The 72,089-nt window shown below is 36.4% G+C and overlaps 1 protein-coding gene across 1 annotated transcript; it reads right to left on the bottom strand.

Moving 5' to 3' along the window:
- Nucleotides 1-439: 439 nt before the first annotated feature.
- LOC131164768 (V-type proton ATPase subunit e1) lies at nucleotides 440-23,723 on the bottom strand. The gene is made up of 4 exons (XM_058122209.1): nucleotides 23,511-23,723; nucleotides 23,147-23,282; nucleotides 21,952-21,999; nucleotides 440-807 (listed from the first exon to the last, which is right to left on the bottom strand). Exons 2-4 carry the CDS (start codon nucleotides 23,242-23,244, stop codon nucleotides 741-743), a joined length of 213 nt encoding a protein of 70 aa, XP_057978192.1. The 5' UTR covers nucleotides 23,245-23,282; nucleotides 23,511-23,723; the 3' UTR covers nucleotides 440-740.
- Nucleotides 23,724-72,089: the final 48,366 nt, after the last annotated feature.

Here is a 72,089-nt window from a genome sequence, read left to right on the forward strand (position 1 = left end):
CGTATTCTATTTCACTCAATTCTTATATACCAAATATTAGGTCACATAATGAAGCTGCATTTTATTCTCGTAAGCTGGGGCAAGTTGAAATTTTGTTGGCCCTTAAGTTGCTGGTGGATCATGCCAGAATTACATCATCCCCATGCAGGCAGTAAATAAGATTTATGGTCATTTCAGCTTATCCTTTCTTTTTTGAACGTGTTATTCATATTGAAACTTTGATATTTGCCTGATCTCACTCTGCCCTTACTGTTTGCCTTCATTCCCGACTTGCTTCTAGTCATATTCGCATGCCAGAGTCCACCTTTCATAGGGGCCATAAAAGTGTTGGTTTTTTGAGCCTTGAATTTGACATTATGTATCATATTCATCTCCCTCGCCACCTTCATTGTGATGGTAGAGTTTTGCGAATATTTTTATTCATTTCTAAACTGGAGCGAGAGCGAGCAACAAATATATTTATTTCCAATCTGCTGTTACAATTGAATTACAAGCTTCATAATTTTAGCGTTAAAAATTGAATAAGAGGGAGCTTCCCTGGATTCAAAACAAGTAGAGAGAGAGACAACAAAATTCAACAAATCCCGAGGTCTTCGTACAAATAACAATTACATACAATTCCTACATAAAAAGGTATGGAACGATCAACAAGATCAGAAATGAGAGATTGTCCACTGACTATGCCAGAATCCATAAAGTAAATTTCCCAAGGCAGGTCAGTTTGGACTTTGGCATGCACCTTACTCCCCTTCGCTCAGAATCGGGACTATAAGAGGTTTCATCTGCGCGAGATATACAATTGCCCACCTGCACAGGCAAAAGAGGAATACAAGTACAATACTAAGAAAACAGATAGTAGGGTAATGAACAACAGCAAATTTAGTTTCCAGATAAAAAGCTTTTAACAAACAGAATGGGAGAAAGAATGATGCAATGACTGGCTTTGGTCAAAAGTTCTATGCAACGAAATCAACTCACTCAAGTCCAAAAAGTTACATGCAAGACACGAATCTATCCATAAAGACAGAGAAACAAGAGCTCAATAAAATGAAATTTCCCAGGTAAAACTGCAAAGCATCATCCCTTTTTAAGTGGGACAGAAGAAGAAAGGAAGAAAGTCTCCAAGCAAGAGAGAACTAGGAAAAAGAGAAAGAAGAGAAAGAGGCAGGAACAAGGAAAGATCTTTAAGCGTGGCATAGTTCCCTAAACTGAAGCTTCCTCGTAGCAGAGAAAGCACTTCTGGATTGGTGAAGACCTAGGAATTCAATACAATAGACCACCAAAGCAGAAGGAAGATTAGCCACATCTGAAAATGTCACCAAAAAAGAAAAGAAAAAGCTAAAAATGAACTTTTTCACAACCCAACTAATAGCATCAACATCATTCCCTTCTGCATGAACTTGATTCAGAAATCTAGGATGGGAAGCTGGCAATTGGATAGATTGCTTTGACCATATATTCCAAGTATCAAAGGCTTGTTGGGTCCCAAGGCCAATGGAGTTTGGTTTAAGTAATTAGTTAGGGTTATTTTATGCGGAGGTTTGCTTTAAATTAGTGAATCTTAGGAGTTTTGTTTAATTAACAAATGGTTCGATTGTACGTTTTCTTTATTTATTTATTTATTTATTTGGGGGGAGGAATAAAAATACACTATTAAAACTAGAAGGAAAAGATACTATAGCAGAGGACAAAAAGTCCTCACTCATGAGCACAGGAAAAGAAAAAATATATCCACCTAACAAATCCAACCAATCTCATGTCACATCCTGAAAGCAGCATCCCTTAAAACATCCTGTTCAATAAGCCCAAAGAGAAGCCAATACCTCACCCTGTCCAAAAGAAGCCCCATTGATAATCTCTTATCAGGAAAAAATTCTTGCATTCCTTTCCAGCCAAATTTCATAACACGGCACGTATAACACACGTCCACAACCTCTTTTCATCCTTATCCTTCCCAAATCCAGTTAGATAGTGTTTGCGAGCTTGGATTCTGGCCTTGGGTTTGAAAGAAACACAAACACAATTTTATTATAAGTTTCGTTTAAATCCACAAAAATCCAAATCTAAGGGCCGAAATCCATGCTCCTAAATGCGGGGTAAAAGAAAATAAGCAAAAACTCCACTAACTTTGGACAAATCCATTCTTCACCAAGAACTGCAAAAAGTGTATTCAACAAGCGCCAATCAAATGGACAGTAAATAAACAAATGAGATGCATCCTCAGAGCTATTTCAGCACATGACACGTATCGTGAGACAGCTTTAAAATCCTCCTACTCTCCAGATTGTTGGTTTCAGCTCTACCAAGTGCCACCAGCCAAATAAATGCCGTTATCACAGAAGGAACTTTAGCCTCCCATATACCACGATAAAGAGGAAAGACTGAATCAGCCTAAAGAAGGTGAAAAAGAAAAATTTACAAGAAGACCCCCCTGATGAATCCAATAACCCTACCCTGCTGGAGATATTGCAACCCTTCAGGCTCCAACATAAGAAGCAAAGAAGACAATTGCTCCACCTCTCTATTATTCAAGACCCTTCTAAAGTGAATTGAGAAAAAGAATCCCTCTCAAAAGTGAGAAATGAGGAAATCATACTGTTGTGACGAGAAGAAAGATACTTTGTTAGAGGAAGAAACAAAGGATAAACCTGGAAATTAACCTCCAAGGATCTTCTGAAGAACTTCTAAAGCTCAACTTAGCATCCTAATCATTATCTTGTACGCCATATTTACTCTTATTACTTTGTGCCGAAGGGAATTCACCTCCAAGGGGAACTGCCATAACCATTTAACCAAAAGGGCAGTGTTTTTAGACACCAAATTATCAAGACCCAGCTCTCGATCTTCCTTCGACCAACCCATCACCTCCCAGTTAAACAAACAAATCTCCTCTCCCTGACCCCTGACCACATCAACTCCCTCATAATCTTATCAAGCTTTTGAGCTGCCCATCCTTGAATCCTAAAAAGAGATTAAAAAATTGAGGAATGGTAGAAAGGCTGGCCTATATGAGAGTAGTTACCACCTAAAAGAGAACAATGCCCCTTTCCAACATCCAACCCCTTTGCAAACTTGGTCACCACAAGATCCCAAAAAGCTGAAGAGCATTGCTTTCCTCCCAAGGGTACACCTAAATATGTCAAAGGCCACTGTTAAACAGCACATCTTAGGTAGGGAGGTCAGCTCCAAAATCCTCTCAGAACTAAAAGATTAACCAGGCAAACACTACTCATTCCAAATTAATTTTATTTATGTTTCTTAATTTTAGATTTCCAATAAATTATTTTGATGCATTGGGGTTGTTAGGTTGAATTATTTAGAATTGAGTTGAATTAATATGTCTCTTCTGCTAAATCTCCCCCATTCTTCCTCTTTAGCCAAACCACATCAATTGGGACCAAGACCAAACATGATCTCCCTCCTCTACCCGCCCAGACCACCCATATTTCTCTCTCCTGAACTTTCTTCTTCATCATTTTCTCTTAAGGAGCCTTTGCAGGCCACTGTCATCAAGGTTCCAAAACTCCAAAAACACATGTGACCACAACAAGCAACCACACTTCAGCTAGCTCTGTTACAAACACCACACTTGCAGAAGGAAGAGATTAACCCAACTGGGCCAGGCCCGGACACCTGAGCAATATGACACCAGATGCATGGACATGCAAAACTGTTTCAGGCATTTTACTCTTTATAAGATCTTTTCATTTTCTTACCCACCTTAGAACCTACTTTTTGGACCTCAATCAACCCAATCCAAGTCTCATATAATCATAAACCTAGGCCCAAGGTCCAAACCCATTTAGCTGGTTCCTGACCTATTCCTGGACCAAGTTCTTTAAAAAATTTAAAGAAGCGACAGCTAAAAAATAGTGGCATCTAAAGTGGAATTGTCATCAAAGTTTGAATTGTCTAGTAGACAGCAAAACATAAAAATTGTTTCAGAAAATATTATAAGTGCCATGAGTACGTAAACAACTAAGGTTATGTTTGGTTCACAGAATGCCTATTCCTAGAATAGATCGGTTACAATAGATTCGTTATAGTTATATAAAAATAATAATGTGATGTTATTGTAAAGCAAATAACAAAGTGAAACTTTTTATAAATCTATAACAAGGAATAACCATTCCAAATTCACCATGGAGATGTCTTCTTATTGCATGTTGGATGAAATAAAAACTCCATCAGGAATAGCTGTTATCTCTATTCCCAAATTTCTCATTGTGTTCCATCTCATTCCAAGAATTAGCTATTCCACAAACCATGCATAACCTAAAGTTGCATCCCTAAGCAAAAGATTGATTGAAACTTCACTGCACAGGAAAGTTGTATTACAATTTGTAATTCCCCACAATTTTCAATTAAGTGCACAACGACAATGGTATGAAGCTGATGATAAGGTTTACTTTTTGGTTAATTATTTTGGGTAGAGTAACATTATGGAAGCCCAGAAGTTATTGGCCGAATCAAAATGGGCAAGAATTGTGTGAGTAAGCAACATGAAATGTTTAAGCAGAAGTCATATAGAAAGATCATGACATGAGATGACATAAAGCAAACCATGCAGAAAATTTTTGTACCTCACAGCTATTAGCAGTGTGTCCATCTTCCACTTTTTGACTTGATGCAAGAAGTTATAACCATAGTAGATTAGTAGATTTATCATTTGGCGACCCATAAAAATAAGGAATTGGAAAGATGTGATTTTTGCTTTGTACAGTGGAAGTCTGAAGCTTTGATTGTGTTCCTACCTGCTATTTGTCATCTCAATATGATAACGAAGGCAGTTCAATTTGCAACTCGCATAGAAGAGGCTGTGCAGCTAATGCTCCTGAAGCTGCATCAACCTTTTGGCTTGAGAATGATACCAGTGTCGTTGAATAAGAAAAAGCAATTGAACAGTCGGGTAAGCTCTCGTACTCAATGGGAGACTTGAGAACAATCTGGGGAAAACTTCTAAGGTTCACCCAGCAATTACGTTTTTCCAGTGAAAGGTCTTAGGCACTGTGTTGCAGTCTCCAAATTAAGTATGGCAATCGGAGTAAAGGAGGAAGAAGATGAAAACTGGGTTTTTCATTTTGAGATAGACATCCCAAGTGACTTAGATGAAGATAAAAATATAGGTGGAAAAAAATAGTCCAGAGTAGCTCAAACGAGATTCTCTTCCCTCAAGGTTGAATTTTTTTCTTAAATAAAAAAAAAAATCAATTTACGAATAAAACATACAAAAAATGGAGAATAATGCATCTGCTGCAAAAACAAATAATTACAATAATCACTTCCTTCCAATCCCTTTGAAGATTCAGGCAGTTAGGCACCCAAAAATCCCAAAATAATGAAGCCCAGAAAGAACAAGGAAAGTAACTTCCTACCAAAGAAAATCTGGAGAAGTCTTCTGATCCTTGAAAATTCTTGTGTTCCTTTCAAGCCATAGTCTAAAAAAAATGGCATGCATGGTGCAAGTCCACAAAGTCCTCCCTCTTCTCTTCACAGAACCCCAAAATATCACCGGAGGATCATACATTTTGCGGGACCACCCCATACCTCACCAAAATAAGAGAATGGAGCATTCCAAAGGTATCACACCATCCAGCAATGGAGAAAACGATGAACTCCGGTTGACTCATGGTACAGCATACAAACATCTGGGCTGAGGTCCCTATAAGATCCTTATCTAAAACAAGATATTTGTATTATTCCTGTTGTCTGTTGAGAAGTACAGCCAAGAGAAAAGTTCAAATCTTAAAGGATCTTTTGTTTGCCATACAGCTTTATTTGATGGGGAAGGGCTAGGAATCGAAGGTTCTAGACAATGAGTAAATAAAAACTTAGAAGAGAGGCCCTGAATAATCCCCCCAATCCAAGGCTGAGGCTCTCCCCTCATAGAAAAGGGGGAGGGGGGGGGGGGGGGAATTTAGCAGACCTAATAAAGAAGTGAGCTCACTGACCTCTCTTTCCTTAAGACTTTCAAAGAAATGGAAATCCCATGAAAGAGAGCCTCCCTCTCAAAAGAGAAAAGCTGAAATTTCAATATGAACAATAGATAGTCTAAAGGACCAAACACCAACAGCTCCAACAGAGTCTTTCCCACCAAAATATCCTCCCAAAAACAAAATCTATTACCATTACCCACTTTAAAACGAGTAAGAGAAAAATGTAGACAAGCAAGCTGGATAAACAAACTTCCAAGGATTCACATGGGAAGAATTGCCCCTTCCTTTAGGATCCAACCTATTTCGATGAATTCCATATTTTTAATAATCTGGTACTGTAGGGAATTAACCTCTAAGGGGAACCCTCATAATAAATTTCTAAGTAAAGAGAAGTTTCCGGATACCACATTATCGAGACCCAGTCCCCACAAGATTTAGGCCTCTTAACCACATCCCACTTAACAAGGTGATCCCTCTTATTTTTCCCTAGATCCGACCAAAGGAAATCTCTCATAATTCTCTCCATAGTCCTCGTCACCCTCACAGGAATTCTAAAAAGGGTTAAGAAATAAATGGTGATATTAAAGAGGGAAGTGGTAAGAGTAATTCTGCCCCCAAACGATAAATAAGCCTCTTCCAGCTTTCTAATTTCCTCCCTACTCTCTCAACCACTGGATCCCAAAAAGTAGTAGACAAAGGATTAGCCCCTAAAGGAAGACTAGGATACAATAAAGGCAAAGTAAAGAGTCAGTTACCTAGAGATCTAAAAACTAGTAATTCACCAACACTCATGCCCGTCATCCCACTTATGGACAAATTTATATTTTAACCTGGAATCTTCTAGAAAAATTCTAAACAAAATAAGGACGTTATAGAATTTCCCAACACTATTCTACTAGAAGAAAATAGTATTGTTGGCAAACCGAAGATTAGACATCTTCACCTCCTCCCTCTCAATCAAAAGACCCCTAATCACCCCAAGATGCTGAGCATGTGAAAAATTAACCTATTCAACTCATGAATTACCAGACCAAAAATAATAATAATAATAAATAAAAAAAAAGAAGAAGAAGAAGAAGAAGAAGACAATGGATCCATTTGCCTTATCCCCTGAGAAATGCTAAGTTACTCCCTAGGCTGACCATTAACAATAATACATATTAGTAGAGCTAAGAAACCCTTTTACTCGATTTCTCATACTGCGCCAAAGCCCTTCTTATGCATCACATTGTAAAGAAGCCCCAATATACCATACCATAAGACTTCTCAAAATATAGTTTAAAACCCACACCATTCTTACCCTGCCACACATTCTCAACCACCCTATTTGCTACCATAATTACATCTAAAATTTGCCAATCTTTAACAGAGGCATGTTGGGCCATCATCACCATGTCCCACAACACCTCCTGAAGTATCTTAGACAAGATCTTGTTCAAAATCTTGTAAACATTGATCACCAAACATTAATCAGCCTAAAGTCCTTCACCCTCCTTATCCTCTCCTTCTAAGGAATAAAGGCTATAAAGGTTGGGTTCATTCTCTTTCCCATGATCCCACTTCGGTGAAACTCCTTGAAAAATTTCATATCATCTTGTAATACCCCTCAACTATCTAGAAAAAAAGGCCATTGTAATAGGACCTGATGCTTTATCCTTATCCACATCAAACAGCCCTCCTAACTGCAATATCCTCCCAAATGGAACTTCGATCAAGACGCTCCACCATCAAGCAAGTCTTGCGCTTGTTAGACTATAATTAAAAAAAATGCACCATCTCATCCCAATCTACTTGCATTCCCTCACCTCTATTACTGAATCTAGCTCCAACTCTGTACAATTTTTCCTCCTCCGATTTTCCACCACGTGAAAAATAAACCAATTCCTCCTCCAATTTGCCACCTCGTGAAGCAAATTACAATTACAATTTCATTCCTATGAAATAAACCATCGATTCTTAACAACTCCTCTCTTCGTCATCAGTACCTTCAACCCATTCCAAAGATGAATCTTCCTAGCTCTATCCTCATTCCCCCAACAAAGCACACTCCTTTAGCCTATCCAACTCAACAATCTCAAGATATACTCCCAAAACACCTCTTTTTTCCATTGCTTCAGCCTATTTTTTACAAACCTCAATTTTTATCACTTTAAAACCTTCACCCCTGAACATGGCATTCCTCAACCAATTTCTAATATTCTCCTAGAAAGCAAGATGCAATAACTACAGAGTCTTGAACCTAAAGGAATAGGACTCCACTAAACAAGATTGGAATCCAAGAGTATTGAGCAATGATCAAATATAAGCCTAATCAGCATCTCTTGCCAACATTTGGGAACATATCTTCCCAAGCATTGGTGAACGAGATCTAACAAAGTGAAATCTATCAATGTAAGATGAGACATATATCCCCAATAACCACCCAAGAAAAACTCCCATTAGTCAAGGGCACATCCCTAAGGCTGCAATCTCAATTAAAGAAATCGTATTTCCTCATGCTGCTAGCTTGCTACCACCGTCGAACCCCCAAAATTTTCCCCAGAATTTCTAATAACATTGAATTCACCCTGACCACAAAGTCTAAAAGCCAATTCGTCCAAGAAAATATTATATTGAGAAAACTGTGTAGGACCATAGATAGATGGGAACCACTCCCCAAAACCCTGACCTCTCACAATATAGACAAAGAAAAAGACCCAAAGATACAACCGTTTAACATGCAACCCTCATATCCGAAACTACAATTTGACCTCAGGATGCTCCTGAAGAAGTGAAAGTTGCCCACCTTTTGAATCTAGAATCCCACATACTACTAAAAGAACAAGGCATCTATCTTTCCTAGTTTAGACTCATGCAAGAATAACCAACTCAACTATCCTCCTCTTATCATCCCCCAAATCCTTGTGCAATTCAGGATAGGAACCTCGTTTAGACTATTAATCCCCAAAAATATACCCCTTTATCCTAATTGACTCAAGATTTGCTCAAACTGTTGGTTTTTTTCCATCTCCAATACGCCTTTAGAATTACAGAATAAAATTCACATTAGAGTTGGAAGGTAGAAGAGAGAACAGAAGAAAAAAAGGAACAGAATAGAGAGGGAGAGAGAAAAATACAGAATGCAACAAAATAGAGATTGCTGGGGGGGGGGGGGGGGGGGAACAAGAAGAAGGCCGAGAGAGAGGAGGTGAACTACCCTTGCAATCTGATTCAAAACATTATATGCACAGTAACTTACATGCCCTGTGTTTATACCACTACTACTGACATATATTTACTTAAAATACCCAATAAAAAAGGGATTACAAAATAACCCCAAAGTACTTAAATAAACAAAATAAACTTAAATTAACAAAACTTCTAAAATGACCAGAGTTTTCGCAAGCTAAAATAAAAAAACCTAGCTACAATATAAACATCTAAACTTCTCCATTGGTGGTTCTCCATCAAACCCTCCTTGTTAGAGAAAACTTGACCTCAAGTTCTGAAATGGTGCAGTATCTTTAAATCCATAAGTGGGAACAAAGTTGAACATGTAGGCAAATCAAGAGGAGACATGATGTGCATTTCATCATCAATCATTATTGAACAGTATCTGGAAGATCCTCCAACTGTAAGTAGCACCAAAGGTTGCAATGTCCTCTAATAAAACAACAATTCCTCCAAACAAGAAATCAATTTAATATCTAGATCTATTGGCAGCTTAATTAAATATGGCATCAGGTCCATAATTTACAATGATGGACAGTGTATCATTAGATTCAGTTAATGAAAAATATAGAGGGAGAAAATGTGAGGGATGGAGGCACAAGGTTTTGGATTGAGGAGAAATAATCACAAAGGGATTTTCAACAATAGGTTCCATGATTAAATAATTTTCAACAAACTCTAGATCAACCAATTGTTCTTCACTTTGGGTTAAAAATGGAAAATTGAGGTTGAGCTGCAAGGTCATTAACAAACATATTTGTCCTAATAGTTGGCAATTCATCTTGATGTCCATTGCGAGTCTTAGCAATCAAGTTTGGCAACAGGTCAAGGTCCATCTCTGTCGTAGAGGCACCAACAAAGTTTTAGGGTCACTAAAGACGAGTCTATGGCCTCATTTTGAAAAGATTCGTGACTCATGTCCGCAGAAGAGTCAAAAAATTGTGGCAGTAGTAATATGCAAATCATTTATGTAGTCATAATGCTCAATTATGCAACAATTTGCATAGGTACTTTTTATTTTTGAGGTTTATCCTAAACAATTTGAGTTTTCTGTTTTACATCTTGGGAGGATCAAGGAATACCTCTTGACAATGGAGAAATTGATCTAGACTGATGAAATCCTTTAAAACATGAAGTAGAATTATGGGTTCGTAGCTGGAGAGCATCCAAAGCCATGGTAGGCCTTAGATGGAGTAGTGAGATGTTTTTGAATTTTCAAAATCATCAGCTTTCTGATTTCATCCCTCAACACTTTCTTGAACATAATCACCACTTTCGGTTCCTCATTGCACATTGACAAATAAGGTCTCTAAACCAAAGGTAATAATCGGTCACACTAGAAGAAAGTTGCCTAAGATTACACAGTTCGCCCACTAATTGCTTTTATAAGAATGTGGGGCATAATTTTCTAGTAAAATATATCTCATTTTAGACTAGTTGGCAAAAGAGCAGCTAGTATTGTTTTGATGCCTACCTTTTGGAGTACCATCGTCTATGTTCTAAAGTTGATACGCTCACTTGTCTGTGTGTACCCTGTTTGGTTGATGGGAAAAAGAAACCTGCATGGGATACATTTATGAAGCAATGGATAGAGCTAAGGAAGCCATAGCTAAGGCTTTTGGTGAGAGAGAGGATAAATTCAAGGAGGCATTTGAAATTATTGATTCGAGGTGGGGATGCTAACTCCATCAACCTATGCATGCAGCTGCACACTACTTGAACCTGGAATTTTTCTATTCAAACCCCCACATTTCGCAAGATGAAGAAATCATGGCGGGTTTGTACAAATGTATTGCAAGGTTAGTGCCAACCCTTGAAATGCAAGATAAAGTTTTACATGAGTTGGAAAATTACACTAGCGCTAGTGGCCTCTTTGGAATTGATTTGGAAGTGAGACAAAGGAAGATAAAAGCACTGGGTAAAGTGGCATTTTTACTACCTCTTTCTATCTAAAATTATTTTTGCTATTTAGCTAGTAGGTATTCATTTAAAATTTATTTTATAACAGCGCAATGGTGGATGTCATTTGGATCATCGACTCCAAACTGGCAAAAGTTTGCTGTGAAAATCCTTAGCGTCACATATAATCCTACCGGCTGCGAAAGAAATTCGAGCATATTCCAACATGCAAGTCATTAGTATATCGTAGATTAGAGAACATGAACTACCAATCTACTGCTTTTTAGAATCATTATTTGCTATATTACTTTAAACTTTTTGCAGCTTCATAGCAAAAGGAGAAATAGGCTATCCCAGCAACGCTTGAATGATTTGGTATTTGTGAAATATAATTGAACTTTGAGGCGTCGATACAACAAGTGTGACAGCATTGATCCCATCCTTCTAAAGGACATTGATGATAGTAATGAGTGGTTGATTGGTAGGATGGATGGCGATTCCGATGAGGATGATGAACTTGTGTTTGAAGATGATCTTTTGACTTGGGGTTCTGTTGCTAGAGCTGCTGAAGTAAATAACCCCTTGCATCACACTAGATCAAGAATATGCAAATATGTCATCATCTTCTAGAGGAGGAGCTTCATCTAGCATTATAGTAATGAGTGGTTGATTGGTAGGATGGATGGCGATTCCGATGAGGATGATGAACTTGTGTTTGAAGATGATCTTTTGACTTGGGGTTCTGTTGCTAGAGCTGCTGAAGTAAATAACCCCTTGCATCACACTAGATCAAGAATATGCAAATATGTCATCATCTTCTAGAGGAGGAGCTTCATCTAGCAATGCTAGGGGCCGGACCACAATGTTGTAACTTGTAGATAAGGATGAGATCCAAATGGATAGTGCAGAGGAGACCGAAGAGGAAAAAAATGCTGGAGAAAAAAATTCTGATGATGAAGAGGAAGATGATATCTTGGCAGACTTAGTTATTTTAGACTTTGACATCTTTTATTGTACTCTCTTCTTTTGTTGTTGAACTATATTGATGCTTTTGGCCTTCGGCCTGGCAATTTCATTAAATTTCTAATTTTGGTATTGAATGTTTTGGCATTTTAAATTCTAATATTACTAGATGTGTTCATATATCAATTACCCCAAATAGGCATTTTACACCATTTTAATAATTGTGCGCCTCACCTTCGCGAGGTGTCTTCGCCTTGCACCTCGGCTTCAAATACCCTTTGCACCTCGGTGCGCCTTGCGCCTTTGACTACTATGAGAGAGAGACAGAAGCAGAGTTACAGAATACAGAATAGAATTCAGATTTGAACTGGAAAGCAACAGAGAGAACACAGAAAGAGGAGGACAGAATATAAAGACAGAATGGAAAAGGGCAGAACAGAACTGATATGGGGGAGGAAGAAGAGGCAGCAGCAGGAACCTCTGAGAGAGAGAGAGAGAGAGAGAGAGAGAGAGATGGGAAATGCACTTGTAATCTGATTTAAAAACATTAACTGTACAATAACTAAAATGTCCAGCATTTATACCCACTATTACAAACACATTCACCTGTTGAGCTTCTGAAAGATTATTTCCAAAGTCACTTCTCATCAAAGTAGGACTAGGAGAGGAATTTGGAATTTTTTATTTTACCAAACTGGTACCAGGGCTATCATACCCTGATGTAGAGCGACTATATCCCAATAAAATCCAGACTTAACCAGCAATATCTTAGAACAAGACTGATCCAACAATCTCCAGATAACAGTGTCTCTGGACTTAGACCTGCAGCCCCCTCCCCCCCCCCCCCAAAAAAATAAAAAAATAAAAATCCAATACCCACATCGTCAGAATCACTGTCATTCTCACTGCACAAAAGATTCAAAGTATTACCACCTTCCCCGTGTCCCTTCTTCCACGAGTGCATGATAAGTAGCTCCTTCTTCCTTAACATTGTAAGAGGAGAAAGAATCATCCTCTTCATCTTTGTGAAAAAAATGCCCATCTCATCTTAACTGTCTATGCCCATCACCTCCTTCCCTTTATTTTTGGTGTGTAACCCCTCAACAGCTGTCCTCTTCTTCACTCGATTGTAAGCTTCCAATGTCTGTGTTGGCATACCTGAATTGTGATTCTCGAGTTGTCTAGTCTATGGTAGAATTTTGATGGTTTGCCACTGCATAAGTGACAGTCACTTCATCAGTGCCACGATCATCTGTGCCACTTAATGTTCTTCAGGAGCTGCTATCTCTGCCCTTCTTCATCTTGAATCTCCTTTAATCAGAGTGTTTGGCTTTGAGACCCTGTCTATTTTGAGCGTAGAAGAATCTTTCCATAGACGAAGAGGGCTCCTTTCCCAACTCCCAATGCCCAAAGTGCTTCCGTTAGCAACTGTCATTTCTCAATCGAAAGCGTCTTTTTGAAAAAATTGATGATAATTTTTCTCAGTTATTAAGATAAAATCACCTACCTCCCTCCCCCCCCTTCTCTCATGCAGCCTCTCCCTCTCCTGTTCTTCCTACCTCTTCCTCCTCCCTTCTCTTCTCTGTTCTGTTCTGTCCAGTTTATCTCTATTTTTGTTCTTCTCTAATTCTCTTCTCTGTCCCAAATTCTGTCCTAATGTCTCTTCTGCCTGCTGCATTTTCTCTTCTTCTCCCCTTCTTATTTCTTTTTCTTATCTTCTCTCTCTCCTCCTGCATCAATTTGGTTTCGGAGCCACTTCGATTCAAATCCACAATCTTCTACTGCTCTACACTCTTCAACAAACCAAAACAACAATCACAGTATCTCCTATGATGCCTCCATTTTTTCGGTTTTCTGGTTCCCCCCACCCCCCCCAACCAAAACACAAGTAACAAAAGAAGATGATTTCATTAAGGAAGAATGTACAAAATAGGAGAATAAGATAATATACTCCTAATCAGAACAGACAGAACAAAAGTAGAAAAAAGAGAGGAAAACATCAATCAAGCCACCATGGATAACCAATCCTGTTGAATGTCAGAGAAGCCCACTTCATCAAAGAATCCCAATCTAACACACCAAAGTGAGGCTAAATAATGAATCTTACCCCAAAGCAAGGAAATATTAAGCTTCTTCCCAAAGATCATACACGGATTATGCTTCAACCATAAACCCCAGAACACTGCAAAAAAAAAAAAAAACCAAAATTGCACATTTCCATAATACTGCAGCATCCTTCTTCCTACCAAAGCCACAAAAAGAGATGCCCAAAAAATTCTCCACTGAGTTTGGGCAAACCCAACTTTCTCCAAATAAACCAAAAAGCTTGTTCCATGTTTTCCAAGAAAAATCACAGCATAAAACAAATGAGAAGCTGTTTCTGAACTGCTAAAGCATAAAAAATACATCTGGTGAAATTTGATTTAGGATCAGTGATAGAATTAGATGTAGAGAGAGACTTGAGGGAAGAAAAAGAAGCAGCAGCAGGAAGACAGAACCATAGCACAGATAGGGAAGGAAGAAGAAGAAGAAGAAGGAGAAGCAGCAGCAGCAGCAGCAGCAGGAGGAAGACAGAACCAGAACAGAGAAGGGGAAGGAAGAAGAAGAAAGAAGAAGAGGGAAGATGGAGAGCAACAGAACATTTGGGAGAGAGAGAAACAGGGAAGGAAACTTCAAACTGATTCAAACAATAACTGTACAATAACTTACATGTCCAGCACTTATACCCACCACTAACTAAAACCAAGGTATTAAATTTCGATTTCGACTCAAATTTCGAAGCTCCAAAAGTACGGAAATTTCGACGGAAATTTCGATTTCAATGTCAATTTTGATTTCGATTTGAAAAAATAACGGAAATTAGTAGTGAAGCATGGAATTCTTTGTGAAACTTTAGAAATGGTTAACAAACATAATAATATAGGTTTTAGGACTAATATATTACAAATTAAATACATATATGTTTTGTATGAGGTGGAAAAGTTGTAAAATAGTATGTGTATTAAACAAATTTGTAAGATAATATATATTAAACATATTTAGTTAATACAAATGAAATTCATAAATCATTTAAATATTATTTATTATACAAATAATGATAATTTAGACATGAATGGTTAAATAAAATGTTATCGTAAGTTTATTTTTTCATATAATTTCAACGGCACTTGTAATAATCTTTTGTTTCGATAAAATAAATAAAATAAATTAAGATAGAAATTCCAATTCACTCCTAAATTTTTCATTTGAATTTTGACAAAATTTCAGTGTATAGTTAAAATTTCGACAAGTTTCGCTAAAATTTCAAGATTTCGATAAATTTCGGATGATTCGTTGAGATTTCGACGGAAATTGATTGCCATTTCGATTTCGAGGGTGACGGAAATTTCGACAATTTCGTGGAAATTTAAGACCATGACTAAAACACATATTTACATAAAAGCCCCAATAAAACAAGAAATTACACAAAATAAATGTAAATTGACTAAACTTCTAAAACAACAAAAGTTTTCCCAAGCTAAAATATAAAAACCTAGATACAATGTGAACATTTAAAATTCTCCATTAGTGGTTCTCCATCAAAAGGCTTTCGAAGGTCTCCTACTCATGTTATTGGTTTTAACCCTATTAAGCACAACGAACCAAATAAAAACCTAACTTTTGGGGGAACTTTGGCCTTCCAATTCTTTTAATGCAGTGGAAAGGAGAAATTTGTGCTCAAAAAATTTTTAAATGATTTTCCAAAATAATCCCCTGAAGAATTCAAAGCCTAATACCAACTATCTGCACCAAAGGAAGCATGACAACTATCCAACACTAACAACAAAGACGAGATTTCATCACTCCCTATCATTAACAGGTCTGCAAAAATATTACAAGACAAAGGACCATTGGTTCTTATCAGATCATGGAAAATTTACAATCGCAAAGCCATTTGAACCCCTCACAGTTGCACGTCTCTGTTCATCCGCCTGCAACTTCCAGTCAAAATTATAGTTGTGCCCCTCATTTTTGAACACCATTTTCACCATCATTTCATGACACCTCCATTACTATTGAAGAAAGATCCCACAAAAAGGTATTCCCTAAAGCTTCCTCGTAGTCTGACCAAAAAGAGGCCCCATGTGCCACCTGAAGATCTCCCAGCTGACCACTTTAACACCTCATTTTTTCTTCTCATTGGACTTATTTCACAAAGACTTGCCATGGTAAGGAGGAGACAAGCACTCTCAAAGAGCAAGTACAATTAAGGTATAGAAGGAGACCAAATTTGACTTTCAAGCATTGTATACTCTGATGCAATCCAGTAATTAGTAATCACTTACTGTTCATTCTTTTAATTGGATTGCGATTAAACTCGGGCCAATCTTTTACAAAAATACTAAAAAAATGAAACTCCACAATTTTTTGCCAGAGTTATCTTGACACACAGCCACTACCAACAGACTCACCACCCTTCAATCTACTAGCCAGAAGGCCATCGCCAGAGGCTCCTTGGCCGCGGTCAGCAGTGCATGCGCCAGCGATATGCTATGGAACAGTTCCAGATTCTCTGCATCTTCCAGAATCACAAACTTAGCCACAGTATTCTTATTCTATGGGATCTGGGAGTCTGGGGCTGTCAATTCAAATTTTGGTGTTTGAAGGTTTGCCAGCATTCAAATTGAGGCCCAGCAATATTTGAGATTTACTGCAACAAATTAATTCTCTTTTGTAAGATGTTGATATTGATATGAAGAGCTTTGATCATTTGATACATATTTTTGGAGGATAACTTCCATGCACGAGCACCATTTTTCAAGTTTATTAGTAAAATCTTTTCGGAGTACCAGCGAGAAATTAAGAAATACTGCTTAGAATCTGGGGAAATTTGAACCGGGGCCTTTCTCCATACATTTTATTTGAGGATTTAGGAATTAGGGATTTTGTTTTAAATTAGAAAATCTAGATATTTTAGAGTTTATTTAATTTAAGATTATTCTTATATATTTTAAGTACTTTTGAATACTGAGGTTATTATGTAATTATTTGTTTTACTTGTATTGTTGGGTGATAAGTAGTTTCTATTGTATTAGACAAGAATCAGTCATTGGATTTGAATGTGCGCGCACACGCAGGCTCTCCCTCTTCCCTCCTTCCTTCCTCTTCCTCCTTACTTCCTCTTCCTCCTCCCTTCTCTTCTGTGTTCTGCTCTGTCCAGTTTCTCTCTCCTCTTTTCTCTATCTCTCCATTCCATAGTTGCTAGAAGACACTAACACCTTAGCGAACCACGTATTATCATTCCGGAATGCTAAATCAAATGATTCTAAGTTTTAATTCAACATTTTTCACATAAAACATTTTTTATTAGTTAAAGTGGAGAATTATCACATTACAATTCCATTCTAATTCATTACTATCTATTCACAAAAGAAAATCTCTTCTAGATTTTGAAACACTTCAACATCTTCCCCAAAATATACAAGTGCCATTACATATCATATTCACCAATATTTCTATACAAGTATACCTCCAATGTTCCACATTTTAGAGCATGTGCCATGCCTCTATCCTGCTCCCGTTCCATGAACCAGAACATTCCGCATTCTAGGTATCACTGCTCTGTTCTGTCCCCATTTTTTTTCCTGCTGTCTCTTCTGCCTGCAGCATTTTCTCTTCTTCCCCCTTATTATTTGTTCTTCTTCTTCTTCTTCTCTTCTTTTTGTTTCTCTCCCTCAATTCTCTCTCTATTTCTGTTTCTACAACTGTCCTACATCAGTTGGATTGTTTTCCTCAAATCTTCTCCTTTCTTATCTTCTCTCTTGCTTTTTGTCTCTCTTATAGTCATTATCATATGTGCAAAAGACACGGACCTCCTTTGAGGTTTGGCAAAAAGACACTTACCTCCCTTGAAATTTCAAAAATTCTAGGGACCTCCCCTAAGGTTTTAAGAATTCCAAAGACCTCCCCTGAGATTTGTCAAAAAGACACAAACATCCCTAGTATTTTACGAAAAGATAAGTTTTTTTAGGGGAGGTCTATGTCTTTTTGGCATATTTCAAGGGAGGGCTGTGACATTTTTGAAACCTCTTAGGAGGCCTATGGCATTTTTGAAACCTCGGGGGAGGTCTTTGTCTTTTCATCAAGCCTTAGGGGAGGTGAATGTCTTTTGCCCTTATCATATTTGCTACTACGTCCTCCATGTACAACCACAAAATTCTTGTCTCACAAAATCTTTGTAAGCTATTTAGTCAACTTTAGATAAGAGCGCCTAATACTCGCAGTATAAATTATAGCTAAAGTGGAAAAAGGAAACCATTAATTGTATTAGGAAGGGACATGCTTTTTCTAGGTGTGGAAAAGGGCCACAAAGAGCAAAAGACCTCAATCTCTGACGAGAATTTTTGAAAGAATGCTTTGGGCCTCTTCAGTTGTGGAAAAATTTTTTTATCATTCTCCAAAGGTTTTAGGACAAGTAGAAATAAGACATGAAATGTAATTTCAGTCATAGTAGAAGGAATAGTGGCGAAAAGGCTAATCTTGATGATCAAGAAATCAATAACACTTGTAGATTTCGATAGCTTGTATCAAGATTGTTAGAATCAGGATTCTAAGTGGCATAGTTGGAGGGGTTTGCAGGATCGAATTGTAGAACTGGATCAAGAATTGTACAATTCTACTTTCAATGTAAAATAAATATTAAAAAATTATATATGTGGAACTTTATGACAAGTCTTAAGACTAAAAACTTGGTTAGTAACTAAGTAAGTTTAAGAAGTTAACAATACAATAATAAGTTCAAACAATAAAAAGAAGAAGAGCAAGAAAAGGAGAAGAAGAAGGAGAAAAACAGAGCTCACTATTGAGTCTTTTCAAAAAGCAAAAAATCAGTTTCAAGGCATACCTCTGCAGCTTTGCTGGGCCTGCTGGCTTGGCTCTTCTCTTGGCTGCTGCTGGTCAAACAAGAACTCAGTGTCGAAGAGGACTGACATGTTCTTGTCGAACACCAAAGGAGGACTAGGACTGAGTTTTTATCGAACCCTAGGAACTCTGGCTGTTGAACACCAAAGATCTGTTGATCAAACTGCAAGACTGCTAGCTGCTGCTGATCAAACACCAGTCACCAGATGGAGGGCTCTCTGGTTGTCGAACAGGAGAGAAATTCAGGCGCTGGGTCGCTGAATTTCAATGAGTAAAGGACTGAGATGTCAAACTCCAGGGAAGTCAGGTGCAGATTTCGCTGAATCTGTTCATTGATGGGAGGCTGGGTGCCATTTTGCCCCGTTTTAGAAGAATATGGACCAGACATTAACTTTTTGGGGTCTTTGGGCAAATAAAAACATGTATTGGGCCACATTATTGAAGCCCAAAAAGGGGGGGAAAAAAATCCCAATCCAGATAACAAAGTAGGATCTTTATGATTCTACTTACGATTCTACAATTCTACCGATTTTTTTACGATTCTACCATGATTCTACTTGATTCTGCTTTTTATTGCGACTTGGATCGTTTGGGTGAATCTAGATCGTAGAATCATACGATCCTACGATCTGGATCACAATTTTAATAACCATGCCTTGGATCTATTATGCAAGCTGAAGGAAAAATTGAAGGAAGGTGCAATGCATAGAGTTAAAGTAGGTTGGATAAAATAGAGTAGTGCTTTGAGTGTATTGTGTGATCGTAGAATATCCTTAAAATTAAAAGGAAAGTTCTATAGGATGGCTGCAAGACCAGCTATGCTAGATGGATCAAAATGTTGAGCAACTAAGAAACAACATATCCAAAAAGTAAAAGTTGTTGAGACGAGAATGCTAAGGTAGATGAGTGGTGTAACATTAAAGGATAAACTGAAGAATGAACATATTTGCATAAGTTAGGCATAGCACCTATAGAAGATAAGGGAGAGTTGACTTAGATGGTTTGAACATCTGCAATGTTAGGCCGAATAGTGAGCCAATAAAGAGTGAGCTAGTTACAGTGAGGGACAATAAGATGGGGCTTGTAAACCTAAAACAAAAAAGTGTTTTCCAAGTCTTCTACAAACTACAAAAAACACAACCTTGTTTTCTTGTTCTCTAAAGTTCACATGGAGAACCATGAAAACACAAGAAAAAAGTGTTTTCCAAGTTTTCTATAAAATATTGGAAAACTGGAAAATGAAGGGGCATTTTTGTAATTCTTTGGAATAACTAAAAATGTAAAACAAAAATAGTTATTCACAACTAAACAAATTCTAATTTTTTCCCATATAAACCATAACACTAATAAAGCATTTTTAAAGAAACTCCCTCCCCACCATTGCTAAAGAGGCTAGCATTCAATAAATGTTCAATGTCTTCTTGTGACTAATGAGCACTAATAAAACTAGCCATCCTGAATGAAAACCACAACCAAACCAAAGGTAACCAAAAAGAATGGGGAAAAGCAAGCAACCATCTAATAAGAATAATTATGAAGGACAATCTACGGAAAGATCTGTCTATGGAGGCTTAGGAGTGCTTGAGTTATGAAGAATAATGGATTTTAGAGTTTGCAATTATGGTTGAAACTAGGACCAGGTATTGGAAGTCAACTAGCACGAGCTTTCATTGGGATTTAATCACAAAATGACTGGAGCAGATAGAACAAGTAGCTGGAAATTCTAGCAGTGAATCTGCAAGAAATCCACTCACAACCACCATGAAATCCACAAAGCACCATGATGGAAAATTCTCATGCACATATACCTTGATAATTAGACACATTAAAGAACTCTTAAAAATCGCACTACAAACAACCCTAAAGAAAATTAAAATTCTACCCAAAAAGAAACATTATGACTTTGCTCCTAAGATCTACAACTGCAAAAACAACAAAAAGCAATCCTTTTATTACCAGTTCAATTATCATACAATCCTTCAATTGCCATAATATTTTGAACAAGTACTAAGCAGTATAATGGTGCCACTACTAAACCTTAACAAAATCAAACAGCAGAAATAAATTTTAAGCCTCTATAAATTAAAATATAATTAGAATAATAATAACTGCAAATGAATACAAATTAAAAGATATTACAATTAAAATAGAAATTACTTGGTAATTATTTTACTTTTTCTTTAATTCCAAGAAAAGGCCAATTGTACATAAAGATTGAAAATGACAAAAAAAAAATTGGATCAATTTTTTATTTTTATAAATTTTAGGGATATTTTATTTAAATTTTATGCTAAATCATATAGCAATTATTTTTTCATTCAAAACTTGTGTACACAATGATTCAATTCAACAGTGAAAACAAAAAATTCTAGCACAACTAAAAATAGACAACAAAAGCTAAACACTAGCAACACAGCATACACATGGCCATCAATGAATAAAATGATACAAAACAGCCTCAATTAACATTGTTGCAAATAATAGAAAAATTTGTACAACAAATTACTAGAGCTATACACTTGACTGCTAAAACTTTTAACCAATATAACAATAAAATAAAAAAACATTATGCCATTATTAAATGCTTTCTTGGTTTTACTTTTCCTTTTTATGACCTATGCTGCACGGAATGTGAATTGATTTACCATATTCTAAACTATTTAGGTTCTGCCAAATCAATCCTTCTTCATCTAACAACTCAATGGTCATCTCCAATCATGTCTACTCTTACAGCCTTGACCTTTTATTATCCTTCTCTTTTTCTTGCAAATTTCAACTTAAACCTTCTTTTACCAGTGCCATACCTTCTCTTCATTAGGTGCTACTTACAATGCTTACAAATGTATTCATCCTAATAGCTTTGTCTGCTACTCTGTTCTCTTTCTTTCCCTTTCTTTTTTTTTTTAATAAAAAGAAAGACAATGTTTTGTTGATCTTACAACTATCCAAGCTCTTCACTTTGGTCCAATTTTCTAATCAAGCATAAAATACATGTTTGGAATTTCCTACAATAATGAGGAAAGCAGGTAAAGAACAAACTCACATCATCCAGCAGCAAACTGTTGCAGTAATAACCAATGTTAGGTGGAACCTGCATCATAGAGTGCATGTTAGCCATTTGTAAATTGAAGATGAGGACAGTGTGTACATTACTGGAGTGACGTATTTAAAAATAAAGTGTATAAAGGTATGTAATTTGTCACACAGAATGATAGCACGTAGAAAAAGCAAATGAAAATAAATGTCCCACCAATTCACAGATGAATTGACTGAACATCCACCAGAATTGGTCATAATGTATGTTATTTCCCAAAATCAGAAGTCAGGTAAACAAAGGTTGCACACTTACACTCACTAGAGCAGGGTCCAGTCCACGCTAAGTTAGAATAAGCACATGTTTGAAATTACTATATTTTGAGACACAAAAGATTAAGATATAATGACTGAATTTAATGTTGGGGGAAGAAATAGAAAAATCTATAGGCATGAGATGCTGAAGAGTAACCATTGGTCATTCAGGAATATAAGGAAATTAAAAAGAACATTATGTGACTTGAAATTAGAGTTAATGAAAGAAGTAGAAACTGAAAAGGCCCTCATTCTAATTTGTATGATCAATGTATACCTATCAAATGATAAAACAGTTCACGACTTGTCAAATATGGTTAAGAACTTAAGATTGAGGAAGCTGCAAGGGCATGGGGAAGAAGTGAAGAACAAAAAGTTGTCAATTGATGTGGTGAAACATGTCGTCATAGCCTATGACTTCATAGACAACTGGACCTTAGATAGAGAAGATTGCCAAAAAGGGGAAGGGGGAGTTCAATGGCCTAGCCTAAATAGTTAAAATAAGGGTTTTCAAGGTCCAGCAGTGTATTCCTGTTCACTACAGATAACTAGAAACATTACCATATTATACAAATTCAGACTCAGTCCACTGAGATCAAAGCAATTCATGAACTTGAATGAGGCTGGGAATTTGGATAAAACCCCATACAGTTTTGTATTAAAATTTGTACGTACACATAATTTGAATCTCAGTATCAAATTTGCATTCCCAAACACTGCATAAAAGAACTACAACAATAAAAAGAATTTTACATTTAGTTAAATGAGCATATTTAAAGGGCATATTTAAAGGCTGATCAATGTTACTTTCACTTTAACCGCCTAATACATCATATCTAGATTCGGAGATACAAACAACGATAACAAAGAATCTAAAGGCGGAAGCATACAAATTCGTAGAAGGTCCTCTGTTGCAGCAGATTCTGGTACACAGAGAAGCAATGATCCCCGCCACAATGAATATTAGGGTCGTGACCAGAAACCCCATTGCCGATTCGATCTCGCCCACCGGAAGAAAGCGTAAATCTGAATAAAAGAAAACTCAAATTTTTGGAACAAAAAACACAAAATTTCGAATCAAAATAGAAACTTCTTCTCATCTGCAAGTGCAAGAATGCATTCTACCTCAATCCCTAAAATTTACACCACTATGGCATGAATTTAAATCTCAAAAATTAACTGATTAATTTAAGTGCACGTATAACGAACTCAGAGAGAGAGAGAGAGAGAGAGAGAGAGAGAGAGAGAGAGAACCTGAAGCTCCGGCGATCTTGCGATGCTTCTCCGGGGGAAGTGAAACTCTGGCGGTGCTTTTGGTGGATTGATTTCCGTCCGAGTTCAGACGTGAGTTACCGTCTATGAGAGAGAATCTGTATGGACGGCACGGGTTACGTTTGGAGAACTGCAAGGCCGGCCCATGTTTTGCTTCTTTATTGGATTTATCGGTTGGGCTCAATTGGATGAGGAATGAGCTGAGTCAGCCTAGCCAAGACACTGGGCTAAACATTGGCTCGTGGGCTCGTCTAGACACTGCCAAATTTTGTTCAAGCTCTCAAAATAACCAAAGCCCGGACCATTTATTGTTTGAGGAATGGTGCTTGAGGCGACGTTTGAAACATGAAAAAATATACAAATTTATTTTCTTGTATTTGATTATCCAAAAAATGAGAAAATATTAAAATATAAATAATTCAGCAAACAAAATTTTATTTTTTTATATAATTAATATTTTATTCTTTATATTTTAAATTATTTTAGAATACTTTTATTTTTAATTATTTTCTATACAAAGTGAAAATATTGCAGAATATACATTGAATTTTATCAAATAAACCCTTGGGCACGAGTTTTTTGAGAATGGAATTATGAAATATTTTAATTTATTTTTATGCTTCTAGATTTTGTTCATTCGATAATTCTTTTGATGGGTTAATAAAATGTATCGTTTCCAATAAATCCTATTGATTTTAGACTTTAATCTTAATATCATTCGAATAAAATAAGTAGACACATACACTATTGCTAAAAAAAATTAACATTTTTACTTAATTAGCACCATTAAACTCTATATTGTCTTGTTGAAAACATTTCAAATCAAGACTTTTGACTTTTTTATTAGAAGTTTCAAGTTTGGATCTTGACAAGGAGTGGACAAAGTATGAGAAAGAAGATGCATCGACTATGTCTCGTTCTATGACCCAAACTGGTGCATGCCTCCAACTAATATAAAAAATAAAGAATTCATTAGTTTTTATTAATTACACACAAACTTAGCTTTGGTTTTTATCTATTTCTCCAACATTAGCATCTATTTCAAATTATTTATCACAAAAATTTCTTTGTAAAAAGGTATGTTGAAAATTAAACTTGACGGTGGCAACAAAACTTGACGGTAGTAGCTCCACCAACCCAATTATTTATGTTGAAATTATTAAGCTGCAGGCAACCTACCCCACCTACTAGCCCACCTCTGTTGAAGTTAATTTCCACATACTGTTCTAGCAATTCCTATAAATAGATGTTTGTGTGTGTGTGTGTGTGTGTGTGTGTGTGTGTATGTAATGTAATATGTGGTGTAGAGAGGGACATTAACTAGTGAGAGTATATAAATTTTGTATTTTGAATTCTCCTTTGTAATTTTCAAATTTTATTAAAATTGAAAGAGTTGTTTGCAATTGAGTGCAATTCCTCACTGAGTTCAATCACAACCAGTGATTGAGTGAGTCCCCTCCACCCATCAGTGGTATCAGAGCGTTTAGGTTCATTGAAATTTGCCAAACAGAGGTGAACAGAGGAAATTCAAATTTTTTTGTCAAATTCAAAGTTGCTTAAAATCCAAAACTGAGTATAGCATTCTAAAATTCACGTCCAAACGAGTCCAACTGTGAAAACCACATCTCAAATGAAGTTCGAGAGTCTTTACACGCACTGACAGATGAAACAACGTCGTCTACACATGCCTCACGTGCCCACAAAAGAGCTGACCGATGACCTTACGCTCCGCACGTGCCTTCATGCGTCATCTTTGCCCAACTGACGTGATCCAACCCAGAAATCCGATCCGCAACCCGGCCCAGCAACCCGGATCCAGACCCATAAGCACGACCTGACTCGGTTGACTGACCTGCGTCCAATCGCCAACACACGGCATGCCCAGATTCCGCCACGTGGCGTAACGGTAATCATTGACGTCGTTTGTAACAACCCAAATAATAATGGGATTTATATAATAAGAGGAGGGGAAATGAAAACGGTAATAAAGGAAGGAAGTCAACTTCGTTGACAAACGTGATTGCATTTTGGAAGGAAAAACCAAAAAGGAATCATCAGGGCTTCGTCGACAAGGGTTTAAGAAATTTCGTCGACGAAGAAATACCAAGAGAGTTTTGAGCCGACTGAATTTCGTCGACAAGGATTGAATTTCGTCAACGAAATTATTGAAGGATTCGTTGACAAATGACATGGCTTATCGACGAATCCAGTTTTATAAATAGAAAAATTCAGATTTTTAACTTCATTATTAAGCAACCTTCGCCCTCTCTCTCTCTCCTCTTCGGTTCTTTCTCTCTCTCTCTCTCATCGATTTTGGGCCGAATTTACGCTAGTTCAACATTTCGAAGTCACCACAACGCTCCTGGGGAAGTTCCCTCCAAATCTGTCGGAGCAGATCGTTGGTGAAAGTAAGTTGGAAATCATCCTTGAGTTGAGGTAAGACTTTTTAAGCCAAATTTGGTCTTATGACAGTTATAGGAAATGATGTACACGTAGAAATACTGAAATTTAATACTGAAAGTTTTCAACTTTAGGGTATTGATCAGGAAACCCTACGAGTGTGAGACTAGAGTTTATAGGGACTTTTCTCAGTAGCCAGGTAAGAGAATAAACAAAAGCAGTTACTTTTCACGCAAATTACTATTATTTATGAGTAAATAGATTTCCTAAAAATATGTATGATATTAGCATATTATGGAATTAATGCACTTTTGGGAAAAATACTGTTATTATGTTGGAACGAGTATATACGTATGAGATGCCATAAATCATGATTTTCAAATGCAATGAATAGTTTTAATACAACAAATGTGTGACATAAATATTATTTTACGTGGAGAAATATTTTGATATGATAATGATGTAAATGCAGTATGATCTGAGAGGTTATGAAGGTATACAGTACATTATGATTTTTATAAATGCATGATAAAATCATTATTTTCAGAATGACATATTTATGTATGATATCGGCGCGAGGCCGTAATTATGATATGTTCGGCACGAGGCCGTAATTATGATGTGTTTGGCACGAGACCGTAATTATGATATGTTCGGCACGAGGCCGTAATTATGAAAGATGCTATATAATCATGTATTGTATGTTATCAGAACCCGGATGTTAGTTTAGTTCAGTTCAAAAGCTCGGTACTGTAGCTATATAGATCAGATATCTATATTCAGATTAGTGCTAACCACCCCACGAGGGGGTAGGAGACGGATAGTCGATGTGTCTTTCAGTAGAGTGTGGACGTCCACCTGACAGTCCGGACTAGGGTGTGGCGGACTCTTCGTACTTACAGACATATTTGATTCGACAGTGGTTGGCTAGCCATTGTTGGGTCCCGCCTTCGGGCTGCACAACCCGTCATAGGGGGTAATACATGACATTAGCTAACTATTCATCCTGGGTATGTTTTCAGTATTATTAGTATAATAGATGTTTTATGTATGATACGACTTACTAGAAAATATGAAAGCATGTGATTATTTAGTATGATATGATGAACGTTTACGAAAATATGAAATGTACTGTATATGTGTAATTGCATTAAATGTTCATGTTGTCACACGGCTGTATTTAGTTTATTTTCCCTTACTGAGATGTGTCTCACCCCCAACATTAATTAATTTTTTAGGAGATCTTGAGTGACCGGCGGGTCATGGTCGCCGTTGAGTTAAGGATATTTCCTCGTTAGGAGGGTAAGATTTTTGTACTAGGGTCAGAATCATTTTGTGTTTGACCCTAGAGTTATTTTGATGTTTATGAGGATGTATAAAAATATAGTATTATGATGTTGTAGTAAACTCCGGTATTATGCTTGATGAATGGATGGTTTCAATTTTATGATTGCTGCTGCTTAGGTTTCCGCTGTGTTTGATAGGTGTCCCCGTTACCCATGGGTTCGGGTTGACCATTTTATCTATTATGTGACATTTTATATTAAGAAGTTGAGGTCGCTACATCGTTAATCTCCATTAAGTCAGACCGACCCAGTTAAACCGGTCCATAATTTTTTTTTAGCTAGTTTAGTGATTTTTAAACCGATTTTTTGCAACCCAAAACCGGTTCCTAAAGCTTTTCGATCTTCTGAACACATTGGTGGTATCAGATTTGGAAAAAATCTATCCCAATCACTCCATTTTTTGATATATCAAATCTAATGGCTAACAGTATTGTACAAGCAGTTATTCCAAAGTTGACAAAGGAGAACTATGACAATTGGTCTATCCAAATAGAGGTCTTATTAGGTGCTTAGGATGTCATGGACATTGTTGAAAATGGGTACAAAGAAGCCACATGTCATGCCTCGACCTCGAAAATGGGACCTAGGGGTGAAAATGTAATCTAACCTATCCCTGTATCCAACAAATCATCCAAAGATACAAAACAATAAATGAGGGTCCAACCCCGTGGGGTTCCAAGGCACCCTATACATATCCATAAACAACAGAATATACGCAGCGGAAAAAGGTCATTTTATACACACATGGTACCATACCAGAGTCTATACAAAGGAGTCAAACTCCACAAAAATAGCACCAACCCAGGTGGCAGCCAAAACTCCCAAAGGACCACCCATCACAAGCTTAGGACTTACCCAGGTACCTCCCACAATTTACGGACCACTACGCTCCTACACCCAGAAGCTAGCTTCAGTTACCTGAAGGACCTGAAAAATATGTACGTACAATAAGGGTGAGACACCTCTCAATAAGGAAGAATACAGGTTATATCGGTGTGTGGCATTCGAGTGTTATCATGACAGCAAAACATACACAGTTAAATGCAGGTTCTAGTACTAGTTTCAACACAGTGCATACAAGCACACGCACACATGATCAAGTGGTGTCGCCACACCCTTCGGCCTGCAGTACCTGACGTCGGCCCGACCGACCCACAGTACTCGATTTTCCCAGCACATGGTAAACCCCAGGCTCCCATGGCATCATACTGCTACAAACTGGTGGTACCACACCCTTCAGTGATCAGCTGGTAAGACTCATGCCTTCGAATGTAGAGCCGGACACTCTTGCCAAACATGGCCTAGCGATTTCATACACCCGCAGATATAGAGCCAGACACTCTCAGTACCTGGAACAACTCGAAACCCTGTTCCAATTGCATTCCACAAAACACAACTTTGCATGCTTATATAACCAAACATACCACACTCCTTTGGTAATCTAAAATCGTGGTTTTCCAAACATATACAATTTAAATAAAATCAAGGCATGACCATCCCTATTACACAGTATAAATCATCATATACATACTGTTTTTCCAACAAAATCGGGGATGCAACCCAATACCCCCTTTTTCCCAAAACTGTAATCATGAAAAACCCATAGTTTTACCCATTAGATCCCCCCAAATGAGTAACTAGAATGCACACAAAATTGTGGACCACAGTTCCATTGAATCTGATTTAAAAAATAACCTTCATAAACTGAATCCCCTTACCTTTCCCCCAACAGTAAATCCCGAACTCCAAGGCCCCTAAACAGCAAACCGAGTTCCAAAACCTACAACGTACAATATAGAATATACTCACGACTCCATTCTCTACAAAACTACTGGAACAGAAATGAAAATCGAGCCTTACCTCGATTTTGGGCTAAAACCCGAAAACACCCGAAATGAAGATCTGATCCGTAGATATTGTAGAGAATCCTTCCACGATTCTCGTAGTAACTTTGGATCAACGATTCCCGCGACGAATAGTGAAGAAATCTAGAGAGATGGAGAGTAGGTTGAATTTCTAGACGAGACCATATAGACAGCTCGTCGACGAGCCTGGGATTTTTTATTTTTCGAAACCCCTCGGCTTCTTCTCAATGACGAACCCCTGCACCTCGTTGATGAGAAATGTAAGGCCTTCGTCGACGAACTCTGACTTCCTCGACGAAGCCTATTTAATTACCATCTCGCCCCTCTCTTAATTAATTAAACCCACCTATCACGATTCGGGTTCTTACAACCTCCCCTCCTTACATAAATTTCATCCTCGCAATTTGCCATCTCTCATTCATAAACTCATACACGCATTTCTTAGAAAGAAACTGGCGACTACTACAATGCAGCCCCATCACATCATATACATACCCTCACTTTGGTAGAAGAATACCGTGGTTACATATACAACTGTCTCAGGAGTTCACAATAACATACACTCCCAACGACTAACCACCTATCCCAACCCAAAGTAGAGAAATGTACACATACTTAGAACAACTGTGGATACTTTCAGCGTATTTTTCTTTACAGTTCCCAAGAATCTTCCTCAACCTCATGATTCTGCCACAATACCTTCACTAACGGTATATCTTTGGTACGAAACTTCTGAACTTTATGGTCTAGAATCTGAACAGGTATCTCCTCATACGCTAAAGTATTCTCAATTTCCACATCCTCATAGCTAATAACATGTGAAGGATCCAACACATACCTCCTCAACATGGATACGTGAAACACATCGTGGACCCTCAAGAGTGTTAGGGGTAGTGCAATCCTGTAGGCTACTGGACCCACTTGCTCAAGAACCTTAAATGGTCCGATGTACCTCGGGCTCAACTTGCCCTTCTTCCCAAATCTCATCACCCTTTTCATTGGATCGATCCTAAAAAATACCTTACCCCCCACCTCGAACTCCAACTTACGGTGGTAAACATCTGCGTAACTCTTCTGTCGACTCTAAGCTGATTTAATCCTCTCCCGGATCAAACTTACCTTCTCAGATGCCTGCTGCACAAGTTTATGTCCTAACACCTTACGTTCACCAACCTCACTCCAATACAGAGGAGATTGACACCTTCAACCATACAAAGCCTCGAACGGTGCCACCCCGATACTAGCCTGGAAGTTGTTGTTATAAGCGAACTCTACTAGTGGCATAAATTGTATCCAGCTACTACCGAAATCTAACACACAAGCTCGCAACATATTTTCCAATATTAGTATCGTCCTCTCCCACTGTCCATCAGTCTGGGGGTGGAACATTGTATTGAAAGTAAGCTTCATCCCCAATGCTTTCTGCAAGCTCGTCCAGAATTGAGAAGTAAACCTGGGGTCTCAATCTGATACAATGGACACCGGTACCCCATGCATCCTGACCATCTTATGCACGTATAGGTCTGCTAACCTACTCAAAGGATAGCTAACCTTCATTGGTATGAAATGAGTAGATTTCGTCAATCTGTCCACGATCACCCAGATAACATTCTGCTCGTGAAGAGCTGACGATAATTCGGTCACAAAGTCCATGAAAATATGCTCCTATTTCCACACCGGAATAGGTAAAGGTTGCAACAGCCCTGCCAGCCTCTGATGTTCAGCTTTCACCTGCTGACACCTTAGACACTACTCCACGAACTAAGCAACATGCTTCTTCATACCACTCCACCAGAAGATCTCGCGCACATCTTTGTATTACCAGGATGTACCGTATATAATGAATGATGCGCTTCCTCCAGAATCGTCCTTCTGATCTCATCATCATTTGGAACACATAGCCTGGTCCCAAACCTCAACACACCTCCCTCAGAGATGTTGAACTCCATAGCCAATCCCTGCTGTACCTTTTCCATAACCTGCACCAACTTTGCATCACTAGCCTGTTTGACCTTTATACGCTCAAACAAAGTCGGTTGGACCACCAAACTAGCAAGGAAAGCCTGATGATCACCACGCACCAACTCTATACATGAGCTCTTTAGATCCCGTCTGATGTGATGTTGAGTCACAACTGCAAATACTACTACATGATCCGACTTTCGATTCAACGCATCAGCCACCACATTAGCTTTCCTTGGGTGATAACTGATGGTGCAATTGTAGTCCTTGATCAACTCAAGCCACCATCTTTGCCTTATATTCAACTCCTTCTGTGTGAAAAAGTACCTGAGGCTTTTTTGATCAGTGAAAATCTCGCATTGCACACCATACAAATAGTGTCGCTAGATCTTCAGTGCATATACCACAACAGCTAATTCCAGATCATGCGTTGGATAATTTTTCTCGTATTCTTTCAGTTGCCTAGAAGCGTATGCTACTACTTTACCCTGCTGCATAAGCACACATCTCAAACCCTTCAGAGATGCATCGTTATAAATCAAAAATCCGCCATCCCTCGAAAGAATGGTCAAAATCGGAGCAGTAACCAGTCGGTGCTTGAACTCCTGAAAACACTGCTCGCAATCACTGGTCCACTCAAACTTCACTCCCTTTCTGGTCAATTGAGTTAGAGGCCTAGACAATTTTGAGAAACCTTCCACGAACTGAAGATAATAACCCGCCAGTCCTTGAAAACTCCGAACCTCCTACACATTCTTACTAGGATCAACTGGAATATCGTCGCCAGTCACAACATGGCCTAAGAATGCCACCTTTTTCAACTAGAATTCACACTTCTTCAGTTTAGCATACAACTTCTTCTCCCACAGAATCTATAATACTAACCTCAGATAGTCCTCATGCTCTTCCGTACTCCTCGAATATACTAGAATATCGTCAATGAATACCACCACGAACCGGTCCAGGTACTCATGGAAAACCTTGTTTATAAGATCCATAAATACTGCTGGAGCATTCGTCAACCCAAATGGCATAACTAATAATTCGTAGTGGCTGTATCTGGTATGGAAATCAGTCTTCGCTACATCCTCAGATCTGACCCTTACCTGATGATACCCTGACAGTAAGTCAATCTTCGAAAAAACCTGCGTACCATACAACTGGTCAAAGAGATCATCAATACAAGGCAAAGGATAGCGATTCTTCACAGTCACCTTATTAATCTCACGGTAATCAATGCACATAGGCATCGACCCATCCTTCTTCTTCACAAACAATACTGGAGCTCCCTAGGGTGAAACACTCGATCGAATGAAACCCTTGTCCAGTAATTCCTGCAACTGCTCCTTCAACTCCCAAAGTTTCACTGGAGCCATCCGGTACGGAGCTTTAGAGATCGGTGCCTTGCCAGGTAGCAACTCTATTGCAAACTCCACCTTACGATCCGGAGGTAAACCAGGTAAATCATCTGGCAACACATCTAGGAACTTATTGACTACCCGAATTTCCTCGAGCTCAACTCATCCCATGGCAGTTCCTTCACACAAGCTAGGTACCCTTGACATCCGTCCAAGAGTAATCTCCTCGCCTGCAGTGTTGATAGAATCTATGGCGTCGAATGCACACACGATCGCACAAACTCATACTTCTGCTCCCAAGGAGGTCTGAACACTACCATCTTCCTACAACAGTCAATCACAGCATAACTGGAGAATAGCCAATCCATCCCTAGTATGATATCAAACCCTGACATGTCGTATACTACAAGGTTCGCCGGTAGCAACTTCCCCTGGATTACCACTAGGCAGTCTTCCAACATCCTCCTACAAAATGATATACTCCCAGATGGTGTGGCTACAGGCTATACTTCATCTATGACTTAGGTCTCCACTCCACACAGTTTCACAAAATCAACAGAGATAAAGAAGTGGGTAGCACCCAAATCAAAGAAAACCACAGCTCTATTTAAAAGAAACATCATAGTACCTTTTACCATATTCCTCGCACACTCTGCATCCGTTGGGGTAAGCGAATACACACGTGCCAGAGCTGTGTTCGCTTGATAAGTCCTTTGGGATACCTAATTACTTCCATGATTCTAACTCGAAGAAGGCGTACCCCTATTTGGTGCGTCACAATCCCGAGCCATGTGACCTAACTAGCCACAGTTATAGCAGTTACCCCCAAACGACTGGCACTCGCTGCTATGCTGTTGGTGGCACCTGATTCAACGATCACCCGACTGGCTCGCCTGAGAACTCTGATGCTCGATATTCTGACAGTAACCAAAGCCCCTATTCCTCCTCTTCCACGATCCCTGCCTAGATCCCAACCGAGAACCAGAAGGTACTGACCTCTTCCTCGGCTCCTGATCCACCTCATCCTCTCGGATACCAATCTCGATCACAGTAGCTTTATCCACCAAAATCAAGAACTCGCAGATTTGAAGCATCCCCACCATCTGCGGATGTCCTTGCTTAGACCCTTCTCGAACCTCTAAGTCTTCTCGTACTCGTTCGAGATCAAGCATGACGCAAATCGGGATAGCTCTATATACCAAGCAGCGTACCCCTGCACCGACATACTCCCCTGAGTTAGAGCAGAAAACTCATTCGCCTTAGTGTCACGTATGGAAGCCGAGAAGTATCTATCAAAGAACACCTCCTTGAAATGGCTCCACAAGATCTCTTCAGGACCGGCCCTTTGCTTCTCCAGCAGACTCACTGCCGTCCACCATCGACCCGCCTCCTCAAATAATTGGAAGGTAGCATAGAGGACTCGCTGCCTATCCGTGTAGTGTAAGACTTCCAAAATTCTCTCAGTCTTCTCCACCCAGTCCTCTGCTATCGTTGGGTCATGTCCCCCAGAGAACGTCGAAGGATGCATGCGTGTGAACCTCTCAATGGTGCACCCCGCAGTAGTAGGAGAGCGTTCACCTCTCCTAACACTCTGCCCGATCTCCTGCAAAACCTACCTTGTCAAACCTCGAGGCACAGACGGAGACTCATCACTCGCAATCTCCTTGGAGCCACTTTCTAGGTCGTTATCCTTGGGCTCCATTTTGAAAATACAATAGAGGTCTATCAAGAATCCTATAACACGTACAGACATACATTTAACACAATTATCTATCACTAATCATGTTAACCACTCCTTGCTAGGTCCAAGTTTGTCCTATCACACTAACACGAAAGTCATCAATGGTCTGCCCCGCTTTTACTGAAATCGTCATTTTGGGAAAAACACGGAATACCGCCGACAAGTCCCAATCTAGCAATGGAACAATCCCCAACCAACTCTACCCACATCCAACATCTTATACTCTAGTATGTCCTCACAGCTAAGCCTAACCAACTCTACAAGACCTAAAAACCTGGTTAGCTTTGATACCAAGCTGTTACGCCCTGACCCCGGAAATGGGACCCAAGGGTGAAAATGTAATCTAATATGTCTCTGTATCCAACAAATCATCCAAAGATATAGAACAATAAATGAGGGTCCAACCCCATGGGGTTCCAAGGCACCCTATACATATCCATCATTAACAGAATATACGCAGCGGAAAAAAGGTCATTCTATACACACATGGTACCATACCAGAGTCTATACAAAGGAGTCAAACTCCACAAAAATAGCACAAACCCAGGTGGTAGCCAAAACTACCAAAGGACCACCAAGCACAAGCTTAGGACTTACCCAGGTACCTCCCACAATTCCCCAACCACTACGCTCCTACACCCAGAAGCTAGCTCCGGTTACCTGAAGGACATAAAAAATGTGTATGTATAGCAGGGGTGAGACACCTCTTAGTAAATAATAATACAGGTTATATCGGTGTGTGACATTCGAGTGTTATCATGACAGCAAAACATACACAGTTAAATGCAGGTTCCAGTACTAGTTTCAACACAGTGTATACAAGCACACACACACACATGATCAAGCGGTGTCGTCACACCCTTCGGCCCATAGCCGGCCCTCAATACTCGGCGTCAGCCCGAACGACCCATAGTACTCGGTGTCCTTAGCACATGGAAAACCCCAGGCTCCCATGGCATCGTACCGATACAAACTGGTGGATCCACACCCTTCGGTGATCAGCTGGTAAGGCTCACGCCCTCGGATATAGAGCCGGACACTCTTGCCAAACATGGCCTAGTGATTTCATATGCCCACGGATATAGAGCCGGACACTCTCAGTATCTGGAACAACTCAGAACCCAGTTCCAATTGCATTCCATAAAACACAACTATGCATGCTCATATAACCAAACATATCACACTCATTTGGTAATCTAAAATCATGGTTTTCCAAACATATATAGTTTAAATAAAATCAATGTAACGACCCGAATAATAATGGAATTTAAATAATAAAAGGAAGGGAAATGGAAATCGGAAACAGAAGCAGGCAGTCGACAGCATTCGTCGACGACATTGCATTTTGGAAGGAAAAACAAAAAGGGGATCATCAGGGCTTCATCGATGAATCCCTTGTATTCGTCGATGAAGGCTTAAGAAAATTTGTCGACGAATACATGGATTCGTCGACAAAGAAATACCGAGAGGGGGGCTTTGAGCTGACTGAATTTCGTCGACGAGGACCGAATTTCGTCGACGAAATTAATGAAGGATTCGTCGACGAATGACGTGGCTTGTCGATGAAATCCCTTGTTCTATAAATATGGAATATCCGGATTTTACTTCTAAACTAAGCCAACTCACTCCTCTCTCTCTTCTCTTTGGCTCTCTCCCTTTCTTTCCTCGATTTCGGGTCATATTAAGCCGGATCGACAATCCGAAGTCACCACGAAGCTCCTGGGGAAGTTCTCTCCAAATTTGCCGGAGCGGATCGGTGGTGAAAGCGAGTTGGAAATCATCCCTAAGTTGAGGTAAGACTTTTTAAGCCTAATTAGACTTTATGGTAGTTATAGGAAATGATGTACGCATGAAAATACTGATGTTTAATATTGGAAGTTTTGAGTTTCAGGGTATTGATCAGGAAGTCATACGGGGGTTAGCCTAGGATATTTTAGGGGCTTTCTCAGTAGCCAGGTAAGGGAATAAACTAAAGCAGTTATTTTCCATGGAAATTATTATTAATTATGAGTAAATCTATTTTCAGAAAAGCATATGTTATATTTGTTTATTATGAATGAAATGTACGATTGGGAAAATACTGTTGTGATGATTAAAATGTATAAGTATGTATGAGATGCTAGAAAATTATGATTTTACAATATGAAGTATGATTTTGTATAGTACATGTGTGGCATAAATATTATTTTATGTGAAGAAATATTATGATATGTTAATGATATGAACGCAGTATGGTTCGAGAAATTATGAAAGTATATAGTACTCTGTGATGTTGAAATGCATGATAAACTGATTATTTTCAGAATGATATGTATGATATATTCGGCACAACGCTGTAATTATGTTATATTCGGCACGAGGCCATAATTATGTTATATTTGGCACGATGCCATAATTATATTATATTCGGCACGAGGCCGTAACTATGTTATATTCGGCACGAGACTGTAATTATGTTATGTTCGGAACGAGGCCGTAATTACAATATGTTCGGCACGAGGCCGTAATGATATTATATATATGATCATGTATTATAGGTTATCACAACTCGGATGTTAGTTTAGTTTAGTTTAGGGGCTCGGTACCGTAGCTTATAGATCAGATGTTTATGATCAGATTAGTACTAACACCCCACGAGGGGGTGGGAGATGGATAGTCGATGTGGCTTTCAGTAGAGTGTGGACGTCCACCTGGCAGTCCGGACTAGGGTGTGGTGGGCCCATCGTACTTATAAACATATTTGACTCGACAGTGGTCGACTAGCCATTATCGGGTCCCGCCTTTGGGCTGCACAACCCGTTATGGGGGTAATACATGACACCAGTTAGCTATTCATCTTGGGTATATGTTTTCAGTATTATCAATATAACAGATGTTTTATGTATGATATGACTTACTAGAAAATACGAAAGCATGTAATTTTTCAGTATGATATGATGAACGTTTATGAAATATGAAATATATAGTATACGTATAATTGCGTTAAATATTCATGTTGCCACACAGTTGTATTTAGTTTATTTTCCCTTACTGAGAAGTGTCTCATCCCCAACATTAATTAATTTTTTAGGAGACCCTAAGTGATCAGCGGGTTGTGGCCGCCGTTAAGTAGGGATATTACCCCGTTAGGAGGGTAAGATTTTGTACTAGAGTCAGAATTATTTTGTGTCTGATTCTAGAGTTAATTTGATATTTTGGAAGAATGTAAATGAATACAGTATTTTGGAAATATAGATAACTCTGGTATTATCTTTTATGATTGGATGTTTGATATTTTATGTTACTGCTGCTAGGTTTTCTGCTGTGAATGATAGGTGTCCCCGCTACCCACGGGTTCAGGTTGACCATTTTATCTATTATGTGACATTTTATATTAAGAAATTGAGGACGTTACAGTAAAGGCACGACCATTCCTATTACACAATATAAATCATCATATACATATGGTTTTTCCAACAAAACCGGGGATGCAACTCAATACCCCCCTTTCCCAAAACTGTAATCATGAAAAACCCATAGTTTTACCCGTTAGATCCCTCCAAATGAGTAACCAAAATGCACACAAAACCATGGACCACAGTTCCACCAAATCCGATTTCAAAAATAACCGACATAAACTGAATTCCTTTACCTTTCCCCAAACGGTAAATCCCAAACTCCAAGGCCCCTAAATAGCAAACCGAGTTCCAAAACCTACAACGTACAATACAAAATATACTCACGACTCCATTCTCTACAAAACAATTGGAACACAAATGAAAATCGAGTCTTACCTCGATTTTGGGCTAAAACCCGAAAACACCTAAAACGAAGATCCGATCCGTAGATATTGTAGAGAATCCTTCCATGATTCTTGTGGTAACTTTGGATCAACGATTCCCACAACAAATAGCGAAGAAATCTAGAGAGATGGAGAGTAGGTTGAGTTTTTAGAGAGATAGAGAGAGAAAATGAGATTTCTTAGCTGAGAAGTAATGAAAATATCTATTTATAGCCCTTTGACCCGACCATTTCTCATCGACAAATGGCGTCCTCGTCGACGAGACCATATAGACAGCTTATCGACGAGACGATGACCTTGTTGACGAGCTTGAGATTTCCAATTTTTCGAAACCCCTTAGCTTCTTCTCGTTTACGAACCCCTGCACCTCGTCAATGAGAAATGTAAGGCCTTCGTCGACAAACTCTGGCTTCATCGACGAAGCCTGTTTAATTACCATCTCACCCCTCTCTTAATTAATTAAACCCACCTATCATGGTTCAGGTTCTTACACCCCATCAAAAGAAGCCGAAGCATCTATGTTCGATGCTCAAAGAACGATCTTGCGAGTTGATTGAAAGAAGGATTGCAAGGAGAAGTCCATAATCTACCAAGGCCTTGATGAGGCCACGTTCGAAATCATTGCCTCCGCCAAGACATCTAAAGAAGTTTGGGACTCTCTCCATCGAACACACAAAGGTGCAGACAAAGTAAAGAAGATTCATTTTCAAACACTACGAGGTGATTTCGAATCCTTAAGAATGAAATCTTCTGAATCTATTACTGATTACTATACACAAGTTATGGTACTGTCAACTCAATTGAGAAGAAATAGAGAAACTCTCAATGAAGAGAGAATTTGTGAGAAAATTTTACGATATTTGGATCCAAAATTTGATTATATAGTTGTGACCATGGAATAAACAAAAGATCTAGAAACCATGTCTATAGAAGAACTTGTGGGCTCACTCCAAGCTCATGAGCTGAAATTCAATAGAAGGAGTGAAGATAAACCACTGGAGCATGCCCTCCAAATGAATTTGTCCCTCATTACAAATGGATACGAAAAGGGGGGGACGTCACAACAAGAAAGAGGATGAAGCCGAGGATCTCGTGGAAGAAGTTCAAGAAATTTTGAATCCACAGAAGGCAGCAGAGGCAGAAGAGCTTCCACTAGAGAAGGACACAATCAACAGAACTATGTCCCACAAGGCAGAGGACAAGGAAGAAGAGGGGGATACAAGAACTGTCCGAATGTAGACAAGAGAAACGTTCAGTGCTACAACTGCCACAAGTATGGACACTACAGTAATGAGTGTATAGGTAATCCCCAAAATCATGAAGTAAATGAAAATGCTAACTTTGTAGAAAAGGAGAAAGTCGAAGGAGAATCGTTGATGCTGATGGCACACAATTCAACCCACCAGGATCAAAATGTTTGGTACCTTGACTCTGAAGCCAATAATCACATGACTAGTAGAAAGAACCTATTTAATGAACTTGATGAGAAAGTTCATGGAGAGATATCATTTGGTGATCTCTCTAAAGTCCCAATTTGAGGAAGAGGAAATGTCCTAATCAAGAGGAAGGTTAGAGACCATGTTTTTATCTCCAACGTGTACTATGTGCCAGCCATGAAGACTAATATACTTAGTCTCGGATAGCTTGTGGAGAAAGGCTACCACATTAGCCTTAGAGATAAGCAGATGGTGATAACAAACGCTCGAGGTAAGCTCGTTACTCGAGTACAAATGGAAAAGAATCGAATGTTTCCGCTCACCATTCAACATGATATGCCAAGGTATTTGAGTGCTATCATCAAAGACAAAGACTGGCTATGACATTTCAGGTTCAGACATCTGAACTTTGAAAGTTTGAAACAGTTGGGAAGCAAGAAGATGGTGAAAGCCTTACCTAACATCCACCACCCAAATGTGATATGTGAAAGCTGTGTCCTGAGCAAGCAACACAGAAATAACTTTAGAAAGCAAGCCAACTGGAGATCTACCATACCACTCCAGTCAGTACACACAGACATGTGTGGTCCATTGAGGTCTTTTCAAATGGACAGAATCGATACTTTCTTATCTTCATTGACGATTATAATAAGAAGACTTGGGTCTACTTCCAGAAAAGGAAGTTAGAGGTGTTTGACAAGTTCAAAGAGTTCAAAACTCTTATAGAGAAATATAGTGGCTATCACATCAAGTCACTCCAATTAGATCAAAGAGGAGAGTACAAGGATGAAACTTTCCTAGAATTCCTTAGGCAACAAGGGATTCAAAAATAGTTCACACCGACCTACACTCCCCAGTTGAACGGTGCAGCTGAGAGGAAGAACCGCACGATCCTTAACATGGCCAGGAGCATGTTAAAGGATAAGAATATGCCAAAAATTTTTTGGGCAGAAGCAGTGTCATGTGTAGTCTATCTACTCAACAAGTGTCCTACGAAGAGTCTTGATACAAAGACACCACATGAAGCCTGGAGTACTCATAAGCTCAGTGTGAGTCATCTTAGAGTATTTGGCTCCATTGCCTATGCCAAGATCCCAATGGCAAGAATGACAAAGTTGGAAGATAAAGGAGAGAAATATTTCCTTGTTGGATATGGCGACAACACCATGGGATATCGACTCTACAATCCAATCAACAAGAAAGTCATTCACAGTCGGGATGTCATTTTTGGAGAAAATGAATCCTGGAAGTGGGACTAGGCTGAATCTTTCAAAGATACGAAATTGATGCTTGAAGGAGAAGAGCTCACACATACAAGAGAAGTGGCTATCGAGTCACGTGTTCTCGAGTTGCAGACACCTCCACTCGATTCACCACAGATAAATGAATCTTCATCACCAATTGTGCAATCTCAGACATAAGGCCTAGAGGAGCTCGTAATCTAGCTGATCTGTATGAAACTACAGAACGAATAGAAGAATATGTTACACTATATTGTCTATTGTTGACCAGCGACCCTGTTAGCTTTGAGGAGGCTAACGAAGAAGACAAATGGAGAAAAGAGATGGATGAGGAGATTCAATCCATAAAGAAGAAAAAGACTTGGGAGTAGACAAATCTTCCGAATGGCCATAAAACTATTGGTGTGAAATGGGTCTATAAGACCAAAAAGAATAGTTAAGGAGAAGTTCAGAGATACAAAGTAAGACTTGTCACCAAGGGCTACAAGTAGAAATAAGGGATTGATTATGGAGAAATCTTTGCCCGGGTTGCCAAGCTTGAAACCATTAGATTACTAATTTCACTATCAGCACAAAATGGATGGAAGATTTACCAGCTGGATGTGAAATCAACATTTCTGAACGATTTAATGGAAGAAGAGATCTATATCAATCAACCACCTGAATATGTGAAGAAGGGAAAAGAAGATAAAGCGTACAAGCTGAAGAAAGCACTTTATGGTTTGAAACAGGCACACGCTCGTGTGTGGAACATAAGGATTGATCACTATTTCCAGAAGAATGGATTTGAGAAGTATCCCTAAGAGCATGTGCTATACATGAAGATGGATATAGATGGAAATATGTTGATTTCCTGCCTATATGTTGATGATCTAATTTTTACTGGCAACAATCCAGAGATATTTGCCGCTTTCAAAAGGAGCATGGTCAAAGAATTTGAAATGACGGATATTGGCTAGATGACTCATTTTCTTGGCATAGAAGTCATGCAAAGCAAGAAGGGAATCTTCATTTTCCAGAGCCACTATGCAAAAGAAGTACTGAAGAAATTTGGGATGAACAAATGCAATCTTGTGACAACTCCAGTTGAAACGAGATTGAAATTGAGAAAGAATGAGCAAGAAGATGTTGACCCCACATATTTTAAGAGTTTAGTTAGAAGTTTGAGGTACTTGACGTGCACTAGACCAGATATACTTTATGAAGTTGGACTTGTCAGCAGATACATGGAGACTCTTGACCAGTCCCATTTGAATGCGGCGAAAATGATACTCCACTATGTCAAGGGTACCATCACCGATGGTATGTTTTATTCAACAAGAGGTAATTGCAAACTTATCGGCTATTCAGATAGTGATTGGGGAAGAGATTTTGATGAAAGAAAAAGCACGACTGGATTCACATTCTTCATGGGAGATACAACGTTTACATGGTCATCGAAGAAGCAACCCATTGTAACACTGTCATCATGTGAAGCTGAGTATGTTGCTGCCAGCTCAGCTGTTTGTCATGATGTATGGATCAGGAATGTACTAAAGTATTTGGGATTTCTTCAAAATAACCCCACGGAAGTCTACATTGACAACCGATCAGCGATCGTACTTGCAAAAAAAACTAGTTTACTATGAAAGAAGCAAATATATTGATATTCGGTATCATTTTATCAGGGAGCATGTCAAGAATAAAGAAGTTGAGTTCATATCTTGCAGAACGTATGATCAGATTGCTAACATTTTCACAAAGCCACTCAGACATGATATTTTTGCAAGACTGAAGACAATGCTTGGAATGACAAAGTTAGGAGAGTCAAGTTTAAGGGGGGATGTTGAAGATTAAAACTAAACTTGACGGTGGCAGCAAAATTTGACGACAGCAGCTCCACCAATCCCAGCCCACTGTTATTGAATTGCAGTGGAGAGTTGGTCACCAACCTTACTAACCAGCCTACCATCGTTGATTATACTGTTCTAGGAATTGCTATAAATAGATGTGTGTGTGTAATGTAATGCATGGTGTAAATAGGGTGAATAACCAGTGAGAAGAGAGTTTGTGTATTTAGAATTCCTCTGTAATATTTTTTTTTTAGATTGAAATCAATTGAGCGTATTTGTGTGCAATCTTCACTGAGTTTCAATCACAACCAGTGATTAAGTGAGTCCCCTCCATCCATCAGCAGGCAACCTACTCCACGTACCAGCTCACCTCTGTTGAAGTTAATTCCCACCTACTGTTCTAACAATTGCTATAAATAGATGTATGTGTGTAATGTAATATGTGGTGTAGAGAGGGACATTAACCAGTGAGAGTATATAGATTTTGTATTTTGAATCCTCCTCTGTAATTTTCAAATTTTATCAAAATTGAAAGAGTTGTTTGCAATTGAGTGCAATTCCTCATTATGTTCAATCACAAACAGTGATTGAGTGAGTCTCCTCCACCCATCATAATCTAGCTTAAATTTATCCAAATTGTGCTAAGTGATGGCTATAAAGCACTGCTAATATAACATATCTCCAAGACATTGTATTTGTCTTAAAAAAAACCTCTGGCAAGAGTAGGAATGTAGGATATATAAAGGATTATTTAATGGTTAAAGCTATAAATATCAAGATTAAAGGGCCATAATAATATCAAAACTACCAGGAAGAAATTGTTCAATAACATAGGTGCAAAGCTAAGGTAGATGAATATAATTAGGAAATAGGGATTCATTTATGAAAAAAATAACACTACTCTATTAAAAATTCAAAATATTTTATTTTCAATTGTTATGAATCCTTACTCCATTTACCTACTCTAATATATGCATTTACATTTTTTTTCTTATTATTTTCACATGTACTTTTGCCTTTGCGCCTGTTAATATATGAAAATTAAATTATTTTGATTTGAATGCATTGAAAATCAAGCTCGCTCTCTCTCTCTCTCTCTCTCACACACACACACACACACACACACACACACACACACACGTCAAGCCTTTTGCCGAGTGGAGATTGAGATTCAAGTCCTTAAGGAAGCATTGTTGGTTGTCTTGAGACACTTATTGTTATTTATTGGTGTATGTGTCTTTGGGAACTTATTGATTTTTGGTTCTGTTAGGCCTAAGTTTTGAGCTTGCTTCTTCGGCAGGATGTATATGCATTCTTCAAAAAAAAAAAAAAAAAAAAAGCTCTCTCCCTCTCTCGCTCTCTAAAAGGTAATTAATAAAGGATACCTAACTACTTTCTAATATTAATCCTCCTTAAACATAACTATAAAATTTTTTATCATAAATAGTTAAAGTAATAATGTAAGGGATCTGGAAAGAAAATCCTTCTCATCAATCTTCTTCTCTAGCATATATAATATTATCTAAAAGCCTTCCTAATCAAATATTCAATTTTCGCCTAAATTCATCTAAAGGAATATTTCCTAAAATGACTCAAAGACTATTGGGTGGACTTAACTTTCAATCCCTACGACCTTTTGGCTTAGAAATAGGGAGGAGGATGTAGACAAAAGAGTTTTACAATACTTATTTAAACTTTTGAGATTTGAAACTATACATAATAAAATTAAAATTAAAATAACTAAATTAAAATGTTTTATAGCATAGGTGTTAAGCTTCGTATAGATTCCTCTACTTGAATAAATGAATTAATACTTCATTATAAAGTAAAAATTATTTTAATTTTATTGTTATGCTTCTTTCTCTCTTTTGTTCACTTGTTAATATATATATAACTTTACACTTTTTTTGTTTGTCATATTTCCTTGCATTTTTACATAGGAGTGCAATATATTATCATAGTAGGAAATCTTATCCATTGTAAATTAAAAATACATGAACTCAAGAGAATTTTAATTTATAAAATGGAAAAAAAGAAATTAAGAAGTAATGTTGTGTCCTATATTTTAATTTACCTACTCAAACATATGCATTTACTTTTTTTTCCTATTATTTTCACATGTTCTTTTGCCTTTACACCTCTTAATATATGAAAATTAAATTAATTTGGCTTGAATGGATTGAAATTCAAGCTCTCTCTCTCTCTCTCTCTCTCTCACACACACACACACACACACACACACACACACACACACACACACACACACGTTGAGCCTTTTGCCGAGTGGAGATTGGGATTCAAGTCCTCAAGGATGCATTGTTGGCTGTCTTGATCACTTACTGATATTTACTAGTGTATATGTGTCTTTGAGAAGTTATTGATTTCTGGTGTCGTTAGATCTAAGTTTTGAGCTTGAATCTTTGGTAGCATGTACATGCATTATACAAAAAAAAAAACAAAAAACAAAAGAAAAGAAACTCTCTCTCTCTCTCTCTCTCTCTCTCTAAAAGGTAATTAATAAAGGATACCTAGTTATTTTCTAATATTAATCCTACTTAAACATAACTATAAAATTCTTTTATCATAAATAGTTAATGCAACAATGTAAGGGATCTAGAAAGAAAATCCTTCTCATCAATCTCCTTCTCTACCATATATAATATTATCTAAAAGCCTTCCTACTCAAATATTCAATTTTAGCCTAAATTCACCTAAACTAATATTGCCTAAAATGACTCAAAAGACTATTGGGTAGTCTTATCTTTCAATACCTATGACCTTTTGGCTTAGAAATAGAGAGGAGGATTTAGGCAAAAGAGCTTTACAACACTTATTTAAATTTTTTAGATTTGAAAATATGCATATTAAGATTAAAAGGCCAAGTTAATAACATTAAAGTTAAAGTAACTAAAGTAAAATGTTTTAGAGCATAGGTGCAAAGCTCCATTAGGCAAAAATCAATACCACTCAAAAATATAGATTCCTCTATTTGAATAAATGAATTAATACTTCATTATAAAGTAAAAATTATTTTAATTTTATTATTATGTTTCTTTGTCTCTTTTTCTTACTTGTTAATATATATATAACTTTACTCTTTTTTCATTTATCATATTTCCTTGCATTTTCACATAGGAGTTGTTGGGCTTTTGTGAAGCTTAGTTGTGTTTTATTTGGATGACGACTTGACCTCTGTTTAATTAGAGATTTCTATCCTAAGGCTTAGTCCATGGAGTGAAGGCTTGGGCCATGAGGCCCAAGCTTTCGCTCCATGGACTAAGCGGTACAAGCTATACTTGTGGGGGTCCGGGCGCAACGCCCCCGGGGAAAATTTTTTGGAGCCCATTCGGAACGGAACCCTAGGCGCAACATATAAAAAGGGTGCTTTCGGGTGATTAGGTTTTGTGTGGTTGTATCCGCTAGAGAGAGCGAGAGCGAGTGAATTGTATCGCCACACTCTCTGTGCTTTCTTCCTGATAATATTGAAATTCCTGCAACTCCGTGGACGTAGGCAAAATTGCCGAACCACGTAAATATTGTCTTGTGCGTGTGATTGAATTTTTCTTTGGCGTTATTCTTTCTCTATTTGTTTCTCACAGGTTTCGGGAATTTGTTCGTATATTCCCAACAGGAGTGAAATATATCATCATAGTAACTTATTAACTTATATATGAAGCTATTTTGATTAAGATGGATGGGCTCTCCCTCATGATAGCAAAGGGTGAGCCACTTTCTAACAATTCTCTTTATACATGGCCATTGGAAGTTAGGAGTCCTATCCACTGTAAATTAAAAATAAATGAAGTTAAGAGAATTTTAATTTACAAAATGGAAAAAAAGAAATTAAGAAGACGCGCTTATGTTTTTTAGATTTTTTTTAATTATATGGAGTCATATATACATACTAAAATTAAATATTTATTATGCATTATAGTTTAAAAATAATCACATATAATATTAATAAGCGTGTCATTGTCATGTTGTGTCCCATATTTAAGATTTATCATGTTTTTGTTTCTTTGTTGTATCGCAGTGGTATCCTATCTATGTTTGAGTTCAAATTTTAGAATCGCAAAGAAAATATATATATTCTTTAAAATGACTTTGGGTATTCATATTTTAATTTATAAACTAAATTATGGTCACACATTATCAGTTTACTTTAATTATAATCTAAATATGTTAAATATATCATTCAATATAACTCACTTGCACTTTGGTGTAATAAACTTGACATGCCTCCTAGTTAGTGATATTAAAGTTACTAGAATGCAACGTTCGTTACCTAGGTAGAAAGCTTAGGCGAACAAAATTATTACTCCTAACAAATATGCATTCTTATATGGGATAAATTAATTAAGATTATATTATAAAGAAAGAATTATTTTATTTTTTGTAGTCCGCTATTGTTTCTTTTAAGTTTTACCTACTGTCACATGTATCTTTACTCCTTTTTTCTGTTATTGTTATTTTCCTCCCATCGTTGTACGCGCTTAATCGTGTTGTTATGGTATAACTTTTGACACTATTTTGATTTGGATATTCCCTAAAACTATTTATTTTTTATATCTATATACATTTTTCTCTTTCTACTTATTGTCACATGCACTTTTACTCTTTTTGTCTTTTATTGCCGCATGATGTATTTTCTTTGTATGTGCTTGAAATGTATTATTATTGTTGAGAAATAGGTGCATGGAGGTGATCGATAGCCAAACAAAATAGCTCATGATAATTGTTCTTATTTTTCAAATCAACTAAGTGGAATAATCGATAACTTAATATGATAAGTGATTAACAATTAATCAACACAACACCTACGAAGTAGACACCAAAATTTGCGCAAAAAATATCCTTCAATGTGAAGGAAAATATAGGACCAAAATTTGATTCTAGCCTTCCACGATATAATAATAGGATTACAATGAATCTTCGCTAGTTGAAACTAAATGCAAATCAATCATAATCATTAACTCAAATTGACTACTACCAAATTACCATAATTCACTATGGCATTGACTCCATCTGCACATAGATTAAGAGATCCAAGCGAACCAACAAATTAGTACATAGGATGCTTGATATATTTTACATATAATTAATATTCATAAACTCAATCTGTAATGTCCCCAAAAATATATATGAGTAGATTAGGGTAATATAATATAATATATATGTATAATAAAATTATATTTATATATATATATCCCACGCCCCTTTGTAATTATAAAAATATCCTCCCCCAATTTGCCTATAAATAAGGTCAATTTCCAACCTTCATTACATAAAAATTTTTCAAAAAGGAAGTGAAGGAAAAGTAAGAGAAATATTTAGTGGTGGAAGGAAAATTTTTATACACTTAAAATTTTCACTCTCCCACTCTTTTCAAATTTATTTTAAAAGTTAATCTTTAACCATTTTAAAGGAGTAGATCATGGTAAGCAGGTTAAATTATATCATCTTTTTATAAATATATCCGCTTTATATATATACTTGAGTTAAATTAAAGTACATTGATTTGATTATATCCATTTTTTTTAAATATACCCGAGTTAAATTAAAGTACGTGGACTTGATTATATCCGTTTTTTTATTAAATATGCCTGAATTAAATTAAAGTACATGGATTTAATTATATCCGCTTTTTGTTAAATATATCTAAGTTAAATTAAAGTATGTGAATTTGATTATATCCGCTTTTTATGAATATACCTAAGTTTATTTTGTTAAAGAAATATTATAATTCTCTTGGGTAATTTACAATATTATAATATTCTATTAAAAATAAATAATTATTAGCACGTAGATCGTGTGATATGAGTTTATTTTATTATATATTAAATAAATAAGTAAGGATGAGATTTTTATGATGTTATATTTATTACATGTTTTATAATAAGAAATGATGAGATTTTTATAATGCTATTTTATTACTTGTTTTATAATGAGAAATGATGAGATTTTTTATGATACTATTTTATTGGATAAATTATATTAGTATGTTTTAAAAACTCCTATGGTTAAGAGATTACAGAATTACAGATGCTCAAAAGACAAACAAATGAGCGCTACTCACCAAATTAGCCTAATAGATGAGCACGATTCATGAGGCCCAAAGACCAGCCTAACTAATGAGCATAGCTCATGAGGCAAACAAATAAGCACTGCTCACCAAATCGGCCAAATAGATGAGCATGACTCATGAGGAAGACAAAGTTTAATTTAAGAAATTGCGAAGCATTCGACTCAAATTTAGTAGAGGTGTAAAACATTCAACTTAGGAAAAACAGTGATTAAATCAGCTTAGGCTAAGCCAAAAAGGCAAAAAATTCAGCTCGGATTGAGCCTAACAAAGCAAGTTTATCAGCAAAAAATGAGCCAAGAGAGAGAGGCAAAGTTCAGCTCAGATTGAGTTAGATAATCTCGAATCTAGTTGAAAAGCAGCTCAGATTTAGTCGAATCATCTCAAATGCAGCCAAATAGCGGCTCAGATTGAGTCGAAACATCTCAAGTCCAATTGAATAGCTGCTCAAATTGAGCCAAAACAAATCAAATCTAGCTGAATAGCGGCTCAGATTGAGCCAAAACATCATGGATGTTGTTGAGACTTGGAAAATATAATATTAAAAATAAATAAGAAAAAGAGGAAAATTGGTTGATGAGGAGAAAACCAGCGATAGTTTTTCGAAGTGTTAAGAAAATCGTCAATAGTTATATAGTTTTACCGTAGCCGGGTAAAAGGCTAACAATGAAAATTGGGTAAGGTTAAAAGACAAAATCGGCGACGGTTTTCTAGAAGCCTAAGAAAACCTTCGATGAGTTTTTCCAAAGACAAAATGCTATTTAAGGGCTGCAGGTCATTTTTCTTATAAAAAATTCAAAAGCTCTCTCTCTCTCTCCTCTAGAAGGGTGCGAAACCTCTCTCTCCTCATTTTCTCACTCTAGACTCGCCCAATCGACGATCAGCCTTTGTATCTACGGTCTAGCAGCAATTCTCTTCAATTTGATCAGAGTAGAATTATGTTTTGAGGATCCTAGGCATCATCCCAAACTGAGATAAGAAAGTTGTTTATGAAGTTGATTGATGTTTTAATTAATTTAATGGGTGCACATGCCTCAGAATGTGAATATGAACATAATTTCGGGGTGAACTGATAAATTGGGATTTGTGGAATATAGGGTTTTGGTGTGAATGCCGCAGGCATGGGTTTAAGGTTCGTGCAAGCGTTTCCTTAGGGAATGAGGTTAATTATTTGATGTTTCATTGATTAAATGGAGTATGTGGGTCTAGGAAAAATGTGAATATGATATTATTCTGAGGAATGCATAATTTCAGGGTTTTGAGTTTTGAACGCCGCGGGCGTGATTATAGAATTTTAGCAGGCCTCTCGATAATTAGGTAAAGGGAATAAATTAAGCCAGTTAATTTTCAGGAATTTTATCTATTAAAGTATAACATTTGTTTATGGGATTTTAGCATATGATTTACTGAATATTATAGAATATAAATTTAGAGTGTGAAATTTGGATTCTACATATGTTGTATATTTGTGAAAATTCAGATATTTGGGTTACAGGATAGTTTTACAAATGATATGTATTATTTTTGTATAGCAGGAAAATACAATTTTTCCAATACAGATTATAGTATAAGAATTTCATTTAAAATTGTGTGGCTTGAGAAATATCATATATACTACAGAGATTGAATACATAGTTTATACATCTTTTACAGAACCATGATTATATACAACTTTTACAGAACCATGATATACAGTTATTACAGAGATATGATATACAGTTTATACAAAATCGTGGTATTACAGTTTATTATAGAATCATGGTAAAACAGTAATATACAGAAATAGTATAATATAGTATCAGATCCCTGATGGACCAGCACAGATTACAAAGCACAGTACCGTAGCTAACACAGTATAGAGTGCAACTACATGTCTTAGATAGAGTGTGGAATAGTCGATTGTGCCTAGAGGAGAGACGAGGAGCTCTCTGGCAGGACCAAGTTGAGGGGGCCAATTGTACTTAGAGGTTTATAGTTTGACTTAACTTGGTAGGCCAGTTAGAGTTAAGTCTTGCCCACAGACAGCACAACCTGAGCATGTGGGGTTAATTCATGCATACAGTTATCCATCTAGGGATATTTTTCACAGTTAAATAGATAAATGTATATAGTTATTATAGAGAATAGGATCTATCTATTACAGTTAAAAGTATGTTCAATAGAAAACATATTTTAAAATGACATAGGTGTGAGTTATGATATGTTTTACACAGAAATGTTATCATAATTATGGTTGAGTTAATAATTAAGTATTCAAGTGAAACTCATTTGCCACACATTAGATATAATTGGATGTAACTTATTCCGTCTTACTGAGAGGTGTCTCACCCTAACATTCCAAACATTTCAGGTGATCCAGATAGGCGTGTGGAGCGTGCTCCGAGATAGAGGAGACTTTTGTATTGCCCTAGTTGCAGAGTAAGTTCTTGAGTTGGGAGTTGTATTTTTGAGTATGCCCTTATGGCATTGTGTTTGGTTTCGGAAGATGTATATTTATATTTTGGGAATTATTGAAACTTTGGTATTGTAAATGAGGTTAATGTATTTTTATGCTTTTCGCTGCATAGGTGACATGTTTTTGTGAATAGGTATCCTTGGTAACAGTTGAGGTCCGAGACGTAATAGTGGATATTATTATGGGTATTAGAGTAATGTTATTTTGTTACAGGATATATATATATATATATATATATATATATATATATTTATATAAATGATAGTAATTTTGAGGTTGTTACAGATGTAGCCGAAAAATGGCTTGGATGTGCCATGAGTAGTGCAAATGTAGCTAAAAAATGGCTCGAAAGGATACAATTAGGCTCGAATTAAGTCGCAAGCTACTCGGGTCAAGTCGGATGTGACTTGGATGAGGTCAAATTCATACATGGCTTAGTTGAGTAATAGCTCAACAAAAGCCAAAAAATAGCTCGGAGTTAGGCAAAAATGGCTCGAATGAGTTGTGAACAACACTGATGCAGCCGAATGCGGCTTGAAGGGACCCTCTTCAGCTCAGATCAAGCCAAGAGCTACTTGCATCAAGTCATATGGAGTCATATTCATCCTTGGTTTGGCCGAGTAATGGATCATGGAAAGCCAAAAATGGCTTGGAAGAGTCAAGATCGGCTTGGATTAAGCCGAGAGAATGGCTCGGAAGTAATTCGGCTCAGATTGAGCAAAGGGTGGTTTAGATTGAGCCAAATATAGCTCGGGTACAATAAAAAAAAATAGGGGTTTGACAGTTTCTAAAGCATTCGAACTTTGGAAATTGGATTCAAAAATTCAAAACTAGTGGAGGGCAACTGATATACCCAAAATATTTGTACTCAGAAGGAAAAACGGTTACAAAATGACCATTAAACCTCTTTATATAATTGACGTGCAAACTTTACTGTACACACATTTTGTGACGCCCTGACCCGCCAAGTGGGGCCCGAGTGCCACGTGTTCCAAACACCTGCATCTGATACCATAATTATCATGCACGCAGCGGAACATAAATAAATAACCTCAAATAAATACCAGAGTTCTATATAATAACCCAAAAACGAATACTACAACACCCAAATATCTGTATCCACAACCAGCATTTAAAACGTAGTTCCGTACAAATATATCTATACATATATCAGTATCTCACAATATCTAAAAAAGAAACTACCACAAACAGTCCCAGCCTAGGCCTTCAAACCTGATCTCCAGAAGAACCTAAAAAATTATTAATCCACTAGGGTGAGACACTTCTCAGTAAGGGTGGAATAAATTATAACAGTGTGTGACAAATGAGTTTTAATATTTACATATCAAAATAAACTGCTTCTCATATAATATCAATAACAACTAAGAAAATGTACCATTAATAACATCCATAACATCTAATATCACACACATCCAATATGCACAAGTACATAATTTTTATGCAGGCAAAAGTTCCCAAGGATAGGGAAGGTTACCCGCTCATACAAGTAGCTTCCCTCTGCTTTGGTACTAAAAACTACCTACTAGAGCACTGACCTTATTTAGTAAGCCCTTAGGTGAAGTATTACCTCGCTGCCAGTACACACATCTTTATTATTTTAAAGGTTAAGGTTTCCGAGAATCGGGATGTCTACCCGCCCATACAAGTAGCATCCATTTGCACTGATACCAATAAACTACCTAACAGAGTACTCGCCTTTCTCAGCAAGCCCTCGGTGGTATGTTTACCTCGCCGCATGCACACATATCCATTCACAATATGCTATACCATTATTTTTATGCTATAATTAAATTCACATGCGCACAACACATCCACACAGGAATCATGCATCTCATACTTCATCTTCCAATGTCCTCAGTACGTGGTCCACACAGAGCAACTGCGTACATGTCAGTACGTGGCCCACACAGGCACCTACATACTTCTTATCTACACGTGGCTCACATAGGTACCACTATCGACACAGGATACATAGCATGACCCACACAGGCGCCATTATCCACACAGGATATAACGTGGCCCACACAGGCACCACTACCCACACAGGGTATATAACATGGCTCACACAGACGCCATTATCCACACAAGATATAACGTGGCCCACACAGGCACCACTACCCACACAGGGTATATAACATGGCCCACATATGCATCATTATTCACCAGTATCCAACCCCCATGACCTATCTGTCATACATCAGTAGAACAATCTCCTTGACCTGCCAATGTCCTACCCCATATAAATGACAATATGACAATCTCCTCAACCTGCCAACGTCATATCATGATTTACATCTAGGCAATATAACAACCTCCTCATGCCAACGTTATATTGAGATGCATACGAATAACCACACCAGTTAGTTCACACAGACGCATTAATGCATTTCCACACAGGAATCCAACAGATTAATACATTCCCACACAGTAATCCAAGAGATCAATATATTTCTACATAGGAATCAAACATAACAACTCATTCATCATGCCATAATCATTTCAAACACTCCCACATGCAACCCCAAATGTCACAAAAATTCATATTCAATTTATTAGAAAGAAATTGTTCTTATGCCACACAGTTTTAATATCATAAACAATTATCCCAAATATAATCTTAAACCAAAATCATCATTTCCCAGTAATCAAGCTATTTTGAAAATCATATAGATAAATAATAAATTTCGTATGCTCGTAAATAACTGGTTCACTTTAATAAAATGCTGATATAATTTTATTTCCCCTTACCTGATTCCCTAAACCACGCTTGCACGACTCCCAAATTTATACCCGCGGCGCTCACCCGAATCCTGATTCAATCATATCAACCCCAAAAAAAATATTATTTTAACCCTTCATAATTTACAATAATTAAATAATAATTAATTTCTAAATAACTCATTTATCCTAATTTTGGACTATTTCTACAACGACCCCACGAGAAATTCGCTCTGGTAGACTTGTAGAGAATCATCCCTAAATTCTTGTGGTGGTATCCGATCGCCCATTTGACTTAAAATTTAAGAAAAATTGAGGTAGGAATAAAAATTTAGCTTACCCCAGGAGATATGCCCACGCTACTCCTACAACAAATCCACTTCGGTAGATATGTCAGTGGCGAAGAATGAAGTTCGGTGGTATCTTTGGATTTCTAATTGGGCGAGAATCGGCCGCGAAATCATAGAAGAAGAGGAGTGGAGAGCGTGAAAGAATATATTTAATTTTTTTTTTCCTTTCTCTCTTTTTTCTTGCTGCAGCGCATGAAATTTTGTTTTTTATGTTCTTCTTTCCCTCTTTTTTGTTCCAGCTAGAAAAACGTAAAGACTAAGTTTTCTTTTTCTCTTTTTTTTTTTCTTTCCTTTATCCTACTTTCTTTAACCTTATCATATACACACACACACACACATATATATATATATATATATATATAAAATTAAATATGCATATATATATATATATATATATATCCAAAATCCTCAAATTTCTTAATTTAATTAATTTTCTTAATAATAAATTTTTTTAATTAATAATTTTTTATTTTATTTATTTTTTTATTTTTTTAGGGTTGTTACACATTTATGAGAGGGAATAATTACAAAACTATATTAAAAACTTCCACATAAATGCCCATAAAATCTCTATAACCCCACAAGCACAATAATGCCCATCAATGTTGAATTGATGGAGGGTCAATCTCCAATACTATCAAAAGCGACTTAAAAAGAAGTAACATCTCACTCACACTCATTTCCTTCTACTATTATAATTCAGAACCTATCATTAGTGTGACGCCCCAAACCCTTAAACCTGGGTCCGGCGTGTTATACTGGATAAATCCTTGATAATCCATAATTAACATAACATACGCAGCGGAAAACATAAATAAAATCTCCATATAACACAATACCAGAGTTTACTAATTTCTATCTATAATCCAAAGTATCCATCCAACACCTGCATTCCCATATATACATACATCTCTAAAAGCATTTCAGTATTTTCACAACCATCCTGTTCTCAATAGGATTAAAACATAAAAACTTAAAACATAAATATTTAAATTCCCCAAAAGTATTTTGAAAATATACCCTTTCTCTTTAAGTCCCTCAAAATGCTAAATACCCTCGAGCTCCTTAAGCTCGACCTTGAGGATGTCCTGAAAAGAAATAATCATATTCGGGTGAGACACATCTCAGTAAGGGAAGAAACCATATATTAAAGCAGTGTGTGGCCAACATGAGTTTATAAATGACATAATATTTAATGTTTGAAAATCCTTAACATAATTTTCGAAATCATTCCCTGATCCTAATCAAATACATGCAAATGTTTAACCCATGAGATTTCTCGAGGATAGGGGTGATTACCCGCCCATACAAGTAGCACCCCTTTGCTCTGATACTTAGGCAACCCAAAGGTCGCAGTTAAAACATACCAGGGCACTCACCTTACTCAGTAAGCTCTCAAGTGATAAATTAATCTCATACTCACGCATTCAACAATAGTTTACCGGCAAAGGCCCTAAGGATAGGGAATTCTACTCGCCTATACAAGTAGGTTCCCTCTGCCCTAGTACGTTATGTGGCTACTGCTACATCTGTAGCTATTAGTTGACTCGCCTTACTCAGCAAGCCCTTAGGCGAAAGGTACGCCTTGCCCAATCGTAACATGTTCTACGTACATACGTACTTCTAATATCATAATACATCATTCTATTATGTCATTATACATTCATGCACATTCATTCCTGTTCATAACTAACTTTGCATTTCGTTTAACTTTAAGTGACTTTTTCCCATTTACATCATTTGCCTTTGTCATTTCATTTCATTGCAATTTCATCAGTCATTTCATTGCATAACATTTCATTTTATTACTTAGTACTACAACTGGTCTTTAGCCATCATCAGTTAGTCTACGTAGAAACATGCTAAATCTGCTAACACTGCTCGTTTTAACTGTCATCAGTTAGTCTACACAGAACTGTGCTAGATCTACTAACATGGCTCTCTTTCAGCTGTCTTACATTTACATGGTTGCATTTAACATACACAGGCAACATTGTCCATATCATATTTTATTCTCATTGTTTTACTTACTTAGCCTGCATCTCATACATTTAACATATATTTGCACAAAATCTCATGCCACACAATTTAACAGTAAAATTCATACATTGCCTGTAAAATAAGCCAACCAACATTTAATGTTTATATACTAAAAATACCTTTCATTTCTTACTTAATTATCCTGAAAATATTTCCCACTTTCATCAGTTCATTTTCGCATATACATATCTAATAAACAACCCTAAACTTGGAAAAAAAATATAATTTAAACAGTTGGCATTTTACCCATATCGAAACATATACACGTACATATAACACAATTTATTTTTTTTTCCATTAAATTCATAAAAATTCTGATTTAATATATATTTTTCCCCTTACCTGGTTTCTTGAACTACGCCAACAGGGACTCCGAAAAATACTTGCGGCGCTCACTCGGACCCTGAAATTAAATTCTTAGTTCCAATAAATTATTCATGAATAAAATATTAATTTAATACTTCCTAAGGCCATAATTCCTAAATAAATAATAATATCCTTAAATTTAGACAAATTCTCAAATCCTACTCTCGCTTTGGATTAGGGCCTAGAAAACCCCAATTGACAAATTACCTACGTCAAAATGACGATGACGACAACTAGGACCCCTTGGTGGTGTCCGTTCGTCGATTTAACCACATATTAACAGTGAAATTGAGAAAATGGAGAAAAATTACCTTTCCCCAGGAGCAGTGCCTAAGCCGTTCCCATAAAAAATCTGCTCCAGTAGAAATATCGGCAGCGGAACCAGGAATCCAACGGCACCTTCTGTTTCCCGATCTGCTACAAATTTACCGAGAAATTGAGAGAGACAGAGATGGGGATGGAAGTGGTTGCGGCTGGCAGGAAAGAAATTTCAGGGGGGTGGGGGGGGCGTGCACTGCTTCTTTGCTTCTTCTTTCTTCTTCTTCTTTCTTCTCTTCTTATCTTCAGTAAAAGTAACTTTACATATATATATATATATATATATATATATATATATCTTATTTTAATTATTATATATTTTTTAAATCCAATGTAATAATATTTAATTTAACAACTAAAAATTTAGTTACTTAATTTAATTTAATTTTAATTTTTTTTAATTTTTTTTCCACATCATTCCTTTTATTTATTTGTTTGTTATTTTATTTATTTATTTATTTCTAAATTATTTTAATCCTTTTAAATTTCCGGATCTTTACAATTAGTTTCTTACTTAGGCATCAGAGTAATCCCCTAGAGTATACCCCGAGTCCTCCAAGTCATTCTTACTTGATTATTTTTCAGGCAATCATGATTGGGTAACGATTCACAAAAATTATTCGATTTTCAGGTAGCAATAATTTTAAATGTTGATAAATTTTAGTTTCCCTTTTCTTGGATTGCCTTTTGTGAGCAAAACAAACATAAGGAATCCTTAGTTGTATCCTCTCAAAAAATGTGTGAAGTAAAAAAAATTAGTTATTTGTTTTAAAAATGTTTTCTAAGACATCATCAATTATACATTGAACATCATTGATATGATTTATGATTCATGAATATGTTTGGAAAAATAAAATTTAACTTACAATTGAAAAACAATTGAACAATCAATGGTAATAAAAGTACAATAAAATTTAACTTACAATTGGAAAACAATTGAACAATCAACCCTAATAAAAGTAACAGTGGCCCAATTGAACTACTAGAAATCAAAACCAAAATTTTTAATAATATTATAATAATATCTTTGTAAAGTTTAATTCTCACTATGTTCCTAATTACGCAGATTAAACAATCACTTTGATTTACAAACTTGTTCGTCACTCCAATTCATTTTTTTAGTCTTTTGAACTTATCTTTAACCAAATCTCTCCAAAGTGTCTCTAGGTTTCTAAGAATTTTTTTTTTTATAAAAAAATATTAGGATTTGTTTAATTTCTTTGTTAGGCCTTTTCGGTCTACACATTTTCACCATGAGCTATATCTAAAGACTAAGATACGTTTAATATGGTAAAAAATAATTTATTTTCATTGCTTTCTAACTTCTTTTAAAATTTATACTACTCAACATATATATTACTTATTCCATTAAAGATGGATTTTTTTCTTTGATATTGTACATGTACATGCCCTTGATTTACGAATATCTAATTTAATTTCATAGGTTGAGTTAATACAACAAAGTGAAAGCTTCTATGACCGTGGAAGAATTAAAGGAGCTCAAACCATGCTAAATGTATCAATTACCATTACTATTAGTGTAATTATAGTAAAATATATTTACACAACATCATTTATAATTACTCTTTGTGAAAAACCATGTAAGTTTTATTATAAATTTTTTGTCACTATTATTGTTATGCAAGTGCAATGTAAGCACAATTGAAAAGTTATTGTTGCTTTTTTTTTTCCCCTCTCTTTTCCCCTTCTTTGAATTAATTATTTAATATAGACTTAGTATCAATGTTCTCTAAACATTTGCAAAGTGGACAATCTTTTTCTTTTGATCATCTTTTCTTATCTTATATCAAAATTATCAACTCTATGTACTAATATCGTTGTCTGTTTATTGATTACATGGACTTAATTGGTATTGAAATTCTCCTCCTTTCCTTTTCTGACACATGTAGAAAGAAAGTGTGTGGGACATGCTTTTAATATTTTTATGTTTTCAAAGCACATTGTTATGACAATTTATGAAACTATTTTCATTTAAATGGACAAAAATGCATAAATCCTCTCTCTCTCTCCCTCCCTCCTTGAGACAACCCACTTTTTAATGTTAATCTTCTTCAAATGTGACCCTAGGAATTCCTACCTGTTATAAAACTAATGGATATTAGGAAGTCCTAGTTTTTTTTCGGATAAAAGAGGGCGACACCTCCTTTCTTTATTAGGAAGCCCTAGCTAGTTACGCAGACAAACCCACATGTCAAGGTCATATATCTTAACTCACTATCAATAGATGTAGCCAATTAGCTGATTTAGTCATAAATTAACAAGATGCACTTATGTTTATTAAATTTTTTTGGACAAAAGGTAGTGACTTCCCATGAGATTTGATAAAAAGATACCGACCTTCCCTAAGGGTTAAAAAATCCTAGAAACCTTCCTTGAGATTTCAAGAATTCTAAAAACTTCTCCTGAGGTTTTACAAAAGACACAAACCTCCCTTCCTTGAGGTTTCGAAAATTCCAAGGACATCCTTTGAAGTTTCAAGAATTTCAAAACCTCCTCAGAGCCAAAAAGACACAAATCTCCTCTTTATTATACAATAACAGGACAATGAATCTTTTTTAGTTCAAGCTAAAGGCTAATCAATTATAATCATAGTGGACTACCACCAAATTACCATCATTCATTAGGGCATTGAGTCCATTTGTGCATAGATTGGGAGATCCAAGTGAGCCAATAAATTAGTTCATAGCATGCTTAATATATTTTACATATAATATTAGTTCATAAACTCAATCTATCAATAAAGTAGTACATAACATGAATCCCCGGTCGACTTGTAATATGTTTTATTTTATTTTATTTTTATTCTTCTAGGTCTATGTTAATTAGTAGTACTTTTGGCGATTAATAAATCATATTAATATTCCATTTCCGCTCTCTCTATCTCTCACAAAAGCCTATAAATAATTCACAATATGAATAATTTCCATCATTCCTTAACTCAAAAAGGATTGAAAATGCTGGTCTATTCAAAGACTTTTCTTATTCTCTGCTTGTCGTCTGTGGCTGCTCTTCTTACCTTCTCTGCAGTTTCAGCTCAAGAGCTGCCTCAGACATCTGATCAAATGCGTGAGTTAATTTTGAGTAACTATTTTTTATTTTTAAATAATTAGGCAATATACATACATAATTGTTAACCACTACAGCATATATTAACTTTGATAACTTCAAATAAATTTTTTAAAGGTAATAACTAATAATTTTGTTCGTGCATACAATAAGTATACAATAATTTTTTCGATATGGAGTTTCTTATAATTTCAATAAGATGCATGCATGCTCGCTCGCTTGCATGTTAGTCGTGTTTGTACTCTCGTCTGCTTTATCTGTGGTTTGTCAAGCAATTTGGGAATGTGTTAAATTGCAAGTTAAAGAGGGGAGCTTCCTTGCTCGCATCTATAATTAATGGCGCATAATTAGTTGATCATATTTTTCCTATTCGTCAACTGAATTCTAGTTTCACGAGTGCCACCGCTGCCGCAACGAAAGCATATTCAAAGGCTGATCAATGTTACTTTCACTTTTATCATCGCCTCATACATATTATTTGATTAAGACATACAAACAACGATAACAAAGAATCTCAAGGCCGAAGCGTACAAATTTGTAAAAGGTGTTGGGAAAGTAACAAGAGAACTCACACAGCAGATAAATTTTTTTCAAAAATTAAATTTGTGACGAGCAAAAATAAACAATCAACAATAATTATAAAATCACATACCACGATAGGAACACCATGATTTTTAACGTGGAAAACCACTCCAATATGAAGGGTAAAAATCACGGAGTTTATAAGATTCAATAAAATTTTCACTATAATAGAGGCAAAAATTATAGCAGTACAATAAAAAAAAATGCTCACAAACTTAGAGTAAAAAGGATTCCCAAAAGAATCACTATCAAATAAGAATGAGCGGAAAGAAGTCAACCGAACGCAGTTACTGTTAGTACTACAAAATTAGGTCATCCAAAACTCTGAAACAGATCTCCACCGTCCAGATTGAAGGTTGACAAATCCCGAATGTGCTCTCTAAATTTCAATAAAATCAGATCACAAGCACCTTTTGATCACCGAGTTGATGCCTCACACACAACCACACACACACACACACACACACACACACACACACACACACACACACACTGTTTGCAGTGCATACAATTTTTTTTGTTCTTTTTGCCACGGTGCTTCACACACTGCCACTTTTAATTTGCCCTAATGGGCTTCAGCCCACATGGACTTTTTTTTTTAAAAATTTCTTATTATTGTGGGCTGGACCCAACAAATCTCCCCCTCCAGCCTATAAGAGGAAGGAAATATTCATTAAGATTATCAAACAATTTTGATACCGGCTACCTTGGCACACAACTCAAGTTTTGCACGAGGCACCACCTTTGTCATCATATCAGCCGCATTCTTATCAGTGTGGATCTTCTCAAGTTTAAGTAACTTAGAATCTAAAACATCTCAAATCCAATGATATCTCACATCAATATGCTTTGATTTATCATGAAAGGTTGAATTCTCATTGAGATGAATAGCACTTTGGTTGTCACAAAATAACACATACCTCTTCTGAGTGAATCCAAGTTCACAAACCAATTTTTTCATCCATAATAACTTTTTACATACCTTAGTAGTTGCAATGAACTCAGTTTTTGTAGTGGACAAAGCAACACATTTCTGCATCCTAGATTGTCAAGACACAGTTCCCCATGCAAAGGTAATCAAATAGCTTGAAGTGGATTTCCTCAAGGCTGAATCTCCAGCCATGTATGAATCTATATAGCTAACCAAAACAGAGTTTCAAATCAGCTATATCATGGAGATACCTCATAATCCATTTCACAGCATTCCAATACTCTTTACTTGGATTAGAGAGAAATCTACTAACTACACCATCTGCATGAGATAAATCTGGCCTTGTGCAAACCATGACATACATTAAGCTACCAACTGCAGATGCATATGGAACATTTTCCATGTTTCTCTTTTCTTCATCATTAGAAGGAGACTGTTTACTACTTAACTTAAAATGTGTAGCAAGAGGAGTACTTACCACTTTGGCTTTGTCCATGTGAAACCGTTGAAGTACCTTCTTAATATACTTTTCCTGAGATAAATATAACTTTTTACACTTCTCTTACGTGAGATTCTCATGCCGAGAATCTATTTCGCTGGTCCCAAGTATTTCATGGCAAAAGACTTGCTCAACACGTGCTTTAACCTGTCAATTCTAGAAGCATTGTGACCAATAATGAGCATGTCATCAACATAAAGCAAAAAAAATAATGAAATCATCATTAGAGAATTTTTGAACAAATACACAATGGTCTGATGTTGTTTTCCTATAGCCTTGTTGAACCATGACAGACTCGAACTTCTTATACCACTATCTAGGAGCTTGTTTTAGGCCATACAATAAGCTCTTCTTCAATCTGCAAACATAATTCTCCTTACCTTTCACCACAAAACCCTCAGGCTGGTTCATATAAATTTCCTCCTCGAGATTGCCATGGAGGAAAGCAGTTTTCACATCCATATGCTCAACCTCCAAATCAAGACTAAAAGCCAAGCCCAAAACAACATGGATTGACGAAATTTTCACTACCGATGAGAAAATCTCCCCAAAATCAATCCTCTTTTTCTAACTAAAGCCTTTGACAACTAATCTAACTTTGTACCGTGGGAGTGAAGAATTCTCTTCTTGTTTTAATATATAGACCCACCGATTTTTCAAAGCTCTCTTACCTTTAGGTAATTTTACCAACTCAAACGTGTGGTTGTCATGCAGAGATTTCATTTCATCTTACATTGCACTAAACCATTGTTGCTTCTGCTCACTTTCAATGGCTTCTTCATAACAATCTTGTTCTCCCTCATTTGTTAGAAGAACATAATCATCTATAGGATATCTCGTGGAGGGTTTTCGGTCTCTAGTAGACCTCCTGAGTGAAGCTATAGGTGGTTCAATAGTCGAAGTACCTTCCTCATCAACAGTTTCGTGATCTTACACCACATGATTATTTTGAACATCTGCCTCTGTATCATACTAATTTCCAATCTAAACTATATTAGGAAAATTTTCAGAAGGAATTGGATCCAAGTCAACTAAGCCATCACTATCCTAAAACTGAGAATTTTCTATCTTGCCAATGTCTTCAATGGTTTGATCCTCCATGAAGACTACATCATGACTTCTCACAAGTTTCTTTTCCATTGGATCATAAAACTTGTAGCCAAACTCATCCTAACCATACCCAATAAAAATGCATGACCTTGCCTTGACATCTAACTTGGAGCTTTCATCTTTAGGCACATGAACAAAGGCTTTGTAGCCAAACACACGTACATGGTCATAGGAAACATCCTTCCTATACTAGATTCTATCAGGGACATCATTCCGCAGTGCAATAGTAGGAGAGAAGTTAATTGCATGAACAACAATACATAATGGTTTACCCCCAAAATGATCCAGGTAGTTTTGCTTCTGAAAGCAAACATCTGACTCTCTGTACCAGTGTTCTGTTCATTCTTTCTGCCAAACCATTCAACTAAGGAGTCTTAGGAGGTGTCTTCTGATGTCGAATGCCCTGTTGTTTACAGTACACATAAAATGGACAACAATACTCGTCACCATTATCAGTGCGAATACAATTTATCTTATTTTCTATTTCTCCCTTAACTAAAGCCTAAAAATCTTTAAACATATCAAGCACCTGACTTTGGATTTCAAAGCATAAACTCAAAGCTTTCTTGAATGATCATCAATAAAAGTAACAAAATAAAGTACACTACGAAGTGTCCTTACCTTCATTGGTGCACAAACATCTGAATGAATCAACTCAAGTGACTTTGTTTTCCTGGAAGGAGGATGACTTTTAAATGAAACCCTTTTCTGCTTCCCGGCCAAATAGTGAACACATCTTTTTAGTTTTGCACCATTTAAGCCTAACGGAAAATTTTTCTTGGCCAAGCAATCGAGTCCTTTCTTACTTATGTGACTGAGTCATTTGTTCCATAACTCTGATGTGCTATCGCTATCAACTGCATTTAAAAAATTTAAGCAAATAGAAGCATTCATAAAATATAAATTAAAAAATTTGTTACCTCGGGCCACAATTAAATATCCTCTGATAAGTCTCCATTGTCCATTACCAAAGAAGTTGCAATATCCTTCATCATCAAGTCTTCCAGCAGAGATCAAATGTAGACGAACACTAAGAATATGCCTGACATTATTGAGTACCAATTTTGTTCCATTATTGGTCTTTAAGCAAATAGTTCTAGTGTCAACTATCGGTACCACAACATCATTTCCCATCTTCAAAACTCCAAATTCATCGAAAGTATATGAACCGAAGAAATCCTTCCTTGATGTCACATGAAATGAGGCACTGCTGTCGACGACCCAACTAATTTCATTACAGGCAATACTAATTACATTATCATCATAAGCAAGAACCAAATCATCTCCAACAGTAGTGGCAACACGATCATTATTATTCTGATCCTTCTTTTCTTGCTTGTAATTATTACTTTTATTTTCTCTCTTCCACTTGTAACAGTATTTCTTGATATGACCATTTTTATCACAATAATGAAACTCAAGATTTTTAAATCTTGACCTTGACTTGCTTCTACTTTTATTTCTATCCCTTTCATTTTTGTATCAGCTTCTTCCCCTATCTTCTATAACAAGTACCTGGGTATTATCTGTACCAATTTCTTTCCTTCTGATCTCTTTATTAAACAAGCTATCTTTAACAAAAAATAGGGTCAATACATCATTTGGGGCTGAGTTGCTAAGAGATACTATACGAGTCTCCCAACTATCTAACAAAAAACTTAATAGCAACAAAACTTGTAGTTCATCATTTAAAATTATTTTGATGTTGGTTATTTGGTTTACCAAATTCTGGAAATCGTTCAAATGCTCAGTAACATATTTTCCTTCTCTAAACTTCAAATTTACAAGCTTTCTAATTGCAAAAAAGTTTGTTGTGAGTAGTCTTTCTCTCATAAAGACTCTCCAACTTCTTCCAAAGTATTTGGACATCTATCTCTTGAGCCACATAATAAAAAACACTATTATCCACCCACTGTTTGATTTTGTCAACTGCTTTTCTATGCAGTTTCTTTTAGTCAGCTTCAGTTTGTTTTTCTGACTTATTACTACCCAACTCAATAGGATCAAATAAATCTTTATAATAAAGAATATCCACCATCTTTGGTTTCCAAATTGAATAATTTGAAGATGGGAGCTTGCATATAGTACCTACGTTCCAAACTCTGATACCACTTGTTGGGAAAGTAACAAGACAACTAGCACAGTGGATAAATCTTTCCCAAAATTAAATCTGTGACGAGCAAAAATAACCAACCAACAATAATAATAAACGTGGAAAACCTTTCCAATGTGAAGGGTAAAAACCACATGGCCTATGAAACCCAATAAAATTTCCACTATAATAGAGGCAAAAATTTCAATAGTACAATCGCAAAAAACGCTCACAAACTTAGAGCAAAAAAGATTGCCAAAAGAATCGCGATAAATTAAGAAGTCACCGGAATGCAGTTACTGTCAGTACTACAAAATTAGGTCCTTCAAAATTCTGAAACAGACCTCCACCATCCAGATCAAAGGTTGACAAATCCCGAACGTGCTCTCCAAACTTCAGCAAAATTGGATCACAAAAGACCTTCCAATAGTCGCAAACACACTATTGCTGCACACACTGCCACACACACCTTGTTGCTACGCTCAATTTTTTTTTCTTTGTAGCGGCACTCACGTTGCCGTCTCCTTTAATTTGCTCTAATGGGCTTCAAGCACATGGGCCTTTTTTTTTTTTTTTCTTATGTGGGCTGGACCAACAATATGAACATTGAAAAACTAAAAAAATAAGATAACATTTTTGTAATTATTTAAAAATTTAGAAATAAAATATAAAAATTGTTTTCACATGCTATTTTTTTTATTGTTGTGTATTATTTTTTTTTAAGCCTTTAATTTATGGAACAATTTGAAGAGGCTAAATTACAATTCTTTGACATGCCTTTAGTATGTTTAGCTGTTTACATGTTCTCAAAGCACATTATTATGGCGTAACTTACAAAATTATTTTGATCTGATTGGAGTAAAATACATTCTCAGTCTCTATCTCTCAAATAGTAAACAAGAACTCACTTCAATTTGTAACACAAATCTTTTTTCAACATAACCATAGGAACTTTAACTTCTTATTAAACAACGATGCCAATTAAAAGATCTATTTAAAGCGAACAACCCACGTACCAAGGTGTTGCGAGTTAAGCTTGTTCAGGGCATTATGCTTGTTTGTGACCGCTTGTCTCGTGTCCTTGTGATGGTTTCCATCATGTAAATACTAGTGTAGGATCATTTTCTGTTAATTGTGTCTTTGTATACCAAATAAGGCAGTATAACTCCTTGGTCACTTTGATGTTTTCTAGTGTCAGGATGATAATTACATAAAAACCTCTTTAGGGGAGGATGAGTGTTCATCCGTCATTATAAAACTCTTTAGCTATTGTCAACGTATTTAACCTATTTGCCTCTCTTGCTAAACATACAATGTCAACAGATGCGTTGTTAATGAATTGTGTAGATTCAATGTTTACTGCTTGCGTGCCGTTTCCATTGCCATTTGATTGAATCCTAATGAAAGTATTTCGTGGATGAATGTTGGTAAACGATAGGCTGACTAATTAAGCAAGAGTGCTTTAACTAGCGCCGCACGACCCTTTCACAAAGGTGTGCAAATAGTCGGACTGTGACACTAAGGCATATCTTATGTTATTATCAATGGATATAAACAATTAGCAAATTTAGCCATAACCACTTGACCCATAATCGTACATATGGCATGTGATGACATTTGATCTGGCTAGCAGAGCCATAAAATTTATTTCTTTATTGCTTTTAAATGCTTTTTTCAACATCTTTATACCAAAAAGAGAATTGATTAATTCATCAAATATGTATGACGACATTTGTTGATATATAATTTAATTTCATCATTGCAACAAATTATCGGCATATTCTTTATCGTTGTCGGTATTAGTAATCCTTTTTATTTATTTTTTTTTTCAACACATGATATTAGTAATTTTTAATTGTTTATTGTACAACTAAATTAAAATACCTCGCTGAATAAAACAAATTTGTCCTATAGCAAGGAGTCTTCTTGCTTAGCCGAAAATAGCTAATCTCTTGTGGTATGGGATATACGAGGAGTTATCCAACACTTAAGATAAGGGCAAATTAATTAATAATGTTAGAAGTAAGTAACTAGTAGAAGATACAGTTTAAAAATAATATAGGCAAAAATCTTGAGTGGAAAATGAGAAGATAAACGATTTCTTGCAGTCATGTAGCCTTAGTCCCAAACACCAATTAAAAACCCCAATAATAATAATAATAATAATAATTATTATTATTATTATTATTATTTTATTCTCATGAATACATAATTTCATTTTTTCATTTTTTGTCATGTGTACCATTTTTTACATCTACTATTTTCATTTAAATAGACAAAAATATTTCTCTCTCTCTCTCTCTCTCTCTCTCTCTCTCTCTCACACACACACACACACACACATTTGTACATAAATATTTTCTAAGTAGACAAGGCGACATACCAAGGTCCAACATTAGGCCCCTGTCAATGAATGTAGCAACTCTATCTCTTAAGAAGGTGATATAGTCATAATTAACCATCTTACCCCCTACCCTACCAATGGCATGTGGTGTTCGAATTTTTGAACTAGCTAGCTAGTCAGCAGGATCATTAGTAGAAAATAGGCTAACCCAGCTTCTCTTTTTTATGCTTCTAGCAGCTAGATTCACATTGTCTTCAAATTATTGACATCCCAAGCACGAATTACGCTCACATAATTTCAGAAAAATCTTATAGCAAGAAACCGAGACGAAAAAAAGAAAAAAAAAAAAAAATACTTTTTCAACATTCATTCCTTTCTTACCTCGTTTTATTCTACAAACCAAACATGTCATAAAGGATTTATTAAGATCATTCATAAGTAAAACATGTCATTTCAAGATTATGGGTAATTTTTTTATTTTTAATTTTTTTTTCTTTATTTCAACAAGTCATGCATGTGATTAATTATACGTAATTTTGGGGAGGGAGGTTCTCTAGTTTTCTTAGTCTCCTGCATATCTTTATAGGAGTTGACTTGAAATCCCATATGCCTAGCCTCCAAAATCCTGCCAAAGAAAAATTAAACACATGAATTGAAGGCTATGGGTCTTAACGGGACACCTCAAAAGCCATTTAATTGGGAATGTTCATGCATGCATGTACTTTTAGCATGTTGATATTCATGCGCTAACGTGCTAAACTAATGATGTCTTTATACTTTAGGATAAATTAATATGTATTTCACGTATTTTTCTTTTGATATTATTTATTTTTTATTGGATGAAACCAGGGGCGCCGGAGATTACAATCAGTCATTTGTTTTGAGAAGAAAATTGAATTGTATTTATAAAATAATGTATAGTTTAGAACTTATTAATCGTCATATAATCAGTGTATTTTTAAATAAAATGACCAAAAAGATTATATAACTTACTAGGTATTTCAAATAGATTTATGACCACTAAGTAACTATTAATTAATTGCTAACGTGCCACATCACTTTAACTATTAATTTCCTCTCTCCCCCCACCATTTAAGGGTCTATAAATACAAAGTTAACACACACTAATTCAATCCTTGAGCCAAGAGTTCTCTTTAATTGAGAGAGTATTCCTTATAACTACAGTCTCAATTATAACTTCCATCACTCTCCAGCTTGAGTTGATCGACAATGGCGGTCCGCTCCAAGACTTTTATTTTTCTTGGCTTGCTCTTTGCCATTGTTCTCATCTTCTCTGAGGTTGCAGCTCGAGAGCTAGCTGAGGGATCTGATCAAGCAGGCACGTTAATTTTTAATTATTTATTTCTTAATAATTGAGCCACAAACACACACACACACACACACACACACACACACAGTATATATATATACCTCTCTTGTTTTATAAAACTAGTTAATGTTTGTAATTGTCTAAAGACAATGTTGCAATTTATACATCAATAGTTTCAAATAAAATTCTTCATACATCATTAATTAATTATTATCGATGATCTATATATACTATCACATATTCATTTCAGCGATTAACTCCATTAATTTCATTAAAAATATATGTAAGATGATAATCAATACATGCACAAAGAACATGTAATGTTAATTAAATTCAAGTGTTAATTAATCTTCCCATTACATATATACATACATACATATATTTACTTATATGTATACATTTTTTTTTTATAAAATTTTTGTTTAAATATCTATAGTACTGGTAGATCGAGAGGTCAAGGGTGTGGGAATTGATCAGGGCATGGACGAGGAGACGATGATGCAGGAATTAAAGAAGAAGGAAAAGAAGAAGACCGAGAAGCACCACCACCGCCACCATTTCCGCCGCAGGCACAATAAAAAGCACAGGAAAAATCCACCTGAAGACAACAGTTACAATCATGAGACCGATATCGAAACTGAAATCGAAGATGAAAATTAATATAACTATCTGAATGAAGTGGTGGATCGTCAAGTTCTCTGATGATCATCAATCAACTATCCATTAATCGCAATTAATTTATTAGACATATGTAAAACTCTAGCTAGCTAGTTTAATTATATGGGAGAGTTTCTATTATTGTAATTTCAATAAGAGGCATATATATATGCATGCATGCATATATATATGTATATATTTATATATATGTGATGATCGATGAGTAAGCACGCACGCATGCATGCTTGCCGATTGTAGCGTATGTGTCGTATGCTTTATTTGTGATCTGTCTGATTAATTTTAATCTACTTGATTGTGAATCAATTGATGAAGCTTCCTTAAATACCTTACATGATTATTAATAAACAATATTTAATGGTCGATTGGTTCGTTTTTCCTAATTAATTTTTGACATATCTTGCAACACCTAGTTAGCTCAATTAATACTAAAAAATTAAAGCCTCCATGATCAACCTTACAATTAATAAATAATTAAGTAACAAAAATAAAGACTAAAGGAGAGATTTGTTTCACATATGTATTTCTTATAAAAATGCTGGCTAGCTTACTAGCTAGCTGCCACCTTTCAAAAAAGAAAGAAGGAAAAAATGGCTAGCTCCTAACGAGCTTTACTGCACCATTAATTTGCTTCCCCCGTCTCACAAGACCAAGCTTAATTAATTTAATGACCAATTAATTAGATTTGAAAATAACACTAATTACGGGAAGTGTTAACTATTCTCACGGACTAACATGGAGTTCAAATTCTATTACGTATTCATAAAGGAGAAGCAATTTTTTTTGGAGGAAGATGAGGAGAGGTAATTATTTTAATAAAATGTTGATAATAATTTCTTGACTCATTAATAAAAGTTGAAATTTCTTAACAACCAACATTTTGATATTATATTAAAAATGTGGGGAGACAAAAATATATCTAACTTTAATATTATTGTTGCAAGCAAAAATTGACCAAATTAACCGAATCAACCATGCACGACATCTGATAAGAATCAAGAAGAAGAGGTTTGGAGGATCCGGGTGTACTTCGAGGGATCACTCTAATACCTAAGTTAGAGAATATGGAAGGATTGTGTTATTACAATAATAAAAGAATAAGTAAGAATGAGAGGTCTTTACTTCTTTCTAGAGCATCCCTTTTATAGTCATTATAGGCGTGCCCTTATTGAATTCGATATTAATGTTCAATTGTTTAGATGGCGAGGCGTTATATTTTGTTTAATGATATTTATTGAGAAAAATAAATGTGGTGTTGTGATCTTTGCCTTTAGTTAGTGTATCCCATTGATCTTGTATAGGGTTCAATGGGGATTTTATTGTTATTTTTATGCTATATCATTTGACCCCTGTAGAAACTCGAACCCGGGAAATAAGAAAATAAATAAAGAAAAGGGAAAATATTCAAGGCAAGTAGTACTTCGTCGACGAATCCTCTACTTTTGTCAACGAATATCCTTCTGTGGTTCGTCGACTATATTTAGGTATCGTCGACGAAGAGATACCGAGAGAAATTTCAAGCATACGGTTCATCGACGAACCCCCACTTTCGTCGATGATCGTCCTTCTGCAGTTGGTCGACGAAGGCTCCATTTCGTCGCACCCCTTCTCTCTACGATTTCTCACTGTTCGTCGCCTAAATTGACGATCGGAGATTATCACGAGGATCTAGGAGCAATTCTTTACAAGTTTAGCGGAGTGGATTTTTGAACTGGACTTTCCAGAAACCACTCCCAAACTAGGGTACGTACGGTATTTTAGGGTTTTATTATTAATTTGGAGTATATGAGGCCTAGGAAATGCTAAATGAGAAATATTCTGTGGGTAGAGTTGATTTATTTGGAAAAAAAAATATAATTTCAGGGTTTTGAGTTTCGAACGCCGTAAGGCGTGGATTTAGGGTTCCCAGTAATCCAGGTAAGTGGATTTTATTATGTCAGTTAATTTTGAAATATGGACCGATTAAATTGCAATATATAATTTTCTGAATGAATCGGGTATATGAAAATGATGGTTTTGACTGTTATATGTTTTGGGGAAAATTAACATGATTAGTTTGAAATCTCCTATTTTATATAAAATAAATAGTTCAAGTTAAATAAAACTATAGAGATGCTTAGACCTTATTTTTAGCAATTTATGTCTTTCCCTGTCAGTTTATTTTATTTATGACCTATCAAATAAAAATTGTGTGCCATGAGAACAATTTTAAATAGTATATATGAGCAGAGTGTTTTTACTGATAATACACAGGCTGGGGGCCGAGATTTGATATGATGGCCGAGGGCCGAGATTTGATATGACAGTCGGGAGCCGAGATTCGATATGATGGTCGAAGGCTGAGATTTAATATGACGGTCGGGGGCCGAGAGTTAATAAATGACATGTTTTATATGAAATAAGATATAATACAATTTTATTATGTAAATTGTCATATATGATTCTAGAGCCTTGTGGATATGAAATGTGATGTTATGAGCACGGTACCGTAACTATATGTTAGCATGGAGTACAATCACACTGGGATGATAGTGTGATGATGGATAGACGATTGGTGACCTGGGCATAGTACTCCCCTGAGGATAGTGCCGGGGGCCCC

Source organism: Malania oleifera, chromosome 1 (assembly GCF_029873635.1).
Source record: "Malania oleifera isolate guangnan ecotype guangnan chromosome 1, ASM2987363v1, whole genome shotgun sequence".
In the NCBI taxonomy this organism is placed as follows: Eukaryota; Viridiplantae; Streptophyta; class Magnoliopsida; order Santalales; family Ximeniaceae; genus Malania; species Malania oleifera.

Bases quoted from the DNA above. Each gene is read 5' to 3' on its own strand.
- LOC131164768 (XM_058122209.1), bottom strand. From the start codon at position 23,244: ATGGGGTTTCTGGTCACGACCCTAATATTCATTGTGGCGGGGATCATT. The intron at 22,000-23,146 runs GTATGCTTCCGC...TCTATGATGCAG, and splicing joins AGAGGACCTTCTACGAATTT to GTTCCACCTAACATTGGTTA. The intron at 808-21,951 runs GTGAGTTTGTTC...TTGCCTGTGCAG, and splicing joins ACAGTTTGCTGCTGGATGAT to GTGGGCAATTGTATATCTCG.